The sequence below is a fragment of the Eucyclogobius newberryi genome, unplaced genomic scaffold (assembly GCF_026437365.1).
Source record: "Eucyclogobius newberryi isolate DKJ021-1_F unplaced genomic scaffold, fEucNew1.0.hap1 SCAF_5, whole genome shotgun sequence".
In the NCBI taxonomy this organism is placed as follows: domain Eukaryota; kingdom Metazoa; phylum Chordata; class Actinopteri; order Gobiiformes; family Gobiidae; genus Eucyclogobius; species Eucyclogobius newberryi.
This window is the reverse complement of record NW_027316167.1, coordinates 8,847,697-8,919,785: the sequence shown is the minus strand read 5'-3', so window position 1 is coordinate 8,919,785 and position 72,089 is coordinate 8,847,697. Positions and strand designations below refer to the sequence as shown.

Genomic DNA, 72,089 nt, shown 5'->3' with positions numbered 1-72,089 from the left:
AGATATTATTGCTTTACCAGAAACGTTAATTATTTCATATTGCTATAAATCCCATCTAAAAACATTTGCATTTCCACTGTGCGCAGGCCCACCTCTCCACAGATCTGACCTGTGATGCCGCTCAGTTTGTGCAGTGGAACATTCCAGACGTATAACCCACAAATGTTACGTAGTGCACCTTTAAACTTTGAACTAATCCAAACGTACCTTCGCTTATGGACGGCGCCCGTAACATTTGCTTGTAGTACGAGTAATAGAGTCCACACTCGGTCCGGAACGAGATCTCGCGCTCCACTTCCTGAAAACATACGAAGTAAATAACAGTCAAATGTGAAAAACGCCCTCATGTGGCTAATTATGAAACAACAAGCTGCCACGACATGACAGGAAGCAGCGGGAGACGTTTGAACGGCTAATGCAGCGGTAAATACACTCATATGTCAGGTGCGTAGAGCGGCGCTTCCACGCAGATTAGACAAACAGGAAGTAGAAAACAACAACAGGAAGTGAAGCAGTCTGCCATATTGAATTGAATGTCTAGATTTTTCCTCCACAGCTGCTTCTGTTTTCGCAGGGTTTGTGTTAATTTAAATAAAACTGCATCTTAAAGCGCCCTCTACAGGTCGGACGCACTAAAATAATACACTAAAAATTGCATATCACAATCATTCCCAATGTCGTGCAGCCCTATAATACATTTTATACTTTTATTTCACTTCTTGCAGAGTTTTATTTATTTGCAAATTGATCCGAACAACAATGAAATATTATTTTAAACATGTCGTGATTCTCTTTGTATTTATGTTTGGATGATATTTTACTGTTTTTATCTAATGTTGTACTCTCCCATTGTTCTGTGTTCTGTTCTATTTGTGTTTGGTTTTATCTATGTGTTTAGAAAATTGGGGGAAAAAATGAAAATATATATATATATATATATATATATATATATATATATATATATTACCGTATTTTCCTGAGTATAAGTGGCACCAGTCAAAAAATGCATAATAGAGAAGATAAAAAGCATATATAAGTCGCACTGGAGAATGAAATGCAGTTGCAAGTGTGAAAATAACAAATAATATCACATATAAGTCGCTCCGGAGTATAAGTATATAAGTACAAATATAAGTATAAGTCGCACTCCGGCCAAAACTATGAAAAAAGGTGCAATTTATAATCCGGAAAATACGGTATTTTGGAGACGACTGATTTCCCACTACACGACACTGACTTGTACACAAATATATTCAACTGAAACGAATCCCCCAAAACAAGCTGAGCCACATATTCAAATACAAAGTCCCCTCGGGCGCCGTGTGAATGTCACGCCGCTTGAGGTAAAATAAACATGTGAATTCAAACACTGCCTCCGCGGGTGAGCGCTGCTCTTAATTACACGTACAGATGTTTCCGGCTGCGTCACGTCAGCCCCGTGCTTTACAACGGTTAATTGTGGCGGGAAGAACAATGAGAGACAAACTGCTGAAGGCGTCGGACGTGAAATGTGGGCAGAAAAAAACTGCTTCGGGCCACGAGTTTGTCTAATAAGCTAACGAGATGGCAACAGTTGGTTATTTTATTATTTGCTACGTTCACTGATTGTTAGCTGCTCGTGGGTTCTTTTAATATCAAATGTTGTTGCGGCTGTATCTTAAGTTTCAGTGCGGATATGACATAAGAAATACTGACGATTGTTGGACCAATGTCAAACACAAAAAAACACAAAAAAAACACAAAAAACACACAAAAAACACACAAAAAACTCGCCATTTGGATTCAACTAAGCGAATAGAGCCCCCTGCTGGACAACTGCTGCAGGTGATGATCTTTCAGCTGTTCAACACGGTATTTAAACCCGACCGATGCATTTCTGAAACAACCGTGTGGAAAGACGAATCCCCCGGTCATGGAGGAGATGTCAGTGTCAAGAAGGGTCAAATTGTTGGCATCGAGCAGAGAAAAGGTCTAAGGTCAACTCTCTTTGTGCAGCGGTCACTCTCTTTGTGCAGCGGTCGCTCTCTTTGTGCAGCGGTCGCTCTCTTTGTGCAGTGGTCACTCTCTTTGTGCAGCGGTCGCTCTCTTTGTGCAGCGGTCGCTCTCTTTGTGCAGCGGTCACTCTCTTTGTGCAGCGGTCGCTCTCTTTGTGCAGCGGTCGCTCTCTTTGTGCAGCGGTCATTCTCTTTGTGCAGTGGTCGCTCTCTTTGTGCAGCGGTCATTCTCTTTGTGCAGTGGTCGCTCTCTTTGTGCAGCGGTCGCTCTCTTTGTGCAGCGGTCGCTCTCTTTGTGCAGTGGTCACTCTCTTTGTGCAGCGGTCGCTCTCTTTGTGCAGCGGTCGCTCTCTTTGTGCAGCGGTCGCTCTCTTTGTGCAGCGGTCGCTCTCTTTGTGCAGCGGTCGCTCTCTTTGTGCAGTGGTCGCTCTCTTTGTGCAGCAATCGCTCTCTTTGTGCAGCGCTCACTCTCTTTGTGCAGTGGTCACTCTCTTTGTGCAGCGGTCACTCTCCTTGGTCGCTCTCTTTGTGCAGCGGTCGCTCTCTTTGTGCAGCGGTCACTCTCTTTGTGCAGCGGTCGCTCTCTTTGTGCAGTGGTCACTCTCTTTGTGCAGTGGTCACTCTCTTTGTGCAGTGGTCACTCTCTTTGTGCAGCGGTCGCTCTCTTTGTGCAGCGGTCACTCTCCTTGGTCGCTCTCTTTGTGCAGCGGTCGCTCTCTTTGTGCAGTGGTCACTCTCTTTGTGCAGCAATCGCTCTCTTTGTGCAGTGGTCGCTCTCTTTGTGCAGTGGTCGCTCTCTTTGTGCAGTGGTCGCTCTCTTTGTGCAGCGGTCACTCTCCTTGGTCGCTCTCTTTGTGCAGCAATCGCTCTCTTTGTGCAGCGGTCACTCTCTTTGTGCAGCAATCGCTCTCTTTGTGCAGTGGTCGCTCTCTTTGTGCAGTGGTCGCTCTCTTTGTGCAGTGGTCGCTCTTTTTGTGCAGTGGTCGCTCTCTTTGTGCAGCGGTCGCTCTCTTTGTGCAGCGGTCACTCTCTTTGTGCAGCGGTCACTCTCTTTGTGCAGTGGTCACTCTCTTTGTGCAGTGGTACAGGTAGTGGACAGGCAGTGTATGACAAAGATTGCAAGAAAGGCTTAGAGCAGGAGTGTCCAAACTATGACCCACTTTTATGGCTTGTTTTACCTAGTTTTTGTACCATTATAACCTCAACAACAAACATTTAGTTGCGATACGGCCCTGATATTGCGCCTCTGAGACTAAATTAAGGCGTTGAAGCCCGTTAAAACCTCAGAGACATGAATGATTCAATATATTTACCGCTGGTGTGTTGCCCTCTTTGTGAATATTTCAACGTGCAGCGTGCAAAGAAAGCTTTTTGTACTCCGCGAGCTTAAGGTATCAGAAGCGTTTTGATAATAAAGCAAAAAAACATGTATATTAGATCCCGGGATTATATAAGACTTAATGAGAAATCCTCTGAAATACAGTTTTACATCATCGTGTAAGTAGAATTCAATAGATACTTTAGAATTAACTTGTTCCCTCGTAATAAAATGATAAGGGTTGTCGGCCTTTAGTGGCTCAGTTATCGGTTCATGTTTAAGTCGTATTGTTCGACTAATCATTACAGTCGGATTATTAGCATTTATACAAACAGACTGCTAGAACTTTCCAGTGTTCTGCATAGTTTATAGTGCTTTTTTCATCGTCAGTTCATTGAGATCGCCCTGACTCGCCTCCTTTTAGACGTCTAATCGCTGTAATCAACTAAATAACGTCTTGGTCAAATAAAGACCGCCGTTGGATCAGTTGACTAAAAGTGTTGGTGGTGTGAAAATGGCAAACTCTCAAAACATTTCGGTCTCCCTATGATCTGATCTTACGCTCCGTCCATGTCTTTCCTCCTTTCTGTTGCCGTGGATATAAATAACGAAATTAGTCGACGAATACAAAATGTGACGGATTAATCAAACAAACGACTAAAGGCCGACAGAAGCCAAAGACTTTCACGACGCGGTATAGAACGGCTACGACGGTTTCGCCCGGCGGAGTCGAGAGTCGAGAGTTCGAATCCCCGACTCCGACGATTTGCTGCATGTCCTCCCTTCTCTCTCAGGAATGTTCCAAGACAATACGCCATCAATACTGCGCCCACCGAGAATTCCATGCAAAGATTTGTGTCGGCTTAGCCCGCCACAACAATAACCGCAAATCCGGGCTCCGTTCACATTCCGTCTCTCCCGCTGTGAGCCGAGATTGGCCCAGTGAGGCGTGTGACACTTATTATTATTCGCGGCGCTTTACAAACCGCCGCTCGCTTAAACCGTCCCCGGGCTCTTCCTTCCCCGACACGCCGAAGCTAATTAAAGCACCGAATTAAAACCGTATCAATAATTCCCAGTCGCGGGGACTCCTACCGTGAGCTGGGAGAACCACAGAAGGTTTTCGTGGATGGCGTTGACGCTCCAGGCCTGCGTCAGAGCCAGGAGCCCGGCCAATAGCAGCCCGGGCGCCATGGAGACGCTCGGTCGCCAGGGCCCGCGGGGTGGAGCGCTCGGACCGGAACGATCGCCGAACCCAAATGGAAACGCGTCCCCTCTTGCACCCGTCCGGGCGTTGGGTGGCCGGGCAGCTCCCTCGGCGACCGGTTTGAGCTCCTCGCCGCGCGGAACCCTCCTACGAAGCTCCATGTCGAAGAGTTATTAATGATCTTGTATCTCGTAGCCGTCCGGAAGCATCACAGCGGTGAACGTAAAGGCGCAGTGTTCTCCCCTTTATTTGAAGTCGGTCCAAACAAATTTGCCTTTTAATCACTTCCAATTTGTTGCCAAAAGTTATTATGCAAAAGCGTTCTCGGCGGGAATGAGCGCTTCGTTTCCTTCCAAATCCTCATTTTGAGCTTGCCTCGGGCGAAGCAAGGGCCGGCTTCTTCTGCAAAACTCTGATGAGACGGCTAATCCTCGGCGGGAGTTAGGGTCAGAAAAAAACGGCAAGGGTTACAAGTTCAAACGCTACTGAGAATATTGAGGAATTAGTATTTTTTTACGAGAATTTAACCACCGACACTGGTATTTTTTCCAATTCGAAACTTGGTTAAATGAAGTAGGTGCTAAAATCCTTTAAAAATGAATATGCAAATCACTGCTAGCAAAGAGGCAAATGATTGGCAATTGCAGTTCAAGGCAAGATGAGAAAGTCGACAAGTAATCCAGCCAAAAGGAGCAAAAAAGTGTTCTTTGAGCCAGTCTCATGTCTGGATAAAAAAGGTCGATTCATGACGGGCATCGGAAAAATAAAACACCCAAGAGTTCGTCAATAAGACAGTTTCTTCTCCACATTTTTATCAGTCCAGTCCCAAACTTCCATTGCATCTTCAGCATAAAAAAAACAAGTTTTCCAGTTAAAAAAGTCAACAAAAAGCAACGCTGTGCAGCCCGAGCTCCACAACACAGCTCCCAGTCAGATAAGCCACAAAACAAGGGAAAGAGTGAGAGAGCTAACTTACTGGTAACCTCGCATCCATAAAGAAAAAAAGCCACATGCGCACAGGAAAAGAGTCAGCCGGGGGCGGGAATCTCTTGCGCGCTGGAAACTTCTCCAGGAAAACGTCGGGATGATTTGTCGTCGGGGCTTTAACAGATCGCGAAGAAGCCGCGTCCAGCTGTGAGCGAGCGTCTGAACAAATAAGCTGCACCAGACGGGAGCGCCCAGCGACCTGGATGACTTCACGCCGGGTGAATTCGAGGGGCAGATTACCGACCCCGGGTGCACGTGCGCCGGGGAGGGAAGCGGTGGCAACGGGCGTGAGGATTTAAGCGCCGCGTTGAAAGGAAAAAATATGCGCAGAATGCCTTACAGATGTGTCAAGTGATATATCTTAAAGTGTTTCCACATCTTACAGCATATGGGGCAAAGGTCTTCTATTAGAACCAGGCGGGTTTCTCCTGATTAGAACCACCCACGGCATGCGGGAAACCGTGGCCGCCTTCCCAGACCGGCACCTTCAGACAGCGAGGGACCTTTTGGAACCGCAAAACACATCGTTAAAGGGATGTTCGCTAATGTGGGCCTAAAATAGAAAAGATGTACGATACGACATGGCAAGAGGAACGAGGCAAGAACATATAGTAGTGATATGACCCATTGTTCTAGTGTTTATTACGATTTTTAAAGGGGATATATGATGCAAAAACAACTTAAATAAGCTTTTAACCTTGTTACAACTGTTTCTTTATCATTGGCATTCGCAAAGTTGTATTTTAGTCGGTTGATTCGTTTGTGTTTGAGTAATTCTGTCTTGTTTTGCCTCTAAAGTTGGACCGTTTGTTTTCACCGATCCCTGTCCACGCTGTACTTAAGTTACAATGATTTGAATAAAAACTGAATTAAGACTCTGAGTAATAGATGTAGAGTTCTAAATAGCGCCTTATCCACTTTTCAAAGATAAAACAATGACATTTCGCTGGTTGTTACGGTGAAATGTCGCTGTAAAGAGGCGGGGCTTATCATTTCTGAAGTTTTGAACCAGGAAGTCAATGAACCTGTTTCTATTACGGAGCCGTGTTAGGTCATTACAGTTTACAATGAGCAGAATGTAAACGGATGTACTTATTTTATGGTATTTCAATTCAAAAAAAGTACATCGTAAGTCTCCTTTAAGAACATTTTGCTAAACTGTAGCAAAGAAAACTGTTTGACCTGATCATGCAAAAGGACCAAAGGTGTCTCTTTTTTTTTAGACAGGAAAGAACAGTGTGTGAAATGGGGGCGAGAGAGAAGGGAGGACATGCAGTAAACTGTCGGGATTTGAACTCACACAAAAGGCCTCTCTACACAACACTGAACACTCTGAACACAGATCACAAGTCTGGAATCCCAGCCCAGGACAGCACAGGGATGCGTCCCACGTGACCCGCAGTCGGACGTGGGAGAAAACGTTTGCGTCGTAGAGAAACGGAGCGGCCCGGACAGTGGATCTCCGAAGGGAAAGAAGTGAAATGGAGCATCTTGAGTGAGTGACAGCAGAGGAGTTGGAGACGGGGTCAGACTCGGCCGCTGGCATCACCGCCGGGCAGGACGGAGGGCACAGGGGCGCAAGAGCCACACGCGCGGGCATAAGAGCCACACGCGCAAGAGCCACACGCCCGGGCAAAAGAGCCACACGCCCGGGCACAAGAGCCAGGGATTATAGTTGGACTAAAATGTATGTTCTTTATTGAATTTCACCACAAAAAATGTGTTTTGTACATCATTTAAAGGCCATGATCGTGTATATTTTGAGACGCATTTGCTAAGGATTATTCTGTAGCAGCCTCACTTGAATAATGGAGTCTTTTGACTGTCCAAAAAGAGTAATTTTTATTTTGAATAATCATTATCAAACCCCTTTCTTCAACTGTAAATCTGTGTACATAGTAACCCTATTTTTTTTTTTTTTATCCTACAGCAAATTTTAATTGTCTTTGACTTATACATGTTGTTTTATCATTTTTCATTGTTTTATGTTGCACTGAATCATCAAAGCAAGTTCCTATGTTTGTGAATTCTGTTCATTGGCATAAACTTTTCTAATTCTGAACCAAATACTAGAGCTATAAAAGTATTGCGATATCATAAGTCTCACAAATAGATTCATGCTCTCATCCCTGTGACAATGTGCTATTTGTCACATTGGCACATCCGGATTTACTGTTTCAACATTATGAATCATTTAAATTCTTAATATTGCAGAGACGGATTGCAACGATGCCATTAAAGGTTTGCAGCGATTTATTTTGGAGTTAAAAGCAGCATTTCCACCAAACTAGCCTCACCAAAGTAAACATAGAGTGTGATTTGAATTGACCCGATGTTTTACTGAACATTTTCCGGTATATTATTATTTCAATTTGACACAGTCTTAATCAAGCAACATGTTAAACCTCCAGAGCAATGTAATACAATACTCTCTGTTTAATGAAGAGTGCAGCCGACCAATGTGTTCAGCCAGAGTGCAACGAGAACATAGTTAGAGAAACAATTGCGTCTCCAAGGACATCAAATAAACAGAACAAGATTTTCGAGTTCCCAAGTAATGCTCTTGGAATGTTCGCTTGCACCACTTTTGGTAAACGTTTGCCCTTTCAGAAGGAGAATGAATGTCCAGAGACTTTCAGAGGGTTTTTGATGTATGAAAGTAACCAGACCTTGGCTTGGATTGAAACACAGACGGACCATTCGCTGTGATTAAAGGGCCTCTGACAGATCATACCACTCACCGCACTCAAATGCACTTAAGATACATGTATTTAGAATTTTGCTAAAAATTATAAAAGATTTTTTCACAGAATAGCACATTTTTTAACATTTACAATTGCACTTCCTGTTTATAATTGATGACGTCACACTAAGAAAACTCATCTAATATTCACTTTTTTTTTAAATTGACATAAAAATATATATGAGAGCAACTTTATTTTGTTGAATTGATGTTTAAAGAGTCAAAAATGTAGTTTATTTGTCTAAATTCTGCATAAACTTTGACTGGAATGTGTGTGATGTCACTTCCTGTCTTTTTCTACAGATTTTTTCAATGTTTTCTTCACAAATACCTGCTCGATTAGTGTAAAACTATAATTTATATGTACAACACATATAAACACACCAAATAAAGTCAAAATTATAAAATCGTAAAAACCTGTCATGGGCACTTTAAGTTCAATATGACACAAAACAGACATTTTCAGGAATTTCAATTCTCGAGAAAAACTGAAAGCCAATTTGAATGGCTTTTATTCTTGGTAAGACACATTATTGTTGTATTAAAATGCATGTGTTTTCTGTTTTAGGTATTACATTATGCTTATTTTGGATTAGAAGTAGCCAGCGGGTCACCTGTTTAATTCCTTACTCATTTTCAAGACTCTCCAGTGATATCTTAACACTAATTAGAGGTGGGAGATATACTTAAAAATGGATAATATAGTTTGTGTTTTGGCGATAAGCACAATTAAAGCATTTAGTTGATCGTCTATAATCAAAACAATAAAAATGGCCTCAAAAAGACACAGAAATATGGTGTTGAGTGTAACATGTGACATACTTTTCAAATCTTTCTTGATTATTACATGTAGGGTTGAAAATGTAATGGATACTGACAATGTAATGGATCGGTATCAATTCCCTATCTTTCAATACTGATCCGATACTGATCCGATACTCCGTTTTGCCATTTTGAAAACAGGAAACATATTTTTCCCAATTTCATCCCAGTAAGTATTGACCACATACACCTCATTTTCAAGCTCAGAACTTACAGTTTATTTTACAATATTTAACTGTGAAATAACTGAATTATTACTGCGATATATAACATGGGATATTCATCAACTATGGCATGTATTGTGAATCGTGACGGACCCTGTGATATCGCCCACCCTTGTGATGATATCGTTGATTTTATTATTGTGAAAAATCAACCACGAATCAGGCAGATGTTCATTTCTACAAATATGTTCTATTTCTGTTGTAAGAATATATGTTTTAATCTTTGTAAGCTGGGACCCCCCAAATAACCACACAACCAACTCGGGATCCTCAAATGCAATACACGTCAAGTTAAAATTAGGTTTACCGTATTTTCTGGAGTATAAGTCGCACCAGCCAAAAAATGCATAATAGAGAAGAAAAAACATATATAAGTTGCACTGGAGTATGAAATGCAGTTGCAAGTGTGAGAATAACAAATAATATCACATATAAGTCGCTCGGGAGTATAAGTATAAATATAAGTATAAGTCGCAGCCCGGCCAAAACTATGAAAAAAGGTGTGACTTATAGTCCAGAAATACAGTATTTTAGTTGCTTATTTTGTGGTCTGAACCTATTTCACTAAAACGCACCGATTTCAATTCAAAAAACAGATTTAAAACAGCGTCATAATGAATTGACATCTTGTTTGACACGATCATCCTCAAAAGGTATATAATATTTCCGTTTTATGTTATGAACCGCACTTCCACTTCGCTTCGACTACAAACCACAACAGCGAGTCAAACGTTGGATAATAACGGTACCGGCTGAAAGAAACGACCCTCGTAATGAACCCCGCCTGCTCTGGACGCACGACAAACACTTCCCACTCCAAACCAGAAGCTTGGCAGTCGCACGTTGTTCCCGAAAACAACCAACGCCGACTTTGTCACAGTTATGACTCTGGCAGGACATCCTTCTCTGCCCAGTGTCCAGTTATTAATGCGATCCATATTTCCCCAGGACAAACTCTGGATAAACCATCGCCATGACTTCATCGCTGGCAGTGCGGCGTGTCCTGCTGCTGTGTGAAGAGTTTAAAAGGATATTTAACAGCGGCGTTTTACAGTCTCGTGTTCTAGTTCAACGCAATGGGAACGGACCCTTCACCTCGCGAGGAAAAACAATCATTTTTACGGCATTTTCGGGGGGAAAGAAACCTGGATGACGGGATAATTCTGTCAATTCCTCTGGCGATAAGCATAAACCCAGACTCGGAGATCACATGGTGGAACGCTCAGTGGTTTTCCACATGTGCGACGGCCGTATCTGCGAGCTTACATGCGATGCCAAAGCGTAGATAACACCCGTGTAAAAGTGTCGCGAAGTGTTTGGACGTCTGAATGTGGTAGTTGTAGCGATGGCTTGAGCAGCTGACGGAACTGGGAAGGCGGCCGACTCTTACATGGCACGTATTATGCATTAGTTGTGTTGTTATTGGCCTTTAAACGTGCTTTTTTTAACTACCTTAACAAGTGTGCATGTCATGTTTTAGAACTTAGAATGTGTTCGAGGTGTTTCCCACGTCAGGAATTAAGTTAGAGCTCTCCACCTACTGGCAGCAGAGGGAATTACAAAGGGGAGATAGGAGGAGGAACCTAGCTTGCCCCCGACACACTAATGCAGGCCCGCAGTCGTAATGAACACGTATTATTAACCAGGTAATAACCCATTAATTACAAGGGTGACGTGGGGCAAAGGGAAAGACGTGACTCACACAAATCATAAAAACATTGACACATTTAAGGGTGTCCAAAGTTTTTTCACAGAGAGACGCATTTTGAAACTTATACGGATCATAAACAACTCAATAATGTCAAATTTTCAACCATATTTTCGATGCCTCCACATCTTTAATAAGACTTGGAACATTAATATCAGGTTGGTATACCGGAGGGCCTACAAAAATTTGTCTGAGCGCCGCATTTGGCCCGCGGGCCGTATGTTGGACATGCCTGATTTAGACTAATAAGAAACATTTAAGAACAAATAGTTTACATATAATATCACAGACAGTTTGATGGAAGAAGTGCTCAGAATGGGTCTGGTAATGATTAATTGACTTAAAATCAGCTTTACCTATGACATGACACAAATGGGATTTTTGGAACAGAGTTTTTTTGTTTTTTGAGGCTCAGAGGACGAGGACTTACTAAACAGGATTCATCAAACAAGCGTAAATTAAGCTAAATACAGGAATGTTTTGATGAAAATGTGTCCTTTAAATGATTCAGTGATAAAAGCTGCACTATGTAACTTCTCTGTAAAGATGTCCGCCACCTGCTCGTTTCCATAGTAATGTTTTTGCACTGCCTGGAAAGTTCAAATAAAAAAAACGATCTTAAAATTGTTCAAAAAAATACCCCGACAAATACAGATTATTACTTTGTACATTGTTGGCACAGTAATATCATGTCCGTGGATACAAGCAGGTACCTGACCCTCCACTAGAACAAAGGATACAAGCAGGTACCTGACCCTCCACAGCGCCCCCTGGACTCAGACCCGTGATGGTATTTACCGTGATATTGGAGAACCACAGGTCGTTCTCGTGCAGCGTTGCCACGTAGATGCAGCACAGCAGCCCAAATCCGACAGACACTGACCAGCCGACCGACGTCCAGATGATTGACCCCCACGACCAGTCTCCTGCACAAAGGTCAAACGGGGTGAGCCAAAAGGTTACTCATCTACTGTACCACTATAATACACAACTCCTATAGCGTAGACATGTTTATTTTAATTATGGGTAGGAAGATTAATTCATTTGACATTTCTAGTGAATTTACCACAATTTAATTATAAATGTTTAAGAAGTAGAATCATTACGTAACAAAAGAGTTGTCATTTATCTTGACAATGTGAATACACGTTTCACCCTTTTGAGTTGTATATTGTAAGTAATTATGACCAATTATCACATTGATTGATTATTGACAAATATAGGACACGTCTCTGTTTATCTAGGTTGACAGTAAAGTTATTGAACGTTGTATCAGTTTTAGTCTGATGTGGACAGGCCTCGGATTTACAGTGATTTGAATCATAAGCCAAGTCAAGGTCAGGTACTTCTGTAGTTGTACTTCTGTAATTGTACTTCTGTAGTTGTACTTCTGTAGTTGTACGTCTCCTGTAGTTGTACTTCTGTAGTTGTACGTCTCCTGTAGTTGTACTTCTTCTGTAGTTGTACTTCTGTAGTTGTACTTCTTCTGTAGTTGTACTTCTGTAGTTGTACGTCTTCTGTAGTTGTACTTTTTCTGTAGTTATACTTCTGTAGTTGTACTTCTTCTGTAGTTGTACTTCTGTAGTTGTACGTCTTCTGTAGTTGTACTTCTTCTGTAGTTGTACTTCTGTAGTTGTACGTCTCCTGTAGTTGTACTTCTGTAGTTGTACGTCTCCTGTAGTTGTACTTCTTCTGTAGTTGTACTTCTGTAGTTGTACGTCTTCTGTAGTTGTACTTCTTCTGTAGTTATACTTCTGTAGTTGTACTTCTTCTGTAGTTGTACTTCTGTAGTTGTATGTCTCCTGTAGTTGTACTTCTTCTGTAGTTGTACTTCTGTAGTTGTACTTCTTCTGTAGTTGTACTTCTGTAGTTGTATGTCTCCTGTAGTTGTACTTCTTCTGTAGTTGTACTTCTGTAGTTGTACTTCTTCTGTAGTTGTACTTCTGTAGTTGTATGTCTCCTGTAGTTGTACTTCTTCTGTAGTTGTACTTCTGTAGTTGTACGTCTTCTGTAGTTGTACTTATTCTGTAGTTGTACGTCTCCTGTAGTTGTACTTCTTCTGTAGTTGTACTTCTGTAGTTGTACGTCTTCAAAGTATGTGTTTTATGTTATACCGTTAAAAAGAAAGAGAGAGAAGGAGAGCGAGAAAAGCGATCCATGGGTTTCCGATGACATCACAACATTCAACAGACCAATCATATGTAAGAAGGAGGCAGCTCTAAGGAATATAGTTCAAATGAAGGTTTTTGTTGTAGCACAAGAAGTGAATCATCAGATTGTTCATGTTAAAATACAATTAAATCAATGAGGAAATCTGGCCTTTGCCACATCTGGGAGAATGACATCATCACATTCTGGAATCAACCAATCCATGTGTTTCAGCGTGATGAAGGCTCTCTCTACCTCTCTCTCTCCTTCTCTCTCCTGCTCTCTATCTTTCTCTCTCTCCTTCTCTCCATCCCTCTTTCCTTCTCTCTTTCTCTCTCTCCTTCTCTCATCCCTCTTTCCTTCTCTCTTTCTCTCTCCTTCCTCTCTCCTTCTCTCTCTCCCTCTTTCTCGCCTTCTCTCTCTTTCTCTCTCCTTTCCTCTCTCTCCTTCTCTCTTTCTCTCTCTCTCCATCCCTCTCTCATTCTCTCTCTCCCTCCCTCTCTTTCTCCTCTCCTTCTCACTTTATTTCTGTCTCTCTCTCTCCTTCTCTCTCTCCTTCTCTCTCTCTCTGTCTCTCTTCTTCTTATCCCCCCGCGGTATATGGTAGAACATACTTTGAAGACGTGCAACTACAGTAGGTGCGACCGCCATTAAAAGTAACACAACAACAACAACCAAAAATCTGGACCATTTCCACAGCAATTAACCTTTTAAAACCAAATATTACATCTATAGAATGGGAAAAATGCTCTCATAACGTTCAATACAACCGGAAGCCCATGAATCTGCCACATACTTTTCTTCATTCACGGATAGAAAACAGACAGTATTACTCCTGATCTGTCACTCTGTGTTACAAGTGCAAAGACCCTCACCGCGCCACGCCCTCTCCGGGTGCTCGGGGCAACAGTTGGGGTGTGGTGAGGGCCGCTCGGGGCTCACGGGGGCCTCCTTCCCCTTGGACCCCTTCCTCTGGCGGAGGGCGCTCATGGTGACGTCACCGCGGTCGACCTGGACGAGATAAACAGTGTTAACCATAGAGTGCACAAAGAAGATGAGCAAACATGTCTGTGCAGAGGTCATGTGCACAAAGAAGATGAGAAAATGTGTCTGTGCAGAGGGCATGTGAGCAAACATGTATGTGCAGAGGTCATGTTCACAAAGATGAGCAAACGTCTGTGCAGAGGTCATGTGCACAAAGAAGATGAGCAAATGTGTCCGTGCAGAGGGCATGTGAGCAAACATGTATGTGCAGAGGTCATGTGCACAAAGAAGATGAGAAAATGTGTCTGTGCAGAGGGCATGTGAGCAAACATGTATGTGCAGAGGTCATGTTCACAAAGATGAGCAAACGTCTGTGCAGAGGTCATGTGCACAAAGAAGATGAGCAAATGTGTCCGTGCAGAGGGCATGTGAGCAAACATGTATGTGCAGAGGTCATGTGCACAAAGAAGATGAGCAAATGTGTCCGTGCAGAGGGCATGTGAGCAAACATGTATGTGCAGAGGTCATGTTCACAAAGAAGATGAGCAAATGTGTCCGTGCAGAGGGAATGTGAGCAAACATGTATGTGCAGAGGTCATGTGCACAAAGAAGATGAGCAAATGTGTCTGTGCAGAGGTCATGTGCACAAAGAAGATGAGCAAATGTGTCTGTGCAGAGGGAATGTGAGCAAACATGTATGTGCAGAGGTCATGTGCACAAAGAAGATGAGCAAACATGTATGTGCAGAGGTCATGTGCACAAAGAAGATGAGCAAATGTGTCCGTGCAGAGGACGTGTGCATAATTTAGACATTTTTATTTGTCTAATAAAATAAAAGATGACATTCGATGAGTTTTGGCCCAGTGTTTGCTGGGTAATTTCCTAGTGTGATGTCACCAATTACAAACAGGAAGTGGAATTATAAACCTAAAAAATATGCTATTCTGTGATACTATTTTTACAATGTTTTTGCAAAATTCAAAATATATTTATCTTAACTGCATTTTAGTTCAATGAGTCGTCCTGTAGGAGGCGCTTTAAGTCAACAACACTATGACCTAGAGCAGTGGTTCTCAACCTGGGGGTGCGTCTCAAAGGGGTTTAAGAGGTCTCCAAATCACACGGGGAAAAAATATTAAACATACGCATTATTTAATAGATTTAAACACTCTTAGAATGCAGCGTTTTGTAGAATCAGAATCAGAAAAAGGTTTAATAAAAGCAAGATTCACAAATCTTTGGTGAAAAAAACTAATATAATAGCAAAATATAAACAATAAGGGTTAGGGTTATAACAATAATAATATGGCATGAATTAAAAACAAAAAATGGGTTAACAAAATAAGATACAAAATAAACTTAACTAAATACTTTGACTGAATATATTTACACACCATTCAGTTTGGTCAGAGTGCAAAAACTAGCGGTGCAAATGGGCAGGTCGATAACGTGATTACCGTATTTTCCGGACTATAAGTCGCACTGGAGTATAAGTCGCACCAGACAAAAAATGCATAATAGAGAAGAAAAAAACATATAGAAGTTGCACTGGAGTATGAAATGCGGTTGCAAGTGTGAAAATAACTAATCATATAACTTATACTTATACTCTGGAGAAGTATAAGTATATAAATATAAGTATATGTCGCACCCCGGCCAAAACTATGAAAAAAGGTGCGACTTATAGTCCGGAAAATACAGTATTAAGTAAGTTGGCCTCCCAAATGAACGTATATCTCGCTCTATGACTGCCCTAAAAATAAAATAAACATTAGATACAGTGTAAGGCTACTTTATTACTTTGCAGGTTGCATATTTGCATCACCACCGCTCTAAAGGCACACGGAAATATCACAGTCGGTGTTTAGAGAACTTTAAGGACATTTACAGTCACAGTTTAGCACGTTCCCGATGCACCGTTAAAACATTGAATCTGAGACTGCAAAGTACACAATAAAACTGCACATTTCACAATAAAACTGTAATAAAGTAGCAGGTTCTGTCTCTACATGACAGGAGGATCCATGGGGTTCGTCTCCGGTCATTCAAACACGTAAAACAAAAGCCCCTCATCCCACCAACCAGACACAAACCCCCCAAACAACAGCCTGGTGAGATGAGGGGGATGAGGGGGTCCCCCACAAAGACGGAGTGGATGATGATTTTGGAACATAATAAGAGGATAAAGATGATGAAATGAATGCGCATGGACGTGTTTGCACGACACAGCGTGGAAGGATGAGTCCCGTTATCTCACTATCTGTTCCCCAGCAGAAACAATGGGGCCTCACCCTCCTCTTCCTCCTCTTCCTCCTCCTCCTCCGGCCGCCGGGAGGACAGGACCTTTCCTCCCTCTGTCCTGTCCCTGTCTGTCCTGTCTGTCCCTGTCACGGCTCTATCTGGACGGCAGGATCAGATTTCTCCTCTGGTTTTATGGCCCGGGCTCGCGCTCTGCTGCTGCCGCTCGCTAAAGACGCGCTGACGCTGATGACGTGTGACGTGTGACGCAGCAGCGCCGAGGAGGACGGGACCGGAACACGCGCCCGCCGCGCTCCTTTCACAATAAGAGCGCGCGGGTTCCTGGTGAAGTTAGGGTGATGGTAAAATGTAATGAATAAATGGTTCGTCTTCAAAGACAAGAGTTACGCTTGATTTTTGCATTTGATTCGATAACAATGTATGCACTTATGTATTTATTTACTTATGTATTTATGTACATATGTACTTGTGTATGTACTTATGAACTTGTGTATTTGAGACAGAAACGCTAAAGTGCTTAATGCTGTCCATGAAACCTTTGGTCTTACTCAACACATGACTGGCCCCACCCACAGCAGCAGTGGCCCCACCCACAGCAGCAGTGGCCCCACCCACAGCAGAGTGGCCCCACCCACAGCAGCAGTGGCCCCACCCACAGCAAGCAGACTTGAACTTTAACAGCCACATCAAATCAATAACATCAGCAGCTTTTTAGCTATAGTGTCCAGACTTGGACATTATATCAGCCAGAGTCAGGACTAAACATGGACCGGCCTCCTGCTGGTGCCAGAGTCAGGACTAAACATGGACCGGCCTCCTGCTGGTGCCAGAGTCAGGACTAAACATGGACCGGCCTCCTGCTGGTGCCAGAGTCAGGACTAAACATGGACCGGCCTCCTGCTGGTGCCAGAGTCAGGACTAAACATGGACCGGCCTCCTGCTGGTGCCAGAGTCAAGACTAAACATGGACCGGCCTCCTGCTGGTGCCAGAGTCAGGACTAAACATGGACCGGCCTCCTGCTGGTGCCAGAGTCAGGACTAAACATGGACCGGCCTCCTGCTGGTGCCAGAGTCAGGACTAAACATGGACCGGCCTCCTGCTGGTGCCAGAGTCAGGACTAAACATGGACCGGCCTCCTGCTGGTGCCAGAGTCAGGACTAAACATGGACCGGCCTCCTGCTGGTGCCAGAGTCAGGACTAAACATGGACCGGCCTCCTGCTGGTGCCAGAGTCAAGACTAAACATGGACCGGCCTCCTGCTGGTGCCAGAGTCAGGACTTACATACAAAATACAACAATGAACAATGATAAAACAAAATATATAAAACCAATACATGGAATTACAGAAAAACAATTTAAATCTACAATAGGATAATACTAAAAATAAGCTTACTTAATACGATACACGTTTTTAAAAGCTAGACTAGACCAGAATGATGAAATAACTGCTTTTCCTGAGCGGACAAGTGGCAACTGGACCCAAATGTGACTTTGTCGCCTCTTGAAAAGCCGCAGTTCCGCAGGGCAAGTCCAAAGATTATCAGAGCGATAGCGCGGAGCGTTTTAGTGCAAGCAAATACTGAAATGTCTCCTTTCTACTTACCATTTCCTCACAAAGTGCAGCCCGCAGGTGCGCTTTTTAAGATAACACGTCTCTCTTGTCGGCTCGAGTGTGTTGAAAAGACCTCTGCACCGTGGCGAAATCACGACTGTTTTGCACAGACTGTCCCTGAATGCCACTCAATGCCCTTTATTTAGCCTGGTTTCCCTCTCCTTCTTACTTGACGACTTTGCTGTGATCTGTACCTTTCATTTATGTATTTAATTGATAGAGAGAGTGCATATCAATGATCATCAATCACAGTAACAGTGTAAATATGACGGATTAGAGAAAAGATGCTCGTTTCCTTCCGTTGACCCGAGGCAGGTAACAAAGAAACAAATAATGGCCGGACTTTAAAAGGTTTGAATGAAGAGGCTCATATTAAATAGACTCAAGATGCATTGAAGAGCTAAGGTAAAAAACTATATTTTAACGTACAATAAAGTTAAACCGTTTGAAAGTACGTTGAATTGAAAGACGTACTTTTTCTGAAATGGTTGACCTCGATTTGCACTAAAAAATGAAATCATTTGAATACGAGCGACAACGAGCTGTGGATGAATGGTATATTTAAAAATGAATGTTCTTGTTTTGGATGGTGCAGGTCACAGAGTTCAACCGAAGACGTTACAAGACAGAACGGAGCAGACGAATTATCTCTGCTGTTCAAAAAGGCAATATACAGGGCCACATTCTTAAACATATTCAGCATGGAGGGCCACATTCTTAAACATATTCAGCATGGAGGGCCACATTCTTAAACATATTCAGCATGGAGGGCCACATTCTTAAACATATTCAGCATGGAGGGCCACATTCTTAAATATATTCAGCATGGAGGGCCACATTCATGAACATATACAGCATGGAGGGCCACATTCTTAAACATATTCAGCATGGAGGGCCACATTCTTAAACATATTCAGCATGGAGGGCCACATTCTTAAACATATTCAGCATGGAGGGCCACATTCTTAAACATATTCAGCATGGAGGGCCACATTCATGAACATATACAGCATGGAGGGCCACATTCTTAAACATATTCAGCATGGAGGGCCACATTCTTAAACATATTCAGCATGGAGGGCCACATTCTTAAACATATTCAGCATGGAGGGCCACATTCTTAAACATATTCAGCATGGAGGGCCACATTCTTAAACATATTCAGCATGGAGGGCCACATTCTTAAACATATTCAGCATGGAGGGCCACATTCTTAAACATATACAGCATGGAGGGCCACATTCTTAAACATATTCAGCATGGAGGGCCACATTCATAAACATATTCAGCATGGAGTGCCACATTCTTAAACATATTCAGCATGGAGGGCCACATTCATGAACATATACAGCATGGAGGGCCACATTCTTAAACATATTCAGCATGGAGGGCCACATTCATAAACATATACAGCATGGAGGGCCACATTCATAAACATATTCAGCATGGAGTGCCACATTCTTAAACATATTCAGCATGGAGGGCCACATTCATGAACATATACAGCATGGAGGGCCACATTCTTAAACATATACAGCATGGAGGGCCACATTCTTAAACATATTCAGCATGGAGGGCCACATTCTTAAACATATTCAGCATGGAGGGCCACATTCATAAACATATTCAGCATGGAGGGCCACATTCTTAAACATATTCAGCATGGAGGGCCACATTCTTAAACATATTCAGCATGGAGGGCCACATTCTTAAACATATTCAGCATGGAGGGCCACATTCATAAACATATTCAGCATGGAGGGCCACATTCTTAAACATATTCAGCATGGAGGGCCACATTCATAAACATATTTAACATGGAGGGCCACATTCATAAACATATTTAACATGGAGGGCCACATTCATAAACATATTTAACATGGAGGGCCACAGATGATATGACAATGAAGTGAATCATTGGAATTGTTGCATTTGATGTATTTTTGATGAGCATTCACACCTTTAATAAGGCTTGGAACATTAATAGTAGATCTAAATCTCATTAAAAACAAAAAAAATTGTTGTTGGGGGCAATTTAGCAGGAAGCCTGAGGGCCAACACAAATGGGTCTGAGGGCCGCATTTGGCCCCCGGGTCATAGTTTGGACACCCCTGATGTAGGTGGAAGAATTCAGCTTTTATTTGATTTTTTCGTCGCAAATCTGCGACTAAACTGGTGACTAAACTAGTCAAACTACAATGACTATTTACCACAGAGACAATCTACCAAACTAAATCATAATTAGAAAAAAAAAGAAGAAAAATTGTCATATAAATGCAACAAAATTTAATTGATGGTTTCATTGAATGTTTTATTTGGATATCTTGTGTGTTTTGTTTGTTTGATCTGTGTTTTGTTTTTAACAGGATACCCATGAAAAAGAGAATTTTATAAATATATATATATATTTTTTTAAACGTCAAATTAAGAAAACATTGGGACAATAGATGAGTTATGGCCCAGTGGTTGCTGGGTAATAGGGTCATAGTGTGATGTCATCATTTACAAACGGGAAGTAAAATTATAAACCCAAAAAATTGTGCTTTTCTGGGCTAAAATATAATTTTTGCAGTATTTTAGTTTGAGGATTCCAAACTGTGACAGGCACTGTAACGACTCAAACAGAAATAATCCCATTGAACATTTGTCAGTTTTTATATTTTGTGATTAGGGAAATCACATTTTATCATCTGACCTGGACTGACCCCGCCCGCGACCACCTGGTTGGAGGGCGCGGCCTTATCGACGACGCCCCTTTTGGCACCCGGAAAGGGGAAACAAAACCATAATTTAAAAAAAATAGACAAAATTTAGTATTTATTCAGTCTTTATTACCAAAAATACAGTGACAAAGTGGATACATAATACTGCCTAACATGTTCTAACAATAAATAACCAAAGCGAACATGGCGGCGCCCTTTAAGGTCATTTTAACCCCGAATTACAAAAGCGAATCCGCGTGAAACCACACGTCCTCCCGAGTCGTTTGGTTTGAATACATTTAAGCCGCGTTCGCCGCCGTTTCCCTCAAAAAGATCCGCCCGTACAAAATATATATAGTCTACCACTGCATCCTAAAAAGAGTCAGCTTTAGCGTTCTACAAGTATTTACACGTTTTATTTTTAGCAACAGTACAAAGTTACCCATACCCTGGATCATGCAAATTAGAAAAAACAAACAAAAGGAGTACATTTTTGTTAAGTACGACTTAAAAAAATGCACATTCTGCGAGTCAAAAAAAAAAAAAAAATGCGAAAAATTTTGAAAAATCACAAAAAGCAACGTTTCGACCGAAGAAACTCGAGAACTTTGACATTTGTGCAAGTGCCGCTCTACGATTCAGCAGATTTCTCTACGAAAAGAAGTTACGAGTGAGAGTGAGTTTCGAACGGACGTTTTGGCAAGAACGGCGGAGTCCGAAACGATAACGGAAGGCACGCGAACCACAGACGACCCGAAGCTTTGAGCGCGTTTGAAAAAAATGTAACGGAATTAGAATCTGCCGCGCCAAAAATACTGACGAGACTGGAAATGTGATGAATATACTTGGATTTCCTTTAAATACATTCGGGAATCTGAAACGGTTTTGAAATGGTTTAAAGTAATAGCTTAAAAATATGATATTGCTCACTAGTGAAATTGAAATGTATTTGTCTTAAAATGTAGGATTATAGAATGAGCGTGTGGCATTGAATTTAGGTCTCGGCATAAAAAACGATTCTGAAATACTGGCGAAAAAACAACAAAATTAACATTCAATCGTCAAAACGTAACCCCGATTACTCCAATTCTACCGTATTTTCCGGACTATAAATCGCATCTTTTCTCATACTTGTACTTATACTCCGGAGGGACTTATATGTGATAGTCGTTATTTTCACACTTGCAACCGCATTTCATACTCCAGTGCGACTTATATATGTATTTTTCTTCTCTATTATGCATTTTTTGGCTGGTGCGACTTATACTCCAGCGCGACTTATACTCCAGAAAATACGGTAAATAGGTTTTTACACTTTTTCTATGCAAAACATACATCTTTATTAACTCTGGCTCAACTTTACCCATTGAAGACAAATTGTAAATACCAAATAAGTTCTGTGATCATCTTTTAGTGCGACGTTTCATTTCGAGGTACGCACTCCGACTCGATGTCAGCTCACGACTAACGGATTTCTCTGGGTTTTATCGGGGGGGGCACAGTGACGCGGGGGTCCGCTCAAGATGAGGGGGCACAGTGGGGGGCTGCTCGAGTCCGACCGCCTCGGCGCGTGTCGAAAAGAGATCCATCTCAAATCTGAAGTGACCGTCGCACGCGGGAAAGTGACGCGCTTCATTAAGGCTCTTATTTTTTAAAAGGTGAATCTTGTGTTTGAATGGCACGGTTCATTGGGCGAATCGTAAAGTGCTTTAATGAGGGTTGAGTTAGAACATCGTGGGAAAATTACTGGAGAATGGCGCAATCGGAAATAGGAAAAAAAAAAATTGCTATTAGATGAGTTTTTTGCCGACTCATTTTTTTAATTTTCAAAACGGACAATCGCTTAAAATTGAAGGAGACACTGTTTTTCGTACACGTTAAAGTCAAAGCAGCAGCACGTTTTGATCGTACAGAAGTAAATTAAGCGTTTACCACCAAAAAAAAAAGAGACCGTTGCGTGTTTTTTCCGCAAACTGGAAGCGAGAGTCAAACGCTGGGCTCTGATTGGCTGTGCTTGGGTGGTCCTCTATAGTTTCACTTTTGATGCCAGAAAAAAACTGTTTTAAAGCCGTTTCTAAGCGTGAAAATCAACGCACGTGAATATTAACAACGTACCAAAGGGTTCGTGAGAGCGAAAACCTAGATTCTTTAGCTTTAAACAATGATTTCTTTAGCTTTAAACAATGATTTCCTAATTCTGTTAAGCATTATTCTTGATTTCCGGATGCACAAGCAGATAATATGACACCGGAATCACAATTAATACACAAATTGCTTTAAATTTGCATCGTTTTTGCTACTTTCCCACAACGTTGTGCCGTATCGAACAGCGCCCGAAAATTCTCAGCATTTTATGTATTTTTTTCCTTCCTTTTGGGCGATTTCCGCACAGTCAGCACGAGTATCATCGACATTTCACCCTCATCGCATCACTTTGCTGCCATTGTCCATAAAAAGGGCAATTCATCAGCGTAAACGCGGGGCCTAAATTGATCAGAGTCCTCCGCGCCGTTACATAGTGCTGAGTTTGGTTTTTCATATCAGAACTGCAGCACGCCGCTTTAACTTGTGCGGATTTTTAAGTGTTTATAATTTTTTTTTTACAAACCGCTTTTAGCATATTGTGAAAAATACAGTAAAAAAACAGACTACATTTAAAAGGCAATAAAAACGTAATATGCACGTGACACCAATGGAGGACACAAAGCTTACGGACTTGAAAATACTCCGTAAAAGCACCGCCGCGACCGACACAAGCTAGCATTTCGTTATCACGTATCCAGGCACCGTTCAATACTTACAAATGGCAGTATTTACCGTATTTTCCAGACTATAAGTTGCACCTTTTTTCATAGTTTTCAATATACTTACACTCTGGAACGACTTATATGTAATATTATTTGTTATTTTCACATTTGAAACTGCATTTCATACTCCAGTGCAACTTATGTTTTTTTTTCTTCTCTATTATGCATTTTTTGGCTGGTGCGACTTATACTCCAGTGCGACTTATACTCCAAAAAATATGGTTCTTCCCTTTTAAAAGCGTTCCTAAAAGCCTGCTTCCACCAATGACACTTTTTTCAACAAAAATCGACAATAAAACATAATTCTAACTTGAATAACTGCTTTAAACTTGGCATAAAAAGAACCGAACATGCAATAAAGTTGAAATTAAAAATGGATAAATAGTGGATTTGGAGCTGCTGTGAGGTACGCGTCACCGCCGAGAAACGAGGGTTAGAGTTAATGAAGTATATTACAAATAAAAGAGCTGCCTTGGGTCACGCTGTGGGTTAAGAGGAAAAACTGCACCAAATAAAAAGATGAGAGGTATTTGGCCAGTAAAGTAGTGTCCCAGTAAATAAAAACAACTTGGGAGGAAAAACAACTTGGCATCGTCCCGTAAGTGATAATGTACATTTTTAGGTAGCATTAATAAGGGCTATATGTCAACAACTTTGAACCCGTTTTGTGTTTGTATTTTTAAATCGGGAAAGACATTTTATTTCAATGTAATTTAAGTTTTTTTCTGTTATATTCTGATGCTTTTTGCGTTCGGCCTCGTGATAATGTCACGATACTGCGATCGATATACCGCTTGCAATACTCATACTCACTAATCATAATCATCGAGACTGTGAAAATATCAAATGTTTTGCACGAGGAAGCCACAAAATTAAATTACAATACACCAAAATCGACGATTGCAATATTTCAATACAACAGCCCGCGATATTGATACCATCACGATACGGTCGCCATATATTGCATTTTGCCCATTAAGGGACAAATAAAAGGTTCTCTTTAGTTATTTTTGACATTTTAAATTGCAATATAGATCAGGTATTGGAGAGCTGCGTGTCACGTGGCGAGTTTAACGAGCGATGCTGCCGAGAGAATACAGCTTAAAACGTACAAAGAACAGTGGAGAAAAGGTGAATTTGGCGCTTTGATTGAAGGAGAATGAGGAGAACTCGAGAAACACTCTTCTCAGCTTGCGCAATATGTGGCAAAATGATTTTAAGCCTCGGTCAGAGAAGAAAGAGCACGTGCGACGCTCTGGTTCTTCATTTGACATATATATATATATATATATATATATATATATACGTTTTTAATTCAACCGTTACGTCTTTTTCAACATTCATCCTCGTTTTCACCTTCGTTTTGGTAATTACACACGACCCAATTTGGCCGGTGCATAATAAACAACACATTTTTCAATTCATAAGAGTTGAGAGCGACCGATTTAACATATAGCCCCTTTAATGACACATGATTCCACTCGTAAAAAGATAAAATGTTGAATGTTTTCGGGCCTTTTCGCACATTCCTCCAGTCGGGACCATTTCGCTCGACTCCTCTTCAGTCGGCGTGGGATTTCCTTGGGTATTTTTCATGACTATTACCGTCTGAAATGACAACGGCGCCAGGACCGACCCGGAGAACGTCTTCTCGGCGGCTTGAACCATCCGTGAAATGGCCACGCCGTGCTGTCCGCCGCCGCCGCCCTGAGGTAAGGGCACGTTTGACGTTTCGGGCGGTGTAAAGGGATAAAGCGCTGGCGGTGGGGGGGCGGGGTCACTCTGCTATCTGGAGGCTTCCGTGCTGCTGCTGGTCTTTGTTGAGGATGATGCTGATGAGATCGCCCTCGTGCTCCTTCATGTGCTCCATCAGACGCTCTTTGTTGGTGGACTCGAAGCCGCAGATGCAGCAGCAGAACAGCAGGAGGCAGTATTCCGTGGCTTGGGGCTGCTGCTGGTCGTCGCCCGGCGGGACGGGGGAGTCGGGCGCTCCCTGGGACTGGTCGGCGGGGGCGTCGGAGGGGTCTGTCGTGGGAGAATGGGACGGGGGTTGTTCCGCTGGGCCCCTTCCCGGTCGGTCTGGTGCGGATTCCTGCGCGGGTGACGACTTCTGCGGAGCGCTGTGAAGTCATAAAGACAGAAGAAACTGATTAATATAAGGTTGAATTATACTTATACTGTCATTCTGCAATATACTTCTACAAATCCAAGAGATGAAGGGGTTGCGAGATGATCACAAGACAGACCGTATTTTCCGCACTATAAGTCACACCTTTTTTTATAGTTTTGCATAGTTTTAGGGGTGCGACTTATACCTATATTCATAGTTATATACTTATACTCTGGAGCGACTTATATGTGACATTATTTGTTATTTTCACACTGCAACAGCATTTCATACTCCAGTGCGACTTATATATGTATTTTTCTTCTCTATTATGCATTTTTGGGCTGGTGCGACTTATACTCCGGAAAATACGGTATACAGTTGAATTATATCGTCATTCTTCAATACACTTCAACAATTCCAAGAGATGGGGGGGTTGGGAGCGACTTATGTGATATTATTCGTTATTTTAACACTGGCAACATTTCACATGACAACCTCAAGAGGGCGCAGTAGGCTCTATATACCGGTAGGCTCGACCCTACATCTGTCCATTGCACCGGGAATACAAATAAAATTGACCACAGATATTGCACAAAAACATCATAAAGCATAAAAACATAAGCCAAATGGATTTGTTGAAAGGTGGATGTGCATTTATTCAATACGAAGATGCAACAGTGGAACAAATCTATGTTGGAAATGTCACGGCTCCTTTGCCCTTTTGTCTCCTTTATGGAAGAATATGGAAGTAATGATGTTCCACAAATAGCTTGAGAATAAGATGATTTATCTGAAGAGAAATTCCCATAATGCAAGTGATAGAAAACTCTGGAACTCTCTGGATTATAACTTAAAAGCATCAACTAATGTCTGTATCTTAAAGAGACAGTTAACGCAGTAAGATTCAAATCATATAAATTAAATACAAAAAAAAAAAAAAAATTAATCTGTTAAGTCTGACATGTTGTAAATCTAAAACGGTGTATGCAAAATGTAGAAGAAGTGGTTTTGTGTGTGAAATTTCCGGATTGTAAGTCGCACTTTTAAAAATAGTTTTGGCCGGGGTGCGACTTATACTCCAGAGCGACAAGTGATATTCGTTAGTTTCACATTGGCAACCACAAGAGGGCGCTCTAGGCTCTAAGCGACGCAGAAGAAGAATCTGCACTTCCTCTACCTCTGGAGTTTGTGGAGTTGTTTAGATGTGACACAGAGGAAGAAGAATTCAGTGGATTTAGTGATTTGGGGTAAAACTGATGCTTTGGTAAACTTGTTAGCATGTTCTTTATGCTATAGTTATCTGAATAACTGTTCATATGTTACGTTAACATACCAGACACTTACCACAGTTCTGTCTGTGCCTCATGTAGCTGAAGGTGTTAGCGTTAGCATACGTACACCTATTCACCATGTTCTCTCATCTGTTATTATTTTAAACTGCATTTCAAGATGAAATGTCTGTTCTTTGTCTTGGATTTTATTAAATAAATTTCCCCCAAAAATGCGACTTATACTCCAGCGCGACTTATATTAGGTTTTTTCTTCTCTATTATGCATTTTTTCGGGTTGGTGCGACTTATACTCAGGAAAATACGGTAACACACAATTGAAATAAAGAATTAACAAATAAAATGTACATTCTGTGTAGACTAAACACAGAATGTACATACAGTTGAACCTTAACCCTCGCTAATGCCAGCTTCCTCCCTTTGCTCCCTTTTCCCACATGGACCCTCCCTCTCTCGCCGCCCCTCCGCTGATCCGAGCTTACCGGCTGCTTTGGGAGATGGCCTCGTTGATGGCTTTGTTCACTTGCTCGTAGTTGTAGTTCTGGTCCCCGGCGTGCTTCCACATGTGGGACTTGAGCGACGGGGGGTGGCTGCACACGTAGCCACACAGCGAGCACCTGGGAATACCCACAAGACACTTAAGAGAGGCTAACGGAGGAGGGTGGAGGTGGAGGGTGGAGACGGAGAGGCCGAGTGAAGGTGGATCAAACTGTGGGTTTGATTTAATATGCGCGCCGGAGTTCCGCTAATCCCCAACTTACTTTCTATCAAGAGGAATCATCCGGACTGTGAGCGCCGTCGGGGAGACAGAAGCTTAAGAGGAGGACGCAGACACGGGAGGGGGAGAAAAGAGACTTACAGCTCGGCGCCCAAGCCATTTGTCAGATTTAAAGTGACTACGGAGAACAGGCTGAGAATGGCGCCGCGACAAATGGCGAACGGCAGAACAGGAAGTCCAGCAGGTCAGGTACATGGCAGACAGCGTCAATTCAAATAAATTGACTGCGTCGCTAGGGGAGGTAATGAATGTGAGGGACTGCTTTTTTATACAAATGTACTGTGTTATCAAGAGTAGAGCTAAAGTTCACACCAAACAGAGAAAACCATACGTCTGCTTTGCTGGTGTATGCACTGGATACACAGACACACAGACACACACGCACACACAATCACACACACAAACAGACACAAACAGACACACACAGACACACACAGACACACGCAGACACACGCAGACACACGCAGACACACACACACACAGACAGACACACAGACACACAAACAGACACACAAACAGACACACACACAAACAGACACAAACAGACACACACACACACAGACAGACACACAGACACAAACAGACACACACGCACACACACACACAAACAGACACAAACAGACACACACACACACACTTAGATTTGTTATATTTATGTGTGGTGTATTGCAGTTGGACAAACAATTACTACTGTTCCACTTGGCAAATTATTTATACTTTAAATAATCAGGCCAGGTAAACAAACAGAATTCTAATATTTTGAACAGATTCACTTGAATGATTCGGTCCTAAATTGGAAGGAGAGTCAGTTCTACGCACGTACAGCACTACATTTGTCAGACAAAAGGACAGTAATTGCTGACGATGAAGCGGCTGTAACAGCAGGCAGCGGTGTAAGTATAAGGTTAGACATCATTCACACAATACTTAACTAAAAGTGTGTTGATCTGATCCGACACAGTGATGCATTATGGGATAGATTACACCTACATGAGAGAATGAAGCCCCCTGCAGCAGCTTTAGTGCTGAAGTGCTCACCTGTACTGCTCCAGCAGCTGCACGGCCTGGTGCTCCTGTGGGTGCCTCCTCATGTGGCTCTTCAGACTGTTCATGTTGGTGGTGGCAAAATCACAGCTGCAGCAGCTGCAACACAAGCACACGAGACATGAGCAGAGTAAGAGGAGGAGTTTGTCTTTTAACTTTAAGGCTGTCATTCACATTCAAATGTTCTGATGTCATGTAAAATAGTTATGAAACAGTTTACAAAGGCACTATTTTGTCAGTGTTTCAGACAGAAAAGTAAAAGCCAAAAAAGCAACTATTCTTCAGAGTCATGACAACCAATGTCAACAATCATCAACCTCCTCATCAGTCGAATTGAATGGTTCAAATGAGTTAAAAAGATACAAACTAAACCCAACATTATCCTTTCACACTTGCTTCATCCTTTTTATGCCATTATTAGCAAAAAACGCCATGAAATCGTGTAAATTACAACGTGACAAAGTTCCCAGAGACGGCGCTGAACATGAGGTGATGTTCAAACGTTGCTGGGGAAACTACAAAGTCCCCGCTCCGTCTGTGTCGAGTGCAGATCCATGTTTCTCATGTCGGCGGGCGCTCTGCCACACACGGCAGTTCAGGGCTTCGCTCTGATGCAACCTGCCTGAAGACGCTCACAACAAAGGCAAGACCATGCAACATTTAAACCTTAAAACAGAGCGGCGCCGCGTGTGATCACTCTTTCATTTGGGGAACGCCGCCGTGGCACTTCGGTTCGTGTAGAGTTTGACAGTAACATTATTTCTTTTCACTACAGTATATTTCAGGGGACAACTTGACTGAACGCTGCTTCCTTTGGATTGGTTACAAGACGAGTTGAGGAGGACATCTGGCATAAAAACCTGCCAAATCAGAGTGCGCACAGCGAGCGGTTTTAACCTTCCAAAAGAGAAAATGCGAGAAAAATCGATAAAAACTAGGACAAATGTGAGGAACGTGTGATTAACCGTCTTCCCAAACCATCATCGAGCTGCGCCACAGGCCGAACACAGTGTGGCATGAAATGAGGTGCGTCTGATCCGTGACAATGCACTGCCATCTAGTGGAGGGCGAGGGAAATACAGGCACAGGAGGAAATAATTCAGACAAGGAACGATTTATGGTGAACAAGTCTGGACGATTTCCTTAGTGGGACGGAGAGAAGTCAACCAAACCGACACGTGGATCTGAATTATGACTTCTTTTCAATCTAACACAATGTAGATGGTAGAAGAAAGAATGAAACACTAAAACAAGTTCACTTTGGAGGTTTGATCTCTTCTTCGGCCCGTCTCAAAATAGACAGGATGACTTTTAAAAAGGCTTTGAGCAGAAAAAGTCAAAAATAATGAGGACAACCTGCTCAAAGAAGACGTCGTTTAACCAAAACGATGTGGCGATTGCAATGATCGATACGAAAGTTCACGACCAAAAGAAAGTGGTGGAAAGTCAAAAGTGGTGGAAAGTCTACTTAAGTCAACAGTGTTGGTATCTGTACTTAGACCATTTGAATTATGGATACTTTTTGATTTCACTACATTTGAGGGAAGGTGTCTGTACTTTCAACGTATTTATTTGCTACCGCAACAACAACAATTAAAGAAGAAGGAAAGCAACTACTACAACAACGACAACTACAGAATAATAAAGTATAAAAGAAGGAAGAAAAATAAAATAAAAACAAGAAAAAGAAGAACAAAATAAAAATGAAAATTCAATTCAATTTATTTTTGTAACGCCTGAAATCACAGTTGAAATGGGGCTTTGAACTAGAGCATGGAGCAGAGGAGGTCACGGCAGGTCATTGGGCTGAACAGATCAGACTACACTGAGCAGCAGAGGAACACGCCCAGGCTCAAGAGATCCTCCTAAACCACATACTACTGCCACTTCAACCCTGCATCATTTAAAAAACAACAACAACAACAAATAAAACAAACAGTTACATGACATGGATCGTCTTTCTCTACTATATTTCCACACATTTCTAGGGACATCAAACCATCAAATTTTAGCTTTTCGGTTATTGTAAGAAAAACATCAGGATTACAGAGACTGTGGCAACACAACAGGACATTCTTCAGTATTCTTTCATTCCCGCGCTCTGACACGTTACAATTCCTGAGGTTTGTGAGCGGTTTTACACAATTTGAACTTTCTGAAGGACACAATAAAGTATAATGCGTCACAAAAAGACAGATTGTAAAAAGTTATATACGTTTAGGTCAATTTTTGGGCTGTGCATTGAACAAAAAATACTTGATTTTGCTTCTAAAACTGTCACTGATTACTATCTTTTGGTTCTTACGATTAAATTGTGACTTGAATAAACACGATTATCAATTAACCTGATCATCTCGACATCCCTGCATATCACTGGTAACATTCCGTGATAGTTTGACCCACAAACAAAACACCAAAGCCATCGCGGGTCAACTCATAAATTACTACTTCGCGTCAACAAGCTGAATAATATATGAAGGACATGAATTTGAATTAGTCATCGTATTTATGTAGTTCTTATCACTTTGTTTAATAATTTACACGCTGTAATTCTCAGGCCACACGACCCCGCGGACTGTAAACAGAAACGCAACAGGGAAGCTGGTGTTGAAACCACGTCAGACTGAACCCACGGACATTTAATTACCGTATTTTCCGGACTATAAGTCGCACCTTTTTTCATTATTTGGCCCGGGTGCAACTTATACTTATATTTATACACTTGCACTTATACTCCGGAGCGACTTATATGTGATATTATTTGTTATTTTGCAACTTGGAAAATGTTTTTTTTTCTGGCTGGTGCGACTTATAGTCCGGAAAATACGGTATATATCTTTTTAGATGAGATACATTAGATAATTTCCTAGTGTGATGTCATCAATTACAAACAGGAAGTGAAATTATAAACCTAAAAAATGTACTATTCTGTGATATTTTTTTTTACATATATATTGACCCCCAAAAACAATTGTTCCATCTATAATTTATTGTCTATAATTTACTGTCATTTATTATCCATCGCTACTTGCTACTTGTGTTGGCCTCTAAGTGTTTGATTTGTACTTTCGTCACATTTACTCAGCCTTTCTGACCGCTCGCTCACCGATAGGGCCGGTCAGAGTTGTGTATCCGCCGGTGGTTCCTCACGCCCAGGTAGGTGGCGCTGGTGTACTCGCACTCGTCGCACTTGTACACTTTCTGGCCGTTGGGTTCTGCTTCGAAGGAGAGAGAAAACGCATCGCACCTTGAGATCACTGGTCACTGCGGCGCGTGAAAAGAGCGATGCAAATTCCCAACTCACCGCCGTCCGTAACGCGATACGCCTCTTCCCCTTTGGTCGCCTTGTCCGTCACCGATGCCTCGTCTGCGCTGTGGAATTCCCTGTCGTGGGTTCTCAGTTGACACTAAAGCGGACGAGAAAAAGAAACGTGTAATGAATAAAACATCGGAACAACTTTGCACCTTTTGGTTTATATAAAGACACACAAAGGCCAAAACATGTTGTACAAAAGTAATTACCATATTCTCCGAACTATAGGTCTTTTTACAGTTTTTGTCTGGGTGCGACTTATACTCCAGAGCAACTTATGTGTGATATTATTCATTATTTTCACATGACAACCACAAGAGGGCGCTCTAGGCTCTAAGCGACACAGAAGAAGAATCTGCACTTCCTCTACCTCTGGAGTTTGTGGAGTTGTTTAGAAGTGACACAGAGGAAGAAGAATTCAGTGGATTTAGTGATTTGGGGTAAAACTGATGCTTTGGTAAACTTGTTAGCATGTTCTTTATGCTATAGTTATCTGAATAACTGTTCATATGTTACGTTAACATACCAGACACTTACCACAGTTCTGTCTGTGCCTCATGTAGCTGAAGGTGTTAGCGTTAGCATACGTACACCTATTCACCATGTTCTCTCATCTGTTATTATTTTAAATTGCATTTACAGATGAAATGTCTGTTCTTGGTCTATTTCCCCAGAAATGCGACTTTATACTCCAGTGCGACTTATGTTTTATTCTTCTCTGTTATGCATTTTTTGGCTGGTGCCACTTATAGTCTGGAAAATACAGTAAAGGAAGAAGAAGCGTGTTAAGCTCTTGGCATTGCAGAGCTTGTACTTTGTATTGTTTGTTGGCAGGTCCGTCTCCAGGAAGTAAGTGAGAAGCTAAATATTCGCCCTCGGGTGATTCTTTATTGCATTTTCGATTCGTGCACGAATTACACTTACGGACGCAGAAAACGTTTGCGCATTCGGACTGCCGATTATAATTTACGGACATGGCAGATCTAATTAATAAAGCGCGTCTGTTGCATTGCTAATGGGTTGTACCGGTAATGTTTGGAATGCGTTTCGAAGTTTAAAATATGCGCAGTAGAAGACGACTTGCAGAACAGAAAGCTACAGTTACAGACAGACAGGACCAGCCTCTTAAACTCTGACACACTTGTGAGATTGTGAAGCCTCACGCACACAAACACGCTCAGAGAACACATAAACAGTGTCCGTATGCGGGGCCGTGACTAAGCGCCGTCTGCGCCCTCCGGCCAGCGCGGATTGGTCGCGTCAACGGCCGACATATGGAAGCCAGCGAGTCGAGGCTCGCCGGTCGCCCTCGGGAACCACAATCTAAACATTATCCGTCACCGGCTGAAAACAAATGGGTCCAGATTGAGAGCGAGGCGTTATGTGCATGAGGCGGTGCACGAGAAGTGAACTGCGCAGTAGTATCTGGGTCAGTGGTTCTCAAACCCTCCACACCAAAAGATACTTAGAAAATCTGGATCTAAACGATGGCTCAACGAGGTCTAAAAATGGACTAGATCATGAACTTACACTAAAGAAAAAAATTATTGGAAAAAATGTATTATCATTACAATTTCTGGGTTTAAAAAGGGGCATGACAGGTTTTTACGATTTTTCAAATTTTTCAAAGTTATAGTTTTACACCAACCGAATGTTTTATATCAGTAGCAAAATGACAGGAAGTGACATCACACTGGGACCCTCATTCCAGTCAAATTGTATGCATCATTTACACAAAGAATTTTTTTTTGACCCATTAACATTCATTTGTTTTGTTAATTTGTATTTGTCAAATATAAAACATTGAGATTAAAAAGGTTTTGCCCAGTGTTTGCTGAGTATTTCCTAGTGTGATGTCGTCATTTAAAAACAGGAAGAGAAATTATAAACCTAAAAAAATTGCTATTCTGGGGGGAAAAAAATGTTTGTTGTAAAATTCTAAAAATATTTATCTTAACTGCATGTTAGCTCAACGAGTCGCCCGACCTGTCATAGGCACTTTAAGATGACATCACAATATTCCATCGCTCAATAACTCATAATAAATAATATTCAAAATTTATGAATTCACTTTTAGACTCTACTTATGAACATACAATACAATAAATTATTATTTTGCTGATCGATTCATTTTTTTCATGTGAAAAGCCCCTCACTACATTTTACTAAATTATACCCAGATAAATCGTAGTGAAGCTGCTTGAGGACAGAACGACAGAGTATATAAACTAAAAAGTGACATCCTGACAAAAGAGTATTTTTAACAAAAACACAAAATGAACACATTTTGCCGTGTTATTTTAACGCAATTTCATCTCTACCTGAATCATAAAAACTCTCCTCTCAGCTCATGTTTTGGATCTCGATTACGATAAATGAGATAACATGTTGCATCCGTACAATCAAAACATTAAAACTCAAATATGACGTGTATTCTGGAATCTGAAACCACCGATATACTGTCTGCACTCACCTTGTAGTGAAAGGACTCCGGGCACTGCTTGCACTGGTACATCTTGGTCTTGCAGTGGTTGATCATGTGACTCTCGAGGTCTTTACTGTCTGTGGCAATGTGCTCGCAGATGGGACACTGGTACGGCCGCCTCTGCTTGTGAACCCTCAGGTGCTGCTTGATGTAGCCCTTGTTGCCGCTGGTGTACTGACACAGCTTGCACCGGTACGGCCGGTCGCTGCCCTGGATGTAGTCCACCAGGCCGCTGTCCGGGGACGCCGCTGCCGACCCCTCCGCGTGGCCCGCCGCTGCCGACCCCTCCGCGTGGCCCGCCGCTCCGGTCCCCGCCTCGGCGCCGCCCGCCGCTCCGTTCTGGACCTGCGCGTTGTCCTGCAGCTCTTTCAGGATGTCGTCGTCGGACGCGTTCTGGTCCGATCGCTCCCTCAGTCGCTCGATGACGGTGAGGAGCGACAGGCTGATGCCCGCCGCCTTAATGCCGGGGACCTCTTCGTCCCCCTCGCCGAGCGCCCCCAAACTTTGCTCTAGTCTCGTTATGACCGCTCCCGTTTTCCCGTCGGCCGCCTTCTCCGCCGGTTTCGACTCGGACGTTCGCATGGGCATGGCGACGAGGACCTCGGCCGCCAGCGAATGTAGGCGCAAAGACTCCGAGTGCGTTCTCGTTCGGCCGGTGGGTGGTACATTCTCGTCCCTCGGCAGGTCGGCTCCCGTAGACGCAGTACTTTCGGCTATAGAACTTTCAACGACGGCGCCAGTGTCGTCATATTCGTCCTTCACTTTGACGGCTTCGGGTTTGCAGAGTACGCTCTTGTCGCCGTTGTCATCTGGGCTCAGGAGAAGAGGGTTCGTGGTCAAAACTTCGGCGCCGGCGGAAGGCAACCGCTCTACGATCACGTTGATGTGTCCGGCGCTGTTCGGACTACTGTTGATGATCTTCTGGGCGGAGGAAAGGAGGCTGTCCGAAGCGTTGTCGTGACTCTCCGCATCCGTCGTCGCTTGCACCTCCACCACGGGGCCGTCGGCGACCACGTCTTTCATTGGATATACGTTTTCCTCCTCCATTTCCTGCTCCAGTTTCACAATCTTGGCCTCCGTCTGAGTAGACACGTCCGGTTTACTCTCCACCGCTAACGGCAGGCAGAACTGCAGCTTCAGCCCTCCGGATTGGACATTTTGCGCGCTTTTATCTTGAAGGACGGGGGAGAGGAGGACCACTTCCTCCCTGGCCGCAGAAATGTTGGCTGTAACCGGAGCGATTTGCGCTTCCCTCTTGGCTCCGGCGCCTTCCTCGTCCTCAAAGATCGGGTAAGTGCAGTCCACCAGCCCGGCGTGCTTCCACGCGTGCGTCTTGAGCATCCTCTGCTGGCTGCAAACGTAACTGCAGATGAGGCAGCGGTAAAGGCCGTACTCCTCGTAACTGTACCACTTTTTTTGCGCGAGCTTATCGGAATCTTCGCTCTTGAGGGCGCCGGCGGCGTTGTTGTTGTCGAGGTGCAGCTTGACGTGCGCCTCCAGCTGGTCTTGGTCGCGCGAGGTGAAGCGACATTCCGAACACATGAGGATGAGGTCGCTGTGGTTCTCGTCGTGCTGCTTGAGGTGTTCTCGCAGCAGGTTGAGCGTCGGCGAGAGATAGGGGCAGAGGCTGCACTGATAGCACGTCACCGTCCGCCTGAGCTCGGCGGGGTTATCTGAGATCTCCATCACGGCGGCGGCAATGTCGTTGTTGTTGCCGTCACCCGATGCCGACACGCAAACATCTCCGTCGCCACTGCCGACATTCGCAAAGCTTTCGTTGTCCTTGCAGGTTTTTCGGGTTTTCCTGTAACCGGAGCCGGCCGGGACCCTGGCGGAGGCCTCGCAGAGCAGGCGTTTCTGTCCGGCGAGAGTGCGGAAACGCTGGGGACGCTTCTCCACGATTTTGCTGAGCTTCTGGATGACCTGGATGAGGGAGTCGGCGGCTTGTTTTTGTTGAAAGCTCGGGTCGGGGGGCGTTTGGAAGGTCTGGGGTTGGGGTCCCAGAGTCGAGGGGGCGGCGGAGCCGACGAGGACAGCTGTGTCACTGACCTCCTCCATCACCTAAAGCAGGAAAAGACAAGTTAAAGCAAAGAATAAAAAGGTGTAGGATGGAAGTTTCAACAAACAAATTTGACTTATATTCATCATTGACCTACACAAATAATAAAAACACTCTTGTTTTCCATTAGTGTTTTAACAAGATTAGAATTTCTAACTTGATACTACAGAAAATACTTGATTTTGATACAATAGTAACACAATATTTCTCTAATATCACCATGTGGTCTTAAACCAGTTTTTGACCATTGAGGAAAAAGTCCAATACCGTCCTTTTTAAGTCATACTACAGTATGAATATAGTTTTGATGCTCGTTTTAGTATTAAGTAGTATCAGTTTGTTTTTGACAACCCTGTATATAACGTTCATCATTTTAATTATGGGCTAAATCAAATAAAGTTAAAGTAATTAAAGTAAAAGTAATTAATCTAGTTCTGAACCACAACCATAAGTGCAGTGGTTTCCCATTTTCACTTAAAACAACAAAAATGCAAAGAAGTAAACTGATAAATTACATTATAAATACAGTCATAAATTACAACAGCAGCAATAAATGTTCATTGTATAGAATGAGTAACCGTATGAATACTGGGTGTGCATTTGAGGTATTTTTATGGTCCTCGGCTAGTTTTGTTCTGCCATTTAAACAAGCAGGGTACAAATTGCTGTAAAGTGAAATAAAAAGCTTCTTCTTTGTTTCTTCTCAGAGCACTTGGCATTGATATGGTAATCTGACCCCGTGGCGCCTGTGACGAATGACAAAGGCCGTCTGTCGCATGCCTTAAGACAGCAAAACATGATACACATTTTCTCTTTACAGTCAGACAGTGAACATAGTCTTCTGTCTCATGTAAAAATACTACATATTCAAGTTTTATCTGGTAAAAATTAAGTTAATATTAAGAACAAAACGGATCATGCCAAATCATTTCCTGAACGTTTTAAAAGGGCAATAAAAATGAACATGTGCTTTTGTTTACCATTGTAAAAAGGAAGTGTACTTTCCTCTTTCTGACCACAAATTGTCTTCCTCTTTCTTCTAGTTCTACTTAAATTCAAAAGCACAACGAATGGAGAGAATCGAACTCTAAAGAATATCTAGATGCATTTCACTTTATATGGAAAACAATACTTTAATTTGAACTATTGCTAATGTTTATTCCTCTGGCAAAGTCTGTGATCTCTTGTAGGTATGTCAACATTAATTGGTAAATCAGTAATCACAATTATTCAGGTCACAATATAACAATAAGAAGCTAAATTTGATGCATTTCATTTTAACACACTATTTTTTTATCTGTATGTTTATTTCCATGCATCATTTCCTGTTCAGTAAAGCACTTTGAATTACTTTGTGTATGAATTATGCTCGTGTTTTTTTGTTTTTATCCCAAATCTGTCTCTTTATGACAGTCAAAGTTGAGGAAGTGTAATTTGTCTACATCGATAACGAGATATTACTTAAAAATAATTGGAATAATAACTTATAATATTACCGTATCATTAAATTTAATATCGTGAGATCTACTTGGTCAAAGTTGAGGAAGAGTAACGTGTATACACATCGATAACGAGATATTACTTAATAATTGGGAATAATACCATGATGTTTCTTCTTATAATATCACTAACATTTTAAAATTTGATATTGTGACGTCAAAAATGTAAAAGAACAAGAATCTGAACCAGCTAAACAGAGGAGAGCAAAGTCAAGAGATAAAGTACATACATAAACAAGAGCTTTTTCTTTTAATGGGACATCTAGTGCTAGTGTTTTTGTTTTTTGACAAATCTGTCTCTTTATGAGGGTCAAAGTTGAGGCATCGATAACGAGATATTACTTAATAATTGGGAATAATGACATGTTTCTGTGTCGTCAAAATGTCAAAGAGCAATAATCTGAACTAGTTAAACAAAGGAGAGCCAAGACAAGAGATAAAGTACATACATAAGAGTTCTTCTATTTTTGAAACTTCCTTTAAAGGATTAACTTATCTTATCTTAAATAAGAGCTTTTGTTATCTCCGTTTTCTTTTAATGGGACATCAATTACCTTCCTAAATACAGTATATTTCAGATCATATGCCTGGAATCAGCTGCTCAGAGCCTCAGTGGACATTATCAAGTGCTTTACACAGTCTCTAAGCAGCACCTGTTATGTCAGGGGCTAAAAATATGTCTCCACTCAGCTCCACAGCAGCAGCAGCAGCAGCAGCAGCAGGAGCTCAGTGAGGTGAAGTTGGGCTCTGCCTCTGAACTCCAGCTCAGCCTCTCTCTGACAAACACCACCGTTTTACTGCTGCTAAAACGTCAACACACAAACTTTCACTGCACATTCTTTCACAGTGTCTGAATTGTCTCAAATGTCCACGATGGGCGCAGTGTTTGTGTTTCTTCTTCTTCTTCTTCTTCACATCAGTAGCAGCCACACGAGCCACACATGCTAAAGCTAACCAAACACGAGTGTGCTCCAGGGCGTCTTCACCGGCGCGTCTGTAAATGAACTGTGGAGGCGCGTGTGGAGCTCGTTAAGGACGGACAGTACTCACGGGTCCGCGCGCTGGTCTTTGTCCTCAGCACATAAAGCCGCTGTGGTTATTTCTCTGCCATAAAAAAAAAAGTAGAGCTCTGCTGCTGCTTTCCACATTGCAAAATGGCGAGGATGGAATACCGGTCACGTGACTCGGAGTTTGGGACAGGTGACCTGCCGCGGGCCAATCACAGGCGGGTTCAGGTCCGCACGAGGGGAAAAGGAACGCGTGCGGGTCTATTATGGTCAAGTACAAGTAAGTTTACTCAAGTAAAAGTGCAGATAGAAGTACCTCCCGCAGATTCTGAACAGTGTTCAGTTCAGTGATTTTGATGTAGAGATGTCAGAATCAGAATCAGAAAAGGATTATTTCCATTGTCAATGAACAAAATTTGCAAATATAGGAACTTACTTTTGTGATTCGGTGCAACATACAACGATGAATAATAATAAAAACATGGTGTATAGAATCAAAAAGGGCATGCATTGAAGAAAAACTATTTACATTACAACTATTTACCAGCAGGAGGCTGGTCCATGTTTAGTCCTGACTCTGGCACCAGCAGGAGGCTGGTCCATGTTTAGTCCTGACTCTGGCACCAGCAGGAGGCTGGTCCATGTTTAGTCCTGACTCTGGCACCAGCAGGAGGCTGGTCCATGTTTAGTCCTGACTCTGGCACCAGCAGGAGGCTGGTCCATGTTTAGTCCTGACTCTGGCACCAGCAGGAGGCTGGTCCATGTTTAGTCCTGACTCTGGCACCAGCAGGAGGCTAATCCATGTTAAGTCCTGTCTCTGGGCACCAGCAGGAGGCTAATCCATGTTTAGTCCTGACTCTGGTACCAGCAGGAGGCTGGTCCATGTTTAGTCCTGACTCTGGTACCAGCAGGAGGCTGGTCCATGTTTAGTCCTGACTCTGGCACCAGCAGGAGGCTAATCTATATTTAGTCCTGACTCTGGCACCGGCAGGAGGCCGGTCCATGTTTAGTCCTCACTCAGGGCACCAGCAGGAGGCCAGTCCATGTTTAGTCCTGACTCTGGCACCAGCAGGAGGCTAATTCATGTTTAGTCCTGACTCTGGGCACCAGCATGAGGCCGGTCCATGTTTAGTCCTGACTCTGGCACCAGCAGGAGGCCAGTTTATGTTTACTCCTGTCTCTAGGCACCAGCAGGAGGCCGGTCCATGTTTAGTCCTGTCTCTAGGCACCAGCAGGAGGCCGGTCCATGTTAAGTCCTGTCTCTAGGCACCAGCAGGAGGCGGTCCATGTTTAGTCCTGTCTCTGGGCACCAGCAGGAGGCCGGTCCATGTTTAGTCCTGACTCTGGCACCAGCAGGAGGCCGGTCCATGTTTAGTCCTGTCTCTGGCACCAGCAGGAGGCCGGTCCATGTTTAGTCCTGTCTCTGGCACCAGCAGGAGGCCGTTCCATGTTTAATCCTGACTCTGGCACCAGCAGGAGGCCGGTCCATGTTTAATCCTGACTCTGGCACCAGCAGGAGGCCGGTCCATGTTTAGTCCTGTCTCTGGCACCAGCAGGAGGCCGGTCCATGTTTAATCCTGACTCTGGCACCAGCAGGAGGCCGGTCCATGTTTAGTCCTGTCTCTGGCACCAGCAGGAGGCCGGTCCATGTTTAGTCCTGTCTCTGGCACCAGCAGGAGGCCGGTCCATGTTTAGTCCTGACTCTGGCACCAGCAGGAGGCCGGTCCATGTTTAATCCTGACTCTGGCACCAGCAGGAGGCCGGTCCATGTTTAGTCCTGACTCTGGCACCAGCAGGAGGCCGGTCCATGTTGTGAGCACAGGACTGCTGGTACTTCCTGGTTCTGGTCATGAGCATTGTTCTGGAATGTTCTAAATGCACTGCCTCTGTCTCAAAGCTCAGCACACGTCACGATTACTCTCTTTCCAACACCGATTGCATTTCCCTCCAATAACACAACAGTCTCATCGACACTTTTTCACGCGCCGCAGCTTTAATCGGCCACGACTCGCCATACGTCACCCATATCTTTATTACCCCAGCGCGTTCCCACCTTTGACCCCGTTATCACAGCAACACGCCCGCGCTGTCGCCCCGCGTTACTGTACGTCCGCCGCAAATGTCGGCCCCGTTCATCAGCGCGCACGGGGCCTCGCGCTGTAATTCGGGCCAAATGGGTGTAACACAAGCTCGCCTGAATATGACATCTTTCATCGTTGCCCATAACCATTCTTATGATTTTTATGAACCCCCTATTACCTCTGCCGGCTCTCCGTCAGGGGCCTAATCCGAAGTGAGGTCCCATCTACTCACTCACACATTACGGCGTGTGGCCCCCGGGGCACGCTGCACCCCTCCTGTGCGGGCCCTTCAAAAGACTGTGCAACCTGGTTATTTCTATGGAGGTATTAAAGTCATACTTCAGCCTAAGCTATGAGTCGGCAAAGTGGTTTTATTTGCGGCGGGCGACGGGCAGAGAACGCGGCGGAAGATGGATCGGCGAAAACCCGGTGGAGGTTTTTCTTTTAATGTGACGCGTTCGAACGGGGGTCGATTACTACGGAACCTGAAATGGCCTCGTGTTTATTAGCGCGAGATTTGTCGTAATTGCGCGGAGCAAGGATCGAGCTTCATCTTTTGATAAGAACCAGCGGAACATATTTACGGCAAAGGAACGCAGCGCCGCGGTGTTATAATTATAATGGAGCGCTGTGTAACTCTGTGGGAAATTCACCGGTTTTGAAAGAAATATCCAAAATAGAAATACACTAATGTTGTAATCACCGCACTGGAGTATAAGTCGCACTGGAGTATAAGTCACATTTTTGCAAGACCAAGAACAGACATTTCATCTTGAAATGCTGTTTAAAATAATAACAGATGAGAGAACATGGTGAATAGGTGTACGTATGCTAACGCTAACACCTTCAGCTACATGAGGCACAGACAGAACTGTGGTAAGTGTCTGGTATGTTAACGTAACATATTAACAGTTATTCAGATAACTATAGCATAAAGAACATGCTAACAAGTTTACCAAAGCATCAGTTTTACCCCAAATCACTAAATCCATTGAATTCTTCTTCCTCTGTGTCACTTCTAAACAACTCCACAAACTCCAGAGGTAGAGGAAGTGCAGATTCTTCTTCTGCGTCGCTGAGAGCCTAGAGCGCCCTCTTGTGGTTGTCAGTGTGAAAAAAGGTGCGACTTACAGTCCGGAAAATACGGTATTTGTTTGGGATTAGTTCCACAAAGTTGCTGTATTAATCTAATGGTTCCTTTAACTTAGAGGTTCCCAAACCTTTCAGGAGCCTCAAAATAACCATGAAACGACTGCTGGGAGCTGTGTTTCGTTGTCGTCCATCGAGGCTTCTGTTGAGGTGATTTAGCGCGTTACAAGAACAAATTGAACTGACGACAATCCCGTCTTTGGAGTTGAACAATGGCACCGCTTTCTGAAGTTCTTGTGAAAAAGTCATTTCACTCTTGCGTATTTCTGGGGACAGAGAAGACACTGAACTCGATCCACGTCCAGTTTTTGAGTTACGAACCATAACCAGGTCGACAATCTGCATTTTGACGGTTAAAGAGCAGATTCCACAACAGGATTCTAAACTGTCGCGATGTGTTGATATGGCAACCGGCCTTTAAAAAGTGTGTATTATTGCGCTCACGATCTTCTCGCCAATTTTCGACATTGTACCCATTGACTTATGATTGCACATTCCTGAACTTAAAAGACTGAAAGACTAGAAAAAGACTCTGTTGTCATGGTTATTTTGGTTTCTTACGTTTGTTTAATAGCGGAGATCGACTTGAATGTGTTTCCGGTCCTTTCTGTGCCTGTCAAAGCGTGTAGGCCCCTGTCCTAAGAGCAATGGCTGCCATGGGAGACAATTAAGGGATAATCTCATTTGACCATATTTTATTACCGTATTTTCCGCACTATAAGGCGCACTGCATTATAAGGCGCGCTGTCAATGAATGGTCTGTTTTCGATAATTTTTCATAAATAAAACGCACCGGAATACCGTATTTTCCGGACTATAAGTCGCACCTTTTTTCATAGTTTTGGCCGGGGTGCGACTTATACTTATATTTGTACTTATATACTTATAATCCAGAGCGATTTATATGTGATATTATTTGTTATTTTCACACTTGCAACCGCATTTCATACTCCAGTGCAACTTAGATATGTTTTTTGTGTCTATATTATGCATTTTTTGGCTGGTGCGATTTATACTCCAGTGCGACTTATAGTCCGGGAAATGTGGTATAAGGCGCATTAAGCAAAACAAAACACACAAAATCGCTTTGAAGTCTGTAAGCACAACCAGAATTCACACACATATAAGGCGCACTGAATTATAAGTTGTTTTTTGGGAAAATTAAAGGCTTTTAAGTGTGCCTTATAGTGCGGAAAATACGGTAATCTGTTGTGTATGCGCTGTTTTACGGGACTAAGTTTTCTTGTGGTTGTTGCATTTTTAAGTTGTCTAACTGGTTCTCAAAGGCGTTCACCTGCACGAGGGAAGTGTTTCTGAAGAGGGAGGTCAATATCCATGTTTTTGTGTCAATAATATTGTGAAAAGAACCGTCACAATTTTATGACAATTCAAGAGTTATGACACCAGAACAAACGGTGATATTATATGAAAGAGGAACTTCACGAACGACCGGGACACGCACTGGAATCGCTTTAAATTAACTTGTTTTGACTTTATTTGGCTGGATTGAGTGTTTTCGTCGTGTCGTTGCGATGTGTCTTGGCTCTGAGGCCCCCGGCTCCGGCCCCGCCCCCCGGCTCCGGCCCCGCCCCCCGGACGGCGCCGTACCACGTTTCCACAAAGGAGGAACTCATGAAACTGAGGAGAACAGTCGTCTTACCCGGAGATCGTCACGTTATCCCGGCGCAATACTGACCTAACCTAATACTGATGTGCAATTCTGTCATATGTGCAATTACTGTGAAATTCATGTGCAATCTATGTGCTGTCGTGACACATATTCATGTGCAATTACTGTCGGGATCACATGCAATGGTATTTATGTATTTATTTGTCTATGGGAATTTTTATTTATTTATAGGAGATAAATAAATTTATGGGAGTTTTTATTTATTTATAGGAGATCTTCTACTGAAAGTGTTTTTCAGACTTCCTATAAGTGATCTGTTCTTCTGTATCTACCTCTGTATCTACCTGCGTTGCACCAATGAAATTTCCCCATGTGGGACAATAAAGGAATATCTTATCTTATATATCCTTTATTTTATTTCATTGTCTGTACTAAGCATGTCAAACGCCTTGGAGCCAAATGAGGCCCTCAGACCACCTTGTCTCGGCCAGAATGACCATAAGCAGTACTTTTTTACTGCATGTTTGGGGGAAAATACCAACAACAATTTCAATTTAATTTATTGGTTTATTCCAGAAGTTCAGAAAAGCAATGCATATGAATGAATATTTAAACACATGTAAATATGGCAGGTTATAGCCTCCATCTGCAGAACAAAAACAGGAGATTTCACAGAACCATAAAACATAAACATATTCACACAGACGACTGGACAGAAACAGAGAAGAGCCGTGTCAGTGTTCACACAGATATTCAACAATAACATGTCATTTTAAGGTTCTAATCATATTAATAATCATAATAATGTGTGTTTAATATGCAGCTCTCTGTGAACAAAGTTTTGACTCCACATTCCTCAGTGGACAGCTTTATGAAATCAAACTTTCTGAATGATAAAGTGTTTAAACAGCAAGATAAAAAAGCACTTTACCTTTAGTTTGCATTTAGTAACGTATTTTCCGGACTATAAGTCGCACTGGAGTATAAGTCGCACCAGTCAAAAAATGCATAATAGAGAAGACAAAAAACATATATAAGTCGCACTGGAGTATGAAATGCAGTTGCAAGTGTGAAAATAACAAATAATATCTCATATAAGTCGCTCCGGAGTATAAGTATATGAGTATAAATATAAGTTGCACCCCGGCCAAAACTATTAAAAAAAGGTGCGACTTATAGGTAATTGTTTTTGGAGTACATTTTGACATGAAAGTACTTTTTGCTTTAAAAAGGAAATGAAGGTATTCATATTAAGTTCTTATGTTTATATGTGCGTTTACTTTGGCACTATTTTGACCAACTGTAAATTGTGCATATATTCAGCATTTATTTTATTTGTTAATTCTAAACTTTATGCATGCCTTTGTTACATTTTGCTACTTTTATTATCCATTGTCGTATTTTGCGCCTTAAAACCAAAGCAAGCTCCTCATTTTTGAATCCTATTAATTAACAATGGCAATAAATCCCCTTTTAACCCTTGATTTTACTTTCCTGTCGTTTCACATCGACTGAGCGACTTTTTCTGTTTTTAAAATGCTCTGCAAATACAATTGGACCGGATATTGACCACTTTCTGATCCATTTGCAGAAGAAAGTCTTTGAAAACATCTTATAATCATTTCCCAGAGCAGGAGCTGATGAAGAAGGAGCGGTATTACCCGACCGCACCACAAGATGGCGGTAGTAGCCTTCTAATCCATGAGGCAAACTGCAAACCAGCTGGAGACATTAAAAAACCTTGAGTAAATCACTATTGCACTTCACTGTCCAGTATTGGTTTGCGAATGATGAAAAAGAACAAAAAAAACACTCCGACCGTCACGGAATACAATTACTTTCAGAAAGAATCATAAAAGTTAAAGGAAAGGTATTTGTCTGGAACTTTCTTCTCGGCTGTTGCGAAAGAAATAACCTCCTCATGACAAAGAACCGCCTGGGCTAATGCTGTGATTTGCCAAGAGGCACAAAGGCAGCGAGGGTCACATTCCCCCGATTGACTGAGGGCATCTCGAAAACCGCCGCGCCGGGCTCGGGGACGGGGGGCCGTATTGCGACGCCATCCATCTCGGAGCCTACGACTTCCCCCTAGTGACCGGCCGCACCCAGGGGCCAGCCCAACTGCATCATGGGGTTCTTTTCCTTGTCTCTCTCTATTTCTATGTTTGGCGCAATAAGAGACGATGTATGTCCTCTATTTACCAAGCGGACAAACGAAAATGTCAGGCCGGTGGTTACGCGGACGCCGCTCTTTTTGCGTTTCGCCAGGGCGCCCAGATGACCCAGATGAAAAGTGGACCCCCCACGCGTATATATCGTCCGTTTTGTTTTTTTTGCCGGGCTTTATTGTGCTCGCTGATCCGATTTCCCGGGGCCTCCGGTGTGATTTCTCTTTCCCGGCGCGATCTCGAAAGCCACGGTTCACCTGCGAAAAGAGAAATGGCGTGAGCGCGCGCGGGCTAACAACACAAGCTACACGGTGTAATAATGTGCTTTCGGTGGAGGATCGGGGGGCATAATGTGTCTCGGTGATCTATCTGGGCCATATCGAATACGTGAATCAGGTTATTATTGTTATAGGGAGTGTGTGTGGGGGGAAGGAAGTTATACGTGATGTTATAGAGTTCTGAAAGAAAAGTAATAAACCCAACGCGACTGTTGGGAAGTGGCTAATGTGAGCAGAGAATGGGGGTTTCAGGTACAGATTGTTAGATGCAGTTTTGTTTTATTTAGCAAGTTCTTATTTCATTTCATTTGAGGGTATTTTATATATTTTTCTTTACTATTTATTCATGTTTTTTGTTCGACACCGATTGCACTTAACCTATTGCGATTACCGTATTTTCTGGACTATAAGTCGCACCGGAGTATAAGTCGCACCAGACAAAAAATGCATAATAGAGAAGAAAAAATCATAAATAAGTTGCACTGGAGAATAGAATAAGGTTCAAGTGTCAAAAAAACAAATAATATCACATATAAGTCGCTCCGGAGTATAAGTATATAGTATAAATATAAGTATAAGTTGCACCCCAGCCAAAACTATGAAAAAAGGTGCAACTTATAGTCCGGATAATACGGTACTTGATTTGAGCATGAATGTTTGGGTTCAACCTAGAAAACAGAAGAAAAAAAGTAGTAAAAAAAACAAAACTGAAATTCCAGATGTTAATCAAATTACTGACAGTTTAGTTTAATGCAACGTTACAAAATAAAGGTCACGTTTTGTGAATAGGACACACTTGAAGCTGTCCTAAACTTATAAATGAGGCCCAGAACATTTATTGATAAGGACACAAATGTCACCAACTTGTGATATTAAAAAAAGATGAAACAACATTTAATCCACTTCTGATTGTTTCATAGTTTGATTCTTTAACCTGCTGTTTTTTCAAATGAACAACTCGAAGTAATTGCTGTCGTGACTTTGGGCGTTACAAACATAAATTGAATAGAATAAATGCAAGTTTTAATGCTACGTTAAGTTTTTACTAAGACTGTTATAAGACAATATTTAAAAAAATGCTGATATCGTTTCGCCAAAAGTTACACGTCAATATCGCGAGCTTTGATGATAAATGATACACTTTTTTGATTAAATGCATTATTTTTGTTGCAGCAGCATTTAAAAAAAAAAAAAAAAAAGAACCAGATAGACCATGATCCTTTGCTCTATTTGAGTGTAGAAACATGAAGAAGTAACAATTAACACTTTTATATCTCCATTCTTCAGATTAAGACAGAAATGATTCACACCAAATGCAAAAAGAAAAAGTCGTAACGTGAAATGAATATCTGGATATTATTGTACCACAAGATCATTAATATACGTCCCTCATTTTTGCATTATATTGTACTGCAACTTAAAGGCGGTATGGACGATTTTTCGGCGATTTGAGAACGCAGGCGGAAGTGCGCATGTGCACTCCCCCGTGCGGACTGATACAACACACACGTGCGTTTGTTTATTAGCGCAACGGAGCGCATCGCATCTCTCGTCTCCCGTAGATTTCTGTTATATTTTGCCCCGTACACTGAGGGAACTATATTATGATAGATCCATGCGCTTAGGCACGCGGAAACGTGGGGACGAGCCTGACGCGGCTGCAGGTGAGCGGTAGGTGCGTTTTATGATTGATACGTGGCAGGACTAATGATTTATCCACGCCACGAGGAAATATGATAAAAAATTTGCTGAAAAAAAAATCGTCCATTCCACCTTTAAGAAAACACTGATTCTTGCCCCTGATGACGCCGTTCCAGGTGGTCCAGGCCAGTCGCTTAAACCAAGAACGAGGAACTGTTTCTTTGTGTTGAGGAAAATCTCTAAACTCAGGAAAATGCTGTCTCATAATTCATGTTTTTTGTCACGTTTAGATTATGTCATAGTTTGTTTTCCTGTCTAAACAAGAAGGAGCTCTCTCGTCTGCAGCGAGGATTTTGACCCTCACAAACAGAAGCGCCCACATTTCACCCTCAAAGCCCTTCACTGGCTGCTGCTCTCTTTTAATCATGACTTTAAGAGCTTTGCATGGTCAGGTCCCTCTGTATATCAGATCTGATCACATGGTACACTCCCTCTCGCTCTCTGAGGTCTTTGGGTCAGAACCTGCTGTTGGTTCCTCGTTTCAGACTCTGGAATGATCTTCCGCTCTCCCTACAGTCACTGGACTCTGTTGTTGGTTTTAAGGGTCAGTTTAAAACCTTTTTATTTAGTCAGACCTTTTAATTACAGCTGCTTTAGGGACTGATTTGACTGTATATTGTTGTTTGTGTGTTGCTCACTGTAAGTTGCTTCAGTGACTTCTGTCTGTGAAAGGTGCTATACAAATACATTTTACTTACTTACGTACTTTCTTACTAGTATTCATGGCCTCTGATTGGGTCATACATACAGAATACTTTACAAAACACATTTAAATTCAGGTATTCAGAGTTCTATGACTGAAAATATTTTAAAAGTATTCACATTCAAGTATTTATATTCATAGTATTCCATCTGGTATAGGCAATTTTGGTTGGATAAATATGTATGGGATGATAGGTCTTAAGACTTTTGATAAATAGTCAATATTATGCATGATTTTAGTCATTTTATTCATCTAAGTGTTCACATCCACAAAGACATTCAAACACTTCTCAAGTCACAGAGAGAGAGAGAGAAAAACAAGCTTTTTATTCAAATGAGTAAAAATGATCCATCTCAAAGTTCATAATCTCATTTCGTCTCATATTTCTACCAGAACATTAGTTAAATATTGCTTCGTTTAAGAGTTTTTAAAGGATATTTCAAATTGCAATCTCGTCTCGCACTTATTCCCGCGACAGGAGCCGACACAACCTGATTAGCCAAAGAGACAAAAACAGGAGCGTTATTGCTTAAGTTCACACGCGCGCCACAATCTGACTGTTATTACCTGATTTCTGGACCTTTAAGTTCATTTAAGTGACATAGAAACTGCGAAATGCGATCAGAGGGACGACAATCAGACGGAAATGAGATTATTTGCACAGTTTACGTGTCGTTTTAATAATCTCACAGCTCCATAATCTGGTGGAATCAGATTTCGAGTGCAAGTTGACACATCCCTAAACATTTAAAGCAATGTTTTATGGCAAGTTCATGTTTGTTTGCGGAAATAGGGCGAACATTTAAAGCTAGTTTAAAAAAAACGTTGCGTCACAATGTAGAAAAAGGCGAGATCTAAAGCGTCACAACCACAAACAGCTTTTACGGTTCTTAAATATATCCCGGTCTCAAAACGTGTCCCAGAATCAACCGTTTTCATCTTCAAAATCACGTCATCGTAGAAGTTTGGGTTCGTTCCACTGCGAGTAATGAAGCCTGCGTAAATTCAGCCTGGAAGACCTAACTCCATCCTTCTACATCAAGGCCACCATGGAAGGACCCCTCTCCCCAGCGCCATCATCGCACTCAAGCGGGCGTCCGCCTGTCCGTCTGTGAGAGTCAGATCCCTCCTTCACCATGGACTCTCCAGGTTTCTGCGCTTATCCCAAAGAGGTTATGCAGTTTTTCCTGGCCAAAGAAGTAGGGTGAAAGGTCAGGGGGCGTCTGTACCATGGCCCTCGCACCTGCTCCTCATCCCCAATCAACGCTCCCAGTGACTCCTCCCTGCTCCCAATCAGCACCAGGCGGCCGCATTTAAGCCTCAGGCAGATGACTCGGCCGCTCAAACCGTACTGCGACCCACCACCTCCCCAGCTCCTCCTCTACATTCCCCTCATCCTCTACCTTCTCTTCACATCTACCACCACCAGTCTCCAGGCTCCGGGGGGAGACATCTAATACAAATAGATCATGGAGTGCCCATGATTGCAACGTCTTCCGCCGGGGTCTGAGCGCCAAATAACTCGCAAATAAAGCTTGCTAAACAGTCCATTCTCGTGGTCTCTTTGTCTCTCCAGGGTGAAATAACTTTGTGCTGCTTTGAAATTAAACAACTCCAATGAACGGCAGAAAAAACCTAAAAATATGGAAACAGAAGCGGTAAATTAACAGCAACGAGGCCGCGCTCGATCTGCACTCCGCGCCCGTCCTTGGCGTCGTTCCCGAAAATATAAAGGCGATACTGTGCCCAGGTACCGTCCCTCATCCGCCACGAGAACGCGTCCAAAAGAACAAACTCAAAAATCATTATTATTACTCCGTCATATTCATTTTTTTGGAAGTTTCTTTTAAGCAAACTTGGCCGCGAGAATGACACTTAAGGGCCGTCTTTTCCCCCCTTAGCTGGTGAAATTAATTACTTATTGATCACGAGCGCGGGGGTGAATAAAATGAAGTGAATTTATAAATAAGATAGCGTTGTGTGTGTGTGTGTGTGTGTGCGTGTGTGTGTGTGTGTGGGGGGGGCTATAGGTGGACACTGGTGCGCTTTTGAAAACATCACGCTCGGCAGAATCCATTTGTTTTCCAGTTCATTATTACCCAAATACCGCGGTGTTCCAGTACTATTAGCGCAATGGAACCTGGCAGAGGTCGATACGTAATTGCTAATGATATTTGGGCCGCGTTATTACATTTTCTAAAGCGGGTTGGACGTGAAATGAAAAGTTTTCCGTTCGCTCGTTTGGCGGGAATCTTTCGACTTTATGCGGTTTATTGTATTTTGTCGGTTTTACGAATACTTTATGATCCAGTGACGGGTTCGTTTGTCGTTTTGATGAATCTTCGACGCGTTCAGTCAAACATCGTGGAAGGAATAAACTTCTCGGTCGGTCAGACTTTCTGACTGGTCAGAAAAGGGTTAACGTTCTCGCGGAGTTCTCGTTTATACCAAAAATCTCGTTCGTTATGTGATTTCTGGAGGGTCGTGTTGTTGAAATGTCATGTTAACAGTTGCATTTAATCATACGTGACACATAGCATGTAGCATAGCACGTAGCATAGCGCTTTTCACGACACTCAAAGGCTTTTCACAGTTCAGGACAGACAAAAACAAAGTCTGATGAGCGTAATCTGATTTATTTTTGATATTGTTAAAGACGTGTGCGGGTTTTGGCAAAGAAAACAGCACAAAAAAAGGTCTTGTGGAAAAGATTAAACATTTAAATAGAAAATGTCAAAGATTTATTAATAAGCTATTTTAGTGTTTATTGCACTTTGTTAGGCCTAGTTTAAAAATCCACAAATCGTCGTCTGTGGGCAGTTTGCGGTTACAATCTAGAGAAGCTGAATCTAAATGTAGATGGGAACATTTCATTGTACATGTTTCACTTCATTTTCAATTTAATACCAATACCAATAATCGCATTCTAGCTCTACTTAAACTATTAAACATCACCAACTAAACACACACTAATCACGTCATCAAATTCATACTGGTCAACATAATATGGCCCCATGATCACCATCCTGAAGCATTAAAAAAGTAAAATAGAGGCGCTGCTTGCCACAGATCTGACCTGTAACTTGGGCCTGTGCCATCAGTTACTTGTCTCCATGGAGATAGAGAATGCTTTACAGTGGAACATTCCAGGCTAAGCACTACCATCGCCATGAAAACCAGCAGTTGCACGTGTCTCCAGTACAAGATGTTGCAGCGGTGCAATCTGTGCGTCATTACCAACCGCTTTATGTGATGATCTGGTCTGAGTGTGCGGCATAAACGACACTGCTGCTGCAAAGTTGTGCACTGATTGGAACCGCCCTTAAAACTTGCTAAGTACATATCATTAGACCTCAGTGCAGCATGGTCCAGGCTAATAAACAATTATTTATACCAAATTATTGCCCAATGCATCAAATTAACAACATGCTGCATGGGAGATTTATGCGCCCAGCTTGCCACATTTATTGCATTTACTTAAGGTATTCTGCAGCGCACATTTTGTCCAAAACACGTCTTTTTTATCGATGGCCTTTATGGTCGGAATATCTGCGATTAACGTGTTTTTGTTTGCTTGATTTACGAGCCCCATAAAGTCATGTTTATTGGAGACGGTTGCAAATAATTAAACGGCCCAGTTTTAAGTGCAGTCCTCAACTAATGTGGGGAAAAGAAAGGATGGAATTATGGTGCCGTAAAGTGGGGAATTATCTCTAAAGTCGAGGAGTCAAAATATTTACATAGATAAATCCGTCTTTAGCACTTCCGGGCTGGACGCGGCGGGTAGATGAATGTGGGTACGAGACAGGGGTGTTGTTTCTCACCGCCGCTAATTGCCTCTTCACCACGAGTGTAAAGTTAAGGACGCAAAGTTTCCTGACATTGCAACAACAAAAAGAGCAGAGAAATACCAAACAATACGATGACGAAAATGCCGCATTTGTGTTTGAGCATGCGGCGCGTCATCGTTCACCTCATGCAAAGGGACACGTACTTCACTTTACGCACAAGTAGGTCAGTGCACAATGTGGAGTCGGATTGATTCCTTAAGATATTCATAGTAATCTTAAAATTCCTGCTTGTTGGGTAATAAGACACTTTATCATCACGCGCACTGACAAGGTGCATTAGTCTTGACCTGCCACGGGGGAGGCAGGGGGCGGGGCGAGGCAGGGGGGGGACGGGAGGGCAGGTGGGGGAGACCGGATGCAGGTCGGACGCCATAACAACCGATGTATTGATTGTGAAACGTGTGGTGGCAAAATCAGGTCGTTTGTGGTGAAGAAGGACGTGACTGCTGTTTGTGAGTGGCATTTATTTATTTATTATATTATTTTTTATGTCTTTTTTTTATCATTATTTGTCAGTTTTAGAGTCAGCCTCTTTTTTGTTTTTGGTATAAAATGTTAAATAAAATGTAGAGAGAAGAGTGAGGACCATTCCTGATCAAGGAAACACAAAAGATGTATATTTAGTTCTGAATGTTACCAAAACTCAATAATATATACCGTAGTTTCTGGACTATAAGGCGCACTTCAAAACCTTTAATTTTCTCAAAAAACGCCGCCTTATAATCCAATGCGTTTTATATATTCATTCATATCTCGCAGCAAATGCCAAAAGATTACGAAGAATAGCTGGTCACTTTCTGTGCATACTGCATTAATAAAGTTCAACTGACTGACTTATTCAAATGTTTTGTTTCGCTTAGTGTGTCTTATAGTCCGGTGCGCTTTGTAAATGAAAAATGATCCAAAATAGACCATTCATTGACAGTGCGCCTTATAATCCAGTGCACCCTATAGTGCAGACAATACGGTAGTAGAAATGGTTCCAAAGGTAGTCATCTGGACGCTGTTTAAAGGTGGTATGGACGATTTTTTTCAGCAATTTTTGTATCATATTTCCTCGTGGCGTGGATAAATCATTTGTCCTGCCACGTATCAATCATAAAACGCACCTACCGCTCACCTGCAGCCGCGTCAGGCTCGTCCCCACGTTTCCGCGTGCCTAAGTGCATGGATCTATCATAATATAGTTTCCTCAGTGTACGGGGCAAAATGAAGACGGAGAAAGACAGTTCGAGCTGACGCAGAAGTGGACAGAAATCTACGGGAGACGAGCGATGCGATGCGCTCCGTTGCGCTAATAAACAAACGCACGTGTGTGTTGTATCAGTCCGCACGGGGGAGTGCACATGCGCACTTCCGCCTGCGTTCTCAAATCGCCAAAAAATCGTCCATACCGCCTTTAAGAAATCAAAATGTTGAAAACATCTGAGCAGCAAATATACTGAGCTCAAATCGATCCCGCTCAAAGGAAGGCGTTGTAACCCAAACCTGCCTTAACAATTCGAGCTCAGAAGAGTGTAAATGGTAGCGTTGGATGGAAGTCGAAACGTCTTGATGTCCAGGGGTCTCATTTACGTATGGACAAAACACAAACTTCCAGAAACCCCCTCAAACCTGCTCATATCTGGCCTCTCTGAGCACAACTGGCCCTCTGGCTCGTCTCTGAGAGCCCTGACCCATATGTGGACTGGACTGGACAACACGTTTCCACATTAAAATCCGTAGACTTCACGTTGAATTTCACATAAAATATTTTCTTTGTACGCGTGCTTTATAAATGAGACCCCAGATTTTCTCCTTTGATGAACCACTACTGGACGCATGAGGATTACATCATCTTGTTTAAATGACATAAATTACATACTTTAATGTTATTTTGTGCAAACACTATTTACGTGATTTAGTGATTTTTATAGTGAGCTTTAAAACTGTCCTATATTATGCTTGTTTTAGGCTTTTCTTCTTGCCTCATGGTGATGGAAAAAGCGTGTGTTGCGTTTGTACAAAAAGCACATGGATTAGGCGCCTGCTGCCCTCTGCTGGTAACCGTGGAAACTGAAACATGCTGAAATGGTGACAAGAAGCGAGGCTAATGCAGATGATGTACTTCCTCATTTCACATATAATGAAACTTTGCATATTGAGCTTTTGAGAAGAAAATGACCTCACTTAAACATTTAAAATTGCAAGACTAAATTAAACAATATTAACTAATAAATGGTATATAAGTCATATCATCGTGAAACAAATGCATTCACTTAAACTTGGCCCACACAGTTTGCAGAATCGTCACTGTCACGCCAAACCTCATGAGCTCTCAAAGTGAAACCAAAACTTACATTCGTTCGCGCCGCGTCTGTCACGTTGTTTTTGAAAAATCGTCCAAACTGAAAGACACTCGGTCACGCGACACCTCCCAGACGGCGTGAATGGGCCTCAGCGTCACCCCGGTTGGCGCCTGGCCCCGCTCGCCCGATCATCGAGCGTTCTGACCGTCCTTCCTGGAACACAGCGTCCCTGCCTATTCCTTCGAGTCCCCGCTGACGGACGCGGGGAAAAATGATCATATCTGCTACAAACGGACCGTAATGCCAAATCAATACCAGAACTACATGTGATTTATATTATTTATAACACGCTGTAGATGCCGCGCGCCACGCTAACCTAACAACAGCAGGCTAGCGGCTATTACAAAGAGTCCAGGTCCATATATTTGGACACAGCAGGTAGTGTAAGCTATAGCCTAATAGGATAATGAATTCAGGGTGCACGGGTGAGCTGAGGGACGACGTATGTGTGTTAGGGGTTAATACAACATGATAAATATTTGATTTCTGCAGGGGCCGGTCCCCACCTCACAGAATGGGAAATGGCTGTAATGCGATTCAGTGCAGATTGTCCTCTGGGAGACTCTTTTGATGCGTGTATATATGAGTGCGCGTACGGCCCGGAGACTGCGCGTTGTTGTATGCAGGCAGCCAGGGGAAATAAAAGGAACAAATCGGCTTACAAATCACGGCGGCAGCGAGCGGTCGGTGGCCCCTGTCTGACTATCAGCGCCTGCCGTGACCCCGTGCAGGGGCGTGGGGTGGGTGCGGGGTCGGGGCGTGGAAAGAAGAGGAGAAACGTAGACGGATGCAGGCGTGTTTGACGGTAAACAAGTAGGAATATCAATATGCAGGTGCAGGCTTATAGAAAAATACATTTATTTCATTTTATGAGCAGGAAAGGAAGGTTTTTCTGCAGGTTCATGTTGTGCAGCATTGGACAAAAAGTATTCACTTCAAGAGAAAACCACCACAGACACAAGCAAAAAAAGTATGTATGGCTTTTGCAAATCGTGCTTGTTCTAAAACAGTGATGAGCATCATTCCAGAGCCTGAGGTGAAGATGTGTGTCCTCAATAGACATAAATATGTCATGTCGGTGTTGAAGTTTTTGTAAAGATGCACATTTTTTCAGGTGGAGGGTCCGCTGCTTTGCCTATAATGTTCCTCAGAATAGAATTAAACTTATTAAATCTGTGTTGCATTTATTCAATTGCATGCATTTTTATTACCCAGAAGTACTTGATGAACATGCATTATTACTGTGAGTGAGACCACATATCTGACCAGTATGTATTAATACATTTAATGCCATATTGTGGAACATTCAAAGAGAAAAGTCAGTGCATCTTTAAAGGTTCACTATGTAATATACAGGATGTAATATTGAGGGAAATGTTGGATATATAATTCCCTTCCACATTCTCTTTACCACTTATAGCCCATTAAAGGACTGATAGAAAACAAAGAGGCTAGTTTGATGTATTCTACCCAGAGTAGGATAAATATCTGAGTTCCCGGTCTTGATTCGCAGATTGAGAATGACTCTTGGATGAGAGTCGAAACGTCCAGATGATACAACTGAATCTTTTTATACAACAAATAAAGGTGTAATAAGGGTGACGGAAGGCTTCTAGTTAAAGAATATTCATGAATAAAGTGTATTATTGATGAAACTTTGAATCCCACAGACACATTCTCCCTGACACAGTTCACAGGGAGGAGGCATCACTTCAGAAGGACCACAAATGGTATGGGTGGATCCGTCGTCAGGCAGTGGGTCACCTGGACACACCCTTCGAAGGAAAAGTACCAGAAACATTGCCTTCTGGTGTTCAAAGATCATTCAGAGTTAGCATTTTGTGTAATCATTTTTAACTATGGTCTGCTATTTTTACTCTTTTACCAATCAAAACAAATATATGAACTGTTTCCTGTGGCATCGGTGGCCTCTATCGGCAACAGCGAGGAGCGTCATCGCAGGATTCACTTGTGGTCAGTGGAACTACAACAACAGGACTGAGGTTTTTCCAGAACATTGCGCCGCAGTCGACAAACGGATCCACCTGAAGAAAGACAGATGTTCAGTCTTTGCACAACCTCCTGACACTTTCGAACAAACCCATTTACACCCAGGTCTACAGACACCCACGCAGTCCCCCCCCCCCGTCACGTCCACAGCACGGGGGTGTGTGAAATATCCTCAAACTCAATCCAAGGGAGCGACTGGCCCGTCTGATATATTTCAAGACAAGTACGGCGGCCAATCAAGGAACATTCTGTCGTCAAGTGGTGAAAATATGGTTTTGGCGATATTGGTTGGCACTGGACGGAGACTGGTGATTGATTACGGCCAGACACCACTCTTGTTGCTAATTCCATCATCGCTGAGAAATGACAAGAGCACTTTTGCCACAAACACACGCATTACGCACGATAGCCCCTCCCTGCCTGTCTATCCCTTTTCCTGTTGTGCGATTGTCAGGGCAAATTAATGCAATTAACGTGGCCCCCGAGCAGAAAGCACGTGTTTTTTTTAAGGCTTTTTCACACCAAAATTCTGTTATCTGCAGATGAAAAAACAATCTTGTTTCTTGAACCATGGCTGTATTTTGGTGTGTGTATTTGTGTGTTTTCCTCCCCCATCATTGGAAAGCTATAGTGTCAATGCGGTGCAGGAGTGATGTCCCAGCTCGTCGGGGGTGAGACGGAGATGTTGGCGTCAGCTCCAATAAAATCATGTGAGTGTGGGATAATGAGCCAAAAGCCCTTTTTTTCCACTGATAATCTAAGCGTATGAATTTAAAGTGAATATACCGTTTTGTGTATTGTAAAAGCTGCTCTAACCTCTAGTTTGGACGGCACATAGAGCAACTGCGGAGGAAGCGGCGGAGGTACCGTAGTGCCACAGATTTATTCAAATGGAAGTCTATTTTTTTCCTGATATACTGTAAAAGGTTATTTACGGCGCAAACACGTGGTCTACACAATACAGAGCAAACACTGCAGTCGCACTTGCTCCGTGTGTCGTTTGAGTGACAAAATGAGACCGCTGCGTACAGTCCATGTGTAAGTATGAACGCTCAGAGAAGCATGAAGTGCAGTGTTAACATACTGATCTCTGAATGTTGTGAAAACTGCGTATTGACTCATTGTGGTGGATGATAAGAATGGTTTGAATGCGTTTGGAAAGTGAGACATACCCATTTGGACTACAGCAAACCGTTAAACATGCTTTTTCCACATTTTTAAGACATTAACGATCACGTAAAGCACATTTAACAACCGTATTTTCCGGATTATAAGTCGCACCAGCCAAAAAATGCATAATAGAGAAGAAAAAAACACTATAAGTCGCACTGGAGTATAAGTCGTATTTTTGGGGGAAATGTATTTGATAAAATCCAAGACCAAGAACAGACATCTCATCTTGAAATGCAGTTTAAAATAATAAAAGATGAGAGAACATGGTGAATAGGTGTCCGAATGCTAACGCTAACACCTTCAGCTACATGAGGCACAGACAGAACTGTGGTAAGTGTCTGGTATGTGAACGTAACATATGACAGTTATTCAGATAACTATAGCATAAAGAACATGCTAACAAGTTTACCAAAGCATCAGTTTTACCCCAAATCACTAAATCCATTGAATTCTTCTTCCTCTGTGTCACTTCTAAACAACTCCACAAACTCCAGAGGTAGAGGAAGTGCAGATTCTTCTTCTGCGCCGCTTAGAGCCTAGAGCGCCCTCTTGTGGTTGTCATGTGAAAAGCGGTGACCAGTGTGAACTTATAATCCGAAAAATACGGTACTTGTGATGTTTAAAAGAAAAAAAAACGTTGATAATTTGGTCAAAAATGATCAAATGCTTCATACATTAATTAACTAATACACCATATTGTACAAAGTGACATTGCGTCTTTTGATATTCATATTTTTAGCCTTTTTGAAAGCTTAAAAATGCTACTCAGAATATCCTTGCCCACCGCCTTTATCTCAGAATGGGTCAAATGGGTCAATTGTTACTATAGAGACAACAAAATAAACCTATCCCAACAGGGCTTTAAAACAGTCTACGTTCCAACCAAATCGCATTGCAAATAGTTTGTGGCTTCGACAGCTTGAAATCGAAACACCCGCACGCTTTTCAAGTATTCCAATTTATTATAAGAACGCGTACGCACTTTGTAAATATAACGGTCAGCGAAAACTGTGATGACAATGCGTTTTGGTACCCCTCCACAATCACCTCAAAAACAGCCCAATAATTGCTCTTCCCATCTTCCCGTCGGCACAAATGTGTATCCAACGGCAACCTGAACCCTGACCCGGAGTCTTATTGCGGCGCGACACTTGCGAGACACATCCGTGCCAGTTTTCTCATAATTGTCCTTGTAAATGCCAATATTTGACATTTACCGCGTGATGTACAGTCAATATTCCCAACTCCACTCTTTACTATATTATGTGTGATATACGATATGCACGTATAGCTTAAACTGCTAAGTGCACGCGCTGGAAGGAGCTGAGGATTTTATCGCTTAGCGCTTTTGCTATTGCTTCGGCTGACCTCAACATGCAGCCGTGACCCTATTAGCATTGTCCGTGACATGTTTAGCACTGGCAAACGCAGTAGTAAATAGTCCATTAAGCTTCGGGATAGAGAGAAAGGTAAATGACCAGTTCTTCCAGCTCCCGAGTCCGTCGCACGTGATTTAGTAAAGGCAATAAGCGCATCAGACGGCGGACTTTTATTTAACCTGAGAGAGCGGAGACGTTTGAAATATGCATTTGATATTTGGAGGGGCAGGTCAGAGCCTCGGACGTTTATGCGCGCCGGCCCGTCGACAATGGTGAATGAACGCTCCAATAAGACGGCGCGATTACGATTGTGTCGCGCGGAAAAGCAGTGGGGAAAATATGGACTCTATATTCTGACCAGTTAAAGCTGTTTGTTATCGGAGCAAAGTGACCACTGCCTGGAAGTAAGTGGTGAGTATTTTGTAGATTCTAGTTTGATGAATTGTTCCGTATTGGCTGAGAAAGACTGATGAAGGATTTCCGTGACAGCTTTACGAGGTCTGTTTCTGCGTGTAATGTAGTCAGGAGCTGGATTGTGTGGGAATTACTAAAAGGTGTAAATGTGGAGCTGTACTAATTATGTCGCTTTATGACTTCCATACCTTGTCACTATAAGGGTTTGGCAAACTCCTTGGCCCAAAGCCTGAGATTTAAAAATAAAAGAGGTCCCTAAGCCATGATATCAAAAATGTACTTTTAACAGCCCGATGCGTCATTAGAGCCGTGTTTCCATTGATCCATAAGGAGCGTTTATGGGGGTCATTTAGCGGCCCAGATGTGGCACTACCTTCCAGAGGAGGAGCTTACACCCTGCGCTGAGGTAACTGGAGGGAGAACGCAGACTCTGGGGGAAAAACGACATGGCAAAAAGCAGATCCGAACGCCGACTTGATCTTGTGATAAACCGCCGTATTTCCAGTGTTGGTGGTTTACACGTTGAGCCGACTGGCCGAGCGAAGCAAAGCTAGCGGACGTTAGCAGCAGCTGTTCCCTGTTTCTCAACGCACGTCACTCGAATTCGGAAAGAAAATGTTGTATTGCCAATGCGCAATGTGTCTAATGTTATCCAAACACAACACGTACCAAAAGAGACATGTAGAGGTGCAAAGAAGTGAAATAAATGCAGAAAAATAGAACAGTACATCTCGGACATGTTAGTGCCATATGAGCCATCTCAGACTCCTGCTGGTGCCAGAGTCAGGACTAAACATGGACCGGCCTCCTGCTGGTGCCAGAGTCAGGACTAAACATGGACCGGCCTCCTGCTGGTGCCAGAGTCAGGACTAAACATGGACCGGCCTCCTGCTGGTGCCAGAGTCAGGACTAAACATGGACCGGCCTCCTGCTGGTGCCAGAGACAGGACTAAACATGGACCGGCCTCCTGCTGGTGCCAGAGTCAGGACTAAACATGGACCGGCCTCCTGCTGGTGCCAGAGTCAGGACTAAACATGGACCGGCCTCCTGCTGGTGCCCAGAGTCAGGACTAAACATGGACCGGCCTCCTGCTGGTGCCAGAGTCAGGACTAAACATGGACCGGCCTCCTGCTGGTGCCAGAGTCAGGACTAAACATGGACCGGCCTCCTGCTGGTGCCAGAGTCAGGACTAAACATGGACCGGCCTCCTGCTGGTGCCAGAGACAGGACTAAACATGGACCGGCCTCCTGCTGGTGCCAGAGTCAGGACTAAACATGGACCGGCCTCCTGCTGGTGCCAGAGTCAGGACTAAACATGGACCGGCCTCCTGCTGGTGCCAGAGTCAGGACTAAACATGGGGAATCTTTGTTCCAGTTTTATGGGTCAAAGGTCAGGAATAGCCTTCCTGAGGTTGTGAGACAGGCCCCGCCCCGGCTGTGTTTAAATCTAAGCTAAAGACTGTTTTGTTTAGCCGCGCCTATGACTGAAATACTTTTACCTGTTTTTTTTATATTCAAAATAATAATAATGTAAATTTATTTTTATGTTTTTATTTATTTATTGTGACATACACTGTTTAGTGTGTTTTTTTTGTATGTGTTTTTGACGTTGTAAAGCAAATTGTGCTCTATAAATACATACATTGATTGATTTACTCTCTCACAGCTCCACAGACTTGAGATTACTGTATATTCCAGACTATAAGTCGCACCTTTTTTCATAGTTTTGTCCGGGGTGCGACTTATACTCCAGTGCAACTTATATATGTTTTTTCTTTTCTTTTATGCATGTTTTGGCTGGTGGGACTCATACTCCGGTGCCACTTATGGTCCGGAAAATACGGTATACTAAATACTAAACCTTTTTTTTGTGTGAATTGCTGAGATGATTGAGATTTTATTAAGAATTTAAAATATTAAGAAAACATTTGTTAATCTTAGGAAATGAACAAGGGCCAGTCCAAATGTGACTTACAGTGACTTATAATGAGTCTTAGCTATAAAAACATTACAGCGCAGTCGTCTCCTTTTTAACAAGGTATTTCAAATTCAAAACGGTCACTTCCACAACAACAATAGAGGTCAAATCAATACTTATACACACAAATATTCACAAACAATAAACACCAAATGCATGATTACCTATTGATGTTCACGCCTGTCGACAGCTGACACAATTGAACATTTGATGACATCTCGCGCCACGACACACTCTCCCGTGCCCTTGAGAGGCCTCTTAAATAAATGATGCGCGATTTTTTTTGTCACATCCGGATCATTTTCCCTCCAAGGTGACAGAATCTCTCCGCTCGAATCGCACATTACGACAAAAGCTGCGCGCGCCTTCACCTTTTGTTTGCGCCGAACAGAAGAAGTAAACACTCTATGAATGTCACCCGCGTAATAACACAGACAAATTGGCCCCAACCAAATCAGCGGGTAGATTCTTCACTGCTGCTAATTAGCGCAGAGGTTACGGCTGATGGAGAGATCCTTCTAATTCAATCTTTAGCTTTTATAGTAATGTTTAATTTGTCACGAGGAAGGCGGTGCTTTAGAAAGGGCACCCGGAGCTCACTCTTAATTGGGGTGAAACAGGAGGCTGAGAAGGAGTGGGAGGAGCGGTGACGGCGTGGCAAGAAAGAACGGAGGTTTGTTTATCGTGGAGTCAGGTGGGCACAGCGAGGGATGGAGCGAGGGGGAGAGAGTGGGAAGGAAAGAAAGCAAAGTTGAGATGAAGAAACAGGAGCAGGGACATTATTGCTTTACTATTTTGTTGAATTCGTTATGTTTGATTTGGACTTTTCAGGTATCTTTTTGTGTGTGACTTTTGTGAGGTGGGCCAAGCAAAGATTACCGTATTTTCTGGAGTATAAGTCGCGCCGGAGTATAAGTCGCACCAGCCAAAAAATGCATAATAGAGAAGAAAAAACATATATAAATAGCACTGGAGTATAAGTCGCACCAGTCCAAAAATTTGAAATAGAGAAGAAAAAAAACATATATAAGTCGCACTGGAGTATAAGTCGCACCGGCCAAAAAATGCATAATAGAGAAGAAAAAAACATATATAAGTCGCACCGGAGTATAAGTCGCATCAGCAAGAAAATGCATAATAGAGAAGAAAAAAACATATATAAGTCGCACTGGAGTATAAGTCGCACCAGCCAAAAAAATCATAATAGAGAAGAAAAAACAAATATAAATCGCACTGGAGTATAAGTCGCACCAGCCAAAAAATGTGAAATAGAGAAGAAAAAAACATATATAAGTCGCACTGGAGTATAAGTCGCACCAGCAAGAAAATGCATAATAGAGAGGAAAAAAACATATACAAGTCGCACTGGAGTATAAGTCGCACCAGCCAAAAAATTCTTAATAGAGAAGAAAAAACATATATAAATCGCACTGGAGTATGAAATGCGGTTGCAAGTGTGAAAATAACATATAATATCACATATAAGTCGCTCCGAAGTATAAGTATAAGTCGCACCCTGGCCAAAACTATGAAAAAAGGTGCGACTTATAGTCTGGAAAATATGGTATCTTATATATGGTATTTTTTGGGGCCCTGAGGCTTTATTAGTCAGGAAAGGTTAGTGTGAAATGGGGGTGAGAGAGAAGGGATGACATGCAGCATAGTGTCGGAGCAGAATCAGAATCAGAAAGGTTTATGGCCAATGAACAGAAATCACAAACATAGGAACTTGGTTTGGTGATTCTGTGCAACATAAAATGAAGAACAATGATAAAACAACATGTACAAAACGGCATTCATTAAATAAAAACAAATTAAATCTGCTATAGGATAAAAATATAAAATAGGCTTACTATGCACGCAAGATTTACAGTTAAATTTACAGATGTAGCGCTTCAAAAGGCTAATCCGATTCATAAAGCAAGTCAATCAATCAATCAAACTTTATGTATAGAGCCCTTTAGTGCTTCACAATAAAAATCAAGGTCATACAAAACATAAAAACTAAGTGAAAAGTCAAAATGCTTCACAAAACCATTCAAAATGTATTAAAATCCCAATACACACACCATAATAATTAAAATGTAGTCAGGTTTTATACTCGCGTTTACCGATGCATATGATTTTAAGGCACTAAACACATTATCTTTAGTTTTTTGGTAAGTTTTCTCTCTCGATATAAAGGAAACAACATTGTCAAATCTACTCCACAGTTATTTGTATTATTTAATTGAATGCACTTAGGTCCATAAATTAACCAATACATGGTTATTGTAAATTCAAACGCCGTTCTCTTAAAATGTCCTTTTGCAGACATAATTCAGTTACTTTCCTTACATCAAATACATAAACTGCGTGGCATTAGTGAGAAAAATAAAGAAAAAACACTGCTGTTGTCTAATTGGACTTAAATAAATACATAATGTTGCAACAAATCTAACGCTCTTTTAATACTACGTCACTATAATGTGTTGCTGCTCGAGTATTTTAAGTACTCACAACACATACTATTATAAAAAAGTTTGAATTGAAGTATTCTGTCACTAAATACATTCTCAAAGTATTCTTCCCAACACTGTGTATGTCAGCAATGATAAATATAATACATTGTTTTTAGTCTTATTATGTATTTTTACATTTCTTGACTTGAGAATTAAATCATGACAAATTATTTAGAACTGTTATTTTGTTACTTTCATGTTTTGTAAAAGTAGAGGCTCCAAAACAGCTTAGATTCCAGTTGCATAGTTACTGCTGTACCGTGTGCCGTATTTTCCGGACAATAAGTTGCACCTTTTTTCATAGTTTGGCCCGGGGTGCGACTTATAGTCCAGAGCGACTTATATATGATATTAGTTGTCATTTTCACACTGACAACCACAAGAGGGCGCTCTAGGCTCTCAGCGACGCAGAAGAAGAATCTGCACTTCCTCTTCCTCTGGAGTTTGTGGAGTTGTTTAGAAGTGACACAGAGGAAGAAGAATTCAATGGATTTAGTGATTTGGGGTAAAACTGATGCTTTGGTAAACTTGTTAGCATGTTCTTTATGCTATAGTTATCTGAAGAACTGTTCATATGTTACGTTAACAAACACTTACCACAGTTCTGTCTGTGCCTCATGTAGCTGAAGGTGTTAGCGTTAGCATACGTACACCTATTCACCATGTTCTCTAATCTGTTATTATTTTAAACTGCATTTACAGATGAAATGTCTGTTCTTGGTCTCGGATTTTATCGAACAAATTTCCCCCAAAAAATGCGACTTATACCCCAGTGCGACTTATATATGTTTTTTTCTTCTCTATTATGCAGTTTTTGGCTGGTGCGACTTATAGCTCAGAATATACGGTATTATGTTCACCCTCACAAAAGATGGATGTTAAATATGTCGTGCGATGAAGTCGACAAAATGTACAGCACAAGCGTTACATAGATGAACACACTGCACACGTTCACCGCACGCTTGACGTTTACACTCACATGTAACGTCAGCTTCAAACACAATCGTCTCCATATACACGTGTTTACATACCATAGATCTATACCATGGAATCACAACTCATTTATGTGATTAGTGGCATCCTTGGCCTACATTCCCCACCATCACGTCCACACATATCACGACGTCACATTTTACACGACTGTTGCGTTCCTAATGGGGGGGTGGCTGAGGGCCCCGGGGCTACGAGCGCTAAAGAGGGTGAAACGAGCGCGTCGCCCCTCGGAGTGGCCCCCACATATTGGCCCCTGGGCTGCGGGGGCTCCGTGTGAAGTGCGTGCCGGGCTGTCATCGGCGCGTAGCTGGATGTCGGATTCACTGAGGCCGGTGCGGCGTCGTGAGCGACAGGCCCGGCCCGCGGGCGTCGTCGGGGGCAACGCCTCCCCGATCCCTGACGCGGAGCAGTCCCCCCGTTAGCTCAGCCGGCTAATGAGGCTAACGGAGAGGGGAGACCAATCGGGCGGCGGGGATTGTTCAGTGTATAAGTATAATAGTATAAGTATAATGTAGTAATACAAGTCGTTATTTCAGAATGTGAATCAGAAAAGGTTTATTTCCGTTGTTAAAGAACCGAATTCACAAACATAGGAACTTGTTTTGTGATTCGGTGCAACATAAAACAATGAACAATGATAAAACAACATATATAAAGTCAGAAACAATTTAAATCTGCTATGGGATAAAAAATAAGCTTAATATGTACACAACATTTACATATGTAGTGCAGAAAGTGAACAGTGCAGTGAGTGATTAAATTATAGTTAAAGTGACAGGTATTTAAAAATATTGTGTTTTTTTTGTTAATCTTTTCTTCTTCTTTTTCTTCTTTTTCTTCTTCTTCTTCTTCTTCTTCTTCTTCTTCTTCTTCTTCTTCTTCTTCTTCTTCTTCTTCTTCTTCTTCTTCTTCTTCTTCTTCTTCTTCTTCTTCTATATACATGTTATACCTTTTTTGACCCATTTCCAAAGTATAAGTATAATTATTATCTAGTTATATTTGCCGTTAATCCAATACATTTGACTTATTCTGTCATTTACGTTCATTTGCTCTAAGATAAGATAAACTTTATTTGTCCCGCAATGGGGAAGTTCCAGTGTTGCAACACAGATTAGGTAAAGAAACATATTAGGCAAAAAAGTATAATAATAATAAATAAAAAAAACAGATAACTTAAGAAAAAAACTCTTATAAAAAACGTTATACTCTTAATAAAAATAAAAAACTCTTACGTAAAAACTCTTGTAACAAAAACGTTATACTCTTAATAAAATAAATACATAAAAATCTTATGTAAAAACTCTTGTAACAAAAACGTTATACTCTTAATAAAATAAATAAATAAAAATCTTATGTAAAAACTCTTATAAAAACGTTATACTCTTAATAAAAATAAAAAAAACTCTTACAAAAAATAAACTCTTATACTCTTAATACAAATAAAAATAACACTCAGTTACAGTTGTTTTATGGACAGAAAATATTGCACCAAAAGCAAATCAAACTTGCACTGTTGTGTCGGCTCGTGCTACTTTCCAACTGGCCCATAGATGGCGGTGTTACCCACGATTACAAGCCGCTTCCTCCAGTCTTAAATCAGATTTCATTCTACAGAGGAAAGTTTCTCATGTAAGCTGCAATTCTTAAAACACAAGAACTACAGATGCAAAGAGTGAAATTAAGCTCATTGTTCTGAGGCCGAAAAAGTCACTGACACAGACTTGAGCTGAATTTTACGCTGGAAATATAAGAATCTCTCAATGTTAGATAAAAAAGACAAGTTGTTCCGTGTATTTATGATATTTTAAATGCATATATATGTTTTTTTGTTTCATTATTTCATGATACAATTAAAAAAATAGCCCAGCCAGACACTAAAATGCAACAATTATTGGCAAACGGATTTCAAAACACTATTTAAAATGCTGTGTTTAAGCCGCACGCATTTAACACAAACTGAGACTTAAAACTTAAAAACACAGATCAAGAACAGCCGTTTTCAACCTTTTTTTTTACCTCAAAGCCCCTTTTGCTTGACCCAGACACTCACCGGGCCCCTGTTTAAAACTGTGGCCCCTGTGGCCATAAAAAATACACTAACAAACATTTATTTCAGACAAACAAACACCAACTGTGATGTTTTTGTTCCCATACCTCTTTCCAATTATATATATATGTGGAATTTTTACCATTTAATTTGAATTAATAATCTCTGGCGAAACCCCCTGAGGGTCCCCGCCCCCCAGGTTGGGAATCATTGATCTAGAACACACACTCCAACCTCAGACTAAACAATTATTCATCCATCACGAGAAACAATTATTTTTTTGGTCCTCATCAATATTGCATTTTGGAGAAGGCTCGAGTTACCGTGGGTTTGTAGGCGCTGGACGCATAAGCGCAGCCTCCAATCAGAAGCACTTTAGCCTCTGACCACTTGGATTTACACCATGCTGCACGGTCAGTGGTCAGTGGTCAGTGGTGGAGCTGAGCCATTTTGTTGGATAAAATTGAAATATAACACGCTAATGTCGTATTTGACTGTGTAAAACATCTCGCTGATGCCGTTTCCTTGTGAACAATTGTACAAACGCTGTTGAAATCACACGTCTGACTGTTTTGTAAAGTGACACGCCTTCTCTAGACTTAGATTTGAAGTCAAAAACATGAAATACCAATGTCAATGCAATATATCTGTAATAAAAAAGAAAATAAATAAGATGCTCTATATGTAACTTTTCTGACTGAAGCTCCACCTCCTGCTTTTCTCCATGGAGACGGTGTTGCATTGCCTGAAATATTCCACCGTGGACATTAAACCATTAATAAAGCCAGTGACGCTACAGGACCATATTACAGGTCAGATCTGTGTCGAGGCGAGCGCACTCTCAGTAATAAAGATTTGTTTTCCCTTAAGTTACCTGTTTTTTTAATCATTATACTTCTGTGCCTAATCTGTTTCTGTGCCTAATCTGTGTTGCAACATTAGAATTTCCCCATTGTGGGACAAATAAAGGTTATCTTATCTTAAATCATAGTTATTTATTGATTTGTTTATTTGCTTTTCTCCATGGAGACAGTGTTGCATTGCCTGAAATGTTCCACCGTGGACATTAAACCATTAATAAAGCCAGTGACGCTACAGGAACATATTACAGGTCAGATCTGTGACGAGGCGAGCGCACTCACAGTAATAAAGAAGTTTTTTCCCCTATGTTGTCTGTTTTTTTTATCATTATACTTCTGTGACTTATCTGTTTCTGTGCCTAATCTGTGTTGCAACATTTGAATTTCCCCGTTGTGGGACAAACAAAGCTTATCTTATCATAAATCATAGTTATATTTGTTTGCAATAAAAACCTTTAATCACATAAACACAACCTTCAATTTCACGCTGTGGACCATTCCAGGCCAAACGTGACGTCACATCCACAATAAATCAGCAGAAATGTCCCACAGCGCGTCTTTAAGTCCCAACACAAACTCCACTGCCCCGCGCGCGCTTCCCATCGTCATTCGGCCCACGTCGCCGCGGTAACCGTCCCCACCCGGTTCTCCCCGGTTCTCCCGGATAAGACGAGTGCGTTGCATATTCATAAACGCAGATAAGAGCCGCGCCCGTCCCGCCCGCCTTTAATTGAGAATGATGGAGCGGCGGCGCACCGGGGAGGCCGGGCCGCGATAACCCCGGCGCCGCGCCTTGATGCATTAATTGAGGGTATTAGACGGTAACGATGGATGGACCGGAGGGGGGCGACGCGGACCGGAGGGGGAGGGGAAATGCCAGCCGCGCGCGGATAAATCACCGCCGCGCGCGCCGGTGATTGACTCCGCAAACGCAGTGCGCGAAAAGGCCGAGGAAGTTGGAGGGGAATCAATCAAGAGGCCGCGGGAAGTTTGCAGACGTCGCCGGGCGCAGACAATAAAGGTTATGACGGTAAAGGAGCGGCGGGAGTGCGGGAGGTGAAAGAGGGGAGGGAGGGACGTCTGCAAAGGTCAAAGGTTGAGTTTTAACTGACGCGTGTGTGGGAGTGATGTCATTGTTTTATCTCAGAGCTGGTATCGATATGTTTGGGTTGGTGTTGGAGCTAAAACTGACACAATAAACATGACAAAATAACGTTATAATACAATTTTATTCACTGTATTGACTGTGTGCAGATATTTCTTGTGTTACTTTTCGCAAAAATATCTGTAACTTACTTATTACAGCAAAAAGAGCAACTACTACTACGACCATGACTACTACTACTACTACTACTACTACTACTACTACTACTACTCGGTGCCATTGAACATACACAAATATAACGTTTATTACCAAGTTCTACGGTACTTACTGTATTTAAACTTCCTGTTGACTGGCGGGACGAGCGGGTCTTCTTCTTCTTCTTCTTCTTCTTCTTCTTCTTCTTCTTCTTCTTCTTCTCCTTCTTTATATATATGTTATACCTTTTTTGACCTATTTTCCAAAGTGTAAGTATAATTATTATCTAGTTAGGCCCGAGCGCCACAAGCTGGCGAGAGGCCTATTAATCTCGTAAGGCCGTGCGAAGCACGGCTGCGAAAGTGCGCACGTAGTGCGCACGAAATCGAGCGCGAAGCGCTCGCCCACTTCCAAACACTCACTAACGCACTCCTTCACTCATGCACGCCCCGTGCATACTAATTGGTAGTAGGAAAATGGAACATTACCGTTGTAAACGGGCGAAGCCCGTGCAAAAGTGCGCACTAAACGAGCATTTTACATTGAGATGACGATCGCGAAGCGGTCGTCATCCCCATATAAAGCACTCATTTGCGCTAAGTACCTCACGAATACGTTCCCCATCTCTTGCATGTTCCGTGCATATAAGCATGTAATGCAAAAATTGAACATTATTACTGTATAGAGGGCCAAAAACACAAAGTGGGCGGAGCCCATTCAAAATTTAACGAAAGTACCCGTCAGTGACCAGGGACCCACAACATGAGGTAGGAAAGCGCGAGCGCTTTCCGAAAATGTATAGTTTATGATATTTGAAAAATGGGAAACATTGTTTTCGCATCGGAATATTATTCTTTCTTCTTCTTCTCGGGACCAACCCCCCTATTTTTCACCCAGTGAACATTGACGAAAAGTCACAAAAATTTGCACACCTCTAAAAATCGTGCCTCTCTACATTCTGGCTATTTCCCTTTTCTAAAATAAAAAAATTGGCGCGTCAGCGCCCCCAAATGTACCAAAAATGCATTGAGAGATGGGAAATGACCCGAAAAAAATCTGATTGTAGAATCATGAAATTTGGCACAGAGGTAGATGGTGACAAGAGAAGTAAAAAATATTATCACGGCAACGCCGTCCGCCCAACCAAATGTCGGCCATATTGCTTCAAAAATGGCTAAACATGACTTCGGAGTTTTTCCAAACGTCGTACTTTTACGAACTCCTCCCAGGGCGTTGGCCCTAAAAAGCTGAAATTTGGTGAAAATGCTACTGAGGAGTGGGACATCAAAAGTTATCCAAATTACATTGATACCTCTCACGGTCTCGGTGCGGCGAAGCCGCAAACTGTAGCAAGAATTTCAGAAATCTCCCAAATTTAACATTTCTGCCGTTTGCGCAGATAAAGTCCGAATTGTGTCAAATTAGAATCAGTTGTTAAACTCTTTGCCCTAAACCTACTTGAAGTGAAATAAATTAATTTGGAGCCACAGCGCCCCCTACAGATTTTATATGGAGGTTATCTTATATCTTATCTTAAATATTTAGTTTTGCAAAATTATATGAAATTTGACACACAACTCAATTTTGGCATCCCCATCAAAAAAGTACGTTATTAAATTAAATCATTAAATTAAAGGCTCATAAATATCTGTACACGACTCTGCCTATAATGTTGTGTTGTGAAGTCGCTACTATAAATATTAGATTAAAATAGCATTAACAATTGTAATAACATCCTAAATATATTTGTAGGAATTCATTTGTAATCGATGCATTATTTGAATGATTGAATGTTTGGCTCATACGACTGGAACAAAACCAAAATGTCTTATAAATAGGCAAATATTCCCAAAAAAAACAGTTCCACACTGTTTCTGCAGTGACTGTGACGCTTCCTGTTACCATGACGATAACATACAATAGAACTGCATTGATCAATCCAATCTTAGTTCAAATGGATGTGAATAAAGCCCCTTTTTTCTCAGTGCTGTTTACATGTTGTGTCCATTGCCAGTGCTCCTCTGTCCCCGCCTCCTCTGTCCCCGCCTCCTCTGTCCCCGCCTCCTCTGTCCCCGCCTCCTCTGTCCCCGCCTCCTCTGTACTGCGCTCCTCCTCTGTCCCCGCCTCCTCTGTCCCCGCCTCCTCTGTCCCCGCCTCCTCTGTACTGCGCTCCTCCTCTGTCCCCGCCTCCTCTGTCCCCGCCTCCTCTGTCCCCGCCTCCTCTGTCCCCGCCTCCTCTGTCCCCGCCTCCTCTGTACTGCGCTCCTCCTCTGTCCCCGCCTCCTCTGTCCCCGCCTCCTCTGTCCCCGCCTCCTCTGTCCCCGCCTCCTCTGTCCCCGCCTCCTCTGTACTGCGCTCCTCCTCTGTTCTGCGCTCCTCCTCTGTCCCCGCCTCCTCTGTCCCCGCCTCCTCTGTACTGCGCTC

At 42.4% G+C, this 72,089-nt stretch overlaps 2 protein-coding genes across 2 annotated transcripts in view; both read right to left on the bottom strand.

Annotated features, from left to right (window-relative positions):
* The window catches only part of dpy19l3 (dpy-19 like C-mannosyltransferase 3), a 99,004-nt gene extending 94,324 nt beyond the window's left edge, over positions 1–4,680 (bottom strand). Inside the window, exons 1-2 of the mRNA XM_072465530.1 lie at positions 4,408–4,680; positions 208–298 (exon numbers count right to left, since the gene is read on the bottom strand). Of these exons, the coding sequence (XP_072321631.1) occupies positions 208–298; positions 4,408–4,680 (364 nt within the window). The remainder of the gene's footprint in view (positions 1–207; positions 299–4,407) is intronic.
* A 16,147-nt stretch (positions 4,681–20,827) lies between these two features.
* On the bottom strand, positions 20,828–36,603 carry znf507 (zinc finger protein 507). The gene is made up of 6 exons (XM_072465468.1): positions 34,524–36,603; positions 32,042–32,144; positions 31,844–31,952; positions 28,732–28,836; positions 27,398–27,532; positions 20,828–25,636 (listed from the first exon to the last, which is right to left on the bottom strand). Exons 1-6 carry the CDS (start codon positions 36,591–36,593, stop codon positions 25,294–25,296), a joined length of 2,865 nt encoding a protein of 954 aa, XP_072321569.1. The 5' UTR covers positions 36,594–36,603; the 3' UTR covers positions 20,828–25,293.
* Positions 36,604–72,089: the final 35,486 nt, after the last annotated feature.

What these genes read in the sequence shown, in the direction of transcription:
- znf507 (XM_072465468.1), bottom strand. Translation starts at nt 36,593, where the DNA reads ATGGAGGAGGTCAGTGACACAGCTGTCCTCGTCGGCTCCGCCGCCCCC. An exon ending in GTATCGCGTTACGGACGGCG is followed by an intron (nt 31,953 to 32,041) that starts GTGAGTTGGGAA and finishes CCTTCGAAGCAG; the next exon opens with AACCCAACGGCCAGAAAGTG. An exon ending in GCCATCTCCCAAAGCAGCCG is followed by an intron (nt 25,637 to 27,397) that starts GTAAGCTCGGAT and finishes ATGACTTCACAG; the next exon opens with CGCTCCGCAGAAGTCGTCAC.